Here is a 72,089-nt window from a genome sequence, read left to right as displayed (position 1 = left end):
AGTCTACCGTTGAGATATTGGGAACTACACAAGTCTCAGCTATCTGAAGGAATCGTCAGTCACATAAAATTAGGGAGAAAAGCTCTTGCTTTATAGGGCAAAAGGGTACCTGGGACTGAGCCCTGTGTATGTTAAATATCCCATACTATTTAAGTGGATGAGTAAGGTGAGGAACAAGGTCTAGTTTAAACTAAAAGATTATAAGAAGGGCCTGGAGAAGAAAGGGTTTTCCATCTTAATCTCTCATGTTTAGTTTAGTAGCTCTCTATTGAAGAGGATATGGGAAACAAGTGACCTCATATACTGGGCAGGAGATGACTTTGTGGAAAATAATGTATGCTGGCAATTGCGTAGCATCTATTTAAATGCATATGAACTTGACCTTTGACCCAGAAATTTTGTTTTTAGGAATTTATAGTATGAATTTACTAATATGTGAAAAATGATATTATGTTTAGTGCATTCATTACCATGTCATTAGAAGTGCTCTCACTGTCCCACAGTTGGGGAACTTGTTAGATAAATGGGGGGGCACTGCTTTAATTAATTTTTCACTGTAAAGAAAAAAGGGAATGTTTCTTCGATGCCAATAAAGAACAGTTTTCCAGATATATGATAAGTGGAACAATAAAGTGGGCAATCAAAGTGAGCAACACTGAGTATGTTGTGTTGGTATGAGAGAGAAAGAAAGAGAGAGAACACTGAGTCTGGTGGTACCTGCCTGTAATCTCATCCCCATACTCTAGAAACTGAGGCAAGAGCACAGTCAGTTTAGGGCTAGCCTAAGCAATACAGAGAATTCCAGCTCAGTGTGGGCTACAGTGGCTCAAACAAACAAAACAAAACAAAACAAAACAAAAAAGAAAGAAAGAAAAAGAAAAGAAAAAAAACCTAGGAAGGAAAATAGAAAGCATTTTCTTGGAATGTTTCTGTCTAAAAATATACAATAGAAGCTGATGATATTGTATGCCTCTGGGAGGGAGAACCAGGTAGCTGGAGAGACAAGACTAGGTAGCTCCCTGGAGGAGACATACTATTTCTATTGAATTTTTTTAAAGTCCATGTTTAATTCAATTAAAAGGTATATACACAAACACACTAAGTTTCATTTTAATGGAAACAATTCATTTATTAGGCGGAAACTTGGCATGGGTTTTCACAGCCAAGTCCCAGAACACAATCCAGGAGGTGGGCATTATCAGGAGAGGGAAGGGAGGGCCAGTGAAAGGGCCAGGGGTGTAGCACAGGGGTCAGACTGCAGGTTCTGTCCCACTGGGCAGATGTTGACTGTCTGAGAAAGAATATTACTAGTATTGTACTATTATTAATGCTCGAATAGCCTGCTAAAGCCAGCATTAGTTCCCAGTCCCAGTCAAGGAAAGTTTACAAGGAAATTTGTGAAAAGCAATTTAAGTATTTACTATAGTTTCCTTAGAAGATTCCAGCCAGAGGGTGGTGGAGCGAGCACACCTTAAAGCCGAGCACTCAGGAGGCAGAGGGAAATGGATCTCTGTAAATTCAAGGTCAGTCTGCTCTACAAAGTGAATTCCAGGACAGCTAGGGCTGTTCAGAGAAGCCCTGTCTTACAAAACAAAACAAAACAAACAAACAAACAAAAAGATTCTCTGGGTTCGTATAGGCATAAGAGGTAAATGTCTTGACTTTGGGGCTAGGGTGTAGTTCAGTGGTTGTGTGGTGTTTGAATCCCAGCACAACAGAGGACAACTGTCATTGAAAATCTCTCCTCCATTCATCTTTCCCTCTCAACAAAAACACTTGCGTTCACCTGCTGTGCCTTCTTGGGGCTAATCATTAGTCTCTGCAAGTCTATTTTCCCTCGCGATTATAAATGGCCTTGCTGCCCTGGTTTACAGTAGCCCCGCCTCAAAAGTGGATTAAAGCCCCTGAGCTGTGGGGAAATGCCAAGTGAGCCAAGTCAGAATTTTACAGGTGGCAGTGAGGGTAGACAGACATAGGAAGGGATGGAAAAAGGGTGTAAAATACCCTATAAATAAGTTTCAGCACCTGTTACACATGTAAGGCATGTATAACATTGCCTGGCACATATGAAGCACCCAATAAATCATAGCCATTAGTGCTCATAATTAACCCTTTCTCATAACCCGGGGTAATAACGACGGCTGACATTTACTGAGAGACTACTATATGTCAGTGACAGGTCTAGTTCTTGCAGTTGATTAACCCCGTAACTTCCCTGAGCTGCTATGCAACATTCATCTCCTCCATTTTACAGACAAGGGATGGACAGAGGGAAACGTAGTCACTGATGGAGATAGCAACGTGGGGATAGAGTCAGGCTATGGAGCTAAGCAGCCTGGCTTCATTCGGGCCTCTGTGTTTATATGATTTCTACAGACCTGGTCAATTAACTCCTGTCCTGGAGGCTTTTGAAGGGTTTTCTTTTGCTATTTTCCATAACCCTTAGTGGTCCTAAGGGAGGAATTTGAGAAAACAACAAGCATCAGGCACTATTAAGCCCCTGCTATTATTGTTGGCTGGACTTCTGGAAGGCCAGAGATTCTTGGCCAGGAATGCGAGGAAGGCCTCTTCCAATAAGATCTTTAGTTAATGTCTTGCATGGTTCTCTTCGGTTGCCTATCTGTCAAGGGAAATCATGCTAACCAGATAAATGGAATGCCCGTAGATGCTCTGGAATATGTGTTTTACAGTCAGTAGTGCATCAGGTACCATTTTTTTTTTTTGACATATCAATGCCAAGATATGTCATGTTGTCCTGGATCTGAATCTAGCTTAGGGATTCAGTAGACATGACCACCCACAATACAGGTTTGGACTTGGTATTAGAATAGCTATGTGCAAAGTGAGTCCTCAGATCTGGGCTTTGGTGAGGAGAAGCGCAGTCCCAGTTTCAATAAGAACATGAGGAGTAGACTATAGAAGTCTAAGCACAGAGAATTAACCCAACTTACAGAATTTCTCTAACTGCTAGAAATAGAAAACCTTGGCAGTTCGCGAAAGAAGGGCTGCGAAGTTTGAGTGGTGGGGGAGTAGGTGAGTTCTCGTTCCTTTTTCAAAGTTCACACATCTTGGTAGATGGTGAGGTAAGGTGGTAAGAACCGGGGACCACAATCCCCAGAAGCCCAGAGGAGCTCATCGCAAGGGAGTTGGACTCTCGTTCTACAGAACGGGAGAGAAGAACGCCTCATGATGGCATCTCAAGCTGAAGTGGTGCCACTGCGGAGGAGATACATAGATGAGATGTGGCAGTCTAAGGAGTTTTGTGTTGTAATATTATATTATTGCCCCATGGAGTTTTGTAGCTTGAGCATGTTCCCAAAGTTTAGGTGTTGGAGACTTAATCCCCAAATTCATATACCAATCATACTTAGAGATGGGGCTCTTGACAGAAAATTAGGATCAGATGAGGGCATGAACATGGAACCCCTGTGATGATATTAGTGACCTTTATAAGAAGAGGAAGAGAGCCCTGAGGTAGCACACTTGGTCCATCGCACCAATGTGATGCTCTCTACCATGCTAGGATACGTCAGAAAAGCCTACACCAGATGCTGGTACCAAGCTTTTGGGTTTCTTGGACAGCAGAATTATGATCCAAATAAACCTCTACTTTTTATAAATTACCCATCTCGTTTACTTTGTTATAGCACAGAGAGGTCATTAAAATATCATTTTAATAGAGGATATGGACAAAAGCTTAGGGGTGACCTTGGAGAACTTGTTGGGTTGATCACCAAGCGAAAGGCAGAGTCCTCTTGAAGGGGATAATTAGAAGGCAACTGTTGGACTTGGAGCCAGTAGGAGGTATAGACAGACAGTCCTTGGGGTACCTGAAGGGCCAGGGAAAATTGAGGTAAAACACCATTAGGGGAAGAAGATCAAAGTCCCTAGAGCAATGGTCAGTGGGGTAGGTCCATGCCAGGAAGCAAATGCTGAGCCCCTCTAGTCTTGGTACTTCAATAGTCTCAGTAGTGAGGCCAAAGGCTGATGGCTGGGCTCAGGCAGAAGACACAGGGGCTAGAGAGTATGACCCCGGGCCTCCCTTCTACTGCTCTGAGGAAAATTAGGTCCCCTCCCCTTGGGAAGATGATGGTCAGGTCAGACATTCTAGAAAGCAGCAGAAAGACCCTGGCCTTACTTCAGAGTCACTCCTATGAGTTGTGTGAAACACCCTTCCACCCCCAAACTCTCAACAACTATGGGTGCCCAACTGTGCATGCTCAGATGAGCATGTACACATACATGTTGGAATATACATTTACATTACTACATGTAAATCTTGGCTTTGGTGATGCTGGTGAAGAGTGTTATAGGATGAGTTGCATCCTCTGAACGCGTGTATCGAAGCTCTGGCCCCTAATGCCTCAGGATGCAACTGTATCCAAGGATGGCACCTTTGCAGAGGAAAGGCAGGTACAATGAGGTCACTGGCACCAGCTCTAGTCTGACCTGACCAGTGTCCCTGAAAAAAAAAGGAGATTGGGGCACAGCTACACACAGAGAGAAGCCACGTGAGGACACAGGGAGAGACAGCTATCCACAAACCAAAAAGAAAGGCCCCTGGAGAAATCAACCCTGTCAACATTTTCAGCTCGGACTTGAAGCCTCCAGAACTGTGGTTAGACCACCCGGTCGGTGGCATTTTGTTATAGATGCCCTACACAAATGGATATAGCCAGAAAAAGTTATTTTGATAATTCAACTATAGGATGAAGCCAACATCCTAAATCACAGAGATTTAGAAACGAGTTATTGTTGCCATCTGGATTATTGGTATAGAGTGGTATTGGTATATTAAAAACAAATGAAGCTACATGATATGGCGAAGAGGCCAGGATTATTAAATAATACTGCATTGTGGCAAGGAGCCAGCTGAAACTATGCGCCCCTTGATTGGCTTATTAGTAAACTTGGAATTTATTATCCATGATCTCCACAAACCTAGATGTATAGTGCCAACGTAATATGAACCAGACCTTCTATATTAGCCATTTACTCCCTCCTTGCTGTGGCAACCTATTTGACAAAGGCAATTTAGAGAGAGATGCGTTTATTTTGGTTCACAGCTCGAGGGCACAACCCATTATGTTGGATAATTCACTGAGCAGGAGCTTGAGGCAGCTGGGAATGTTGCATCCATAGTCGGGAAGCAAAGAGACGTGAGTGCTGGGCTGGTGTTCAGTTTGTCTTCCTGAAGAGATCAGCTGAAGGTAATTGTTGAAATTGGAGACCAGGAAGGCTACAGCCAACCCTTGAGCTACCCTCAATGCCAGGGAAAGCTGAGAGGGATGCTATCAGGAGAGGAAAATGAAAGACCTTAGAGCAATGGCCACGGATTCTGTGCTAGGAACAGATTCTGAGCCACATTGGTCTTGTCGCTTGAGCAGTCTCAACAGTGAGGACAGAGGCTGGCAACACAGCAGCCTGAGAAAAACTGAACCAAGACAGTTGATTGTATTACATTGTAACCACAGCCAGGAAGCAAAGAGAGGGGAACGCTTGTGTTCAACTTCCTGTCCTGTTGTCACTCAGTCTGGGACCCAGCCCGTGGGACAGTGTCACTTACATTGAGTGTGGGTCTTCCCATGTCAACAAATGGAAGCCATAAACTTCCTCAGAGACACACAGCACTTTACTTGTTTCCATGGTGATTCTAAATCCTATCAAGCTAACGATCGAGGCCAACCTTTGCCCCATCACCACACACCTCATACGTCTTCAGTGTCGTCATCCTTCATGCCGGGTAAAACAAGAGTGACATGATTTCAACGTGAGTGGTTACTGTCTGTGTTGCTAAAAAGAGTCTGTAGGTAAAGGATGTGCTGCTGTCCATTCAGTGGAGTAGAAGAAATGGTGGCAGAAGCAGACCTCAGCGGCTTTCACCTCCATTCTGGCAAGAAAGCGAATATAGAAAGAGGGTAGGATTATTTCCTCTCGTAAGCTGTACTCCAAAGCACTTTTACGAACCTCCTCCTCTTCCCCTTTCTTCTTTCTTCTTCCTTCCTCCTCCTCCTTCTTCTTTTTACATCTGTTCTTAAGATACCAGTGGCTCTGGTCTCTTCACACTGTGTCAGAGACTAGTTGACTAAAAACACATTGTGATTGATGGTCTTCATAAATCACAAAGCTTAACAGTGTGATTAAAACTTATACACATCTGAGAAGCCAAAGGGGTGGTGATGGTAATCATTTTAAATTTAGGATGATAGTAAGTTTTATGAAAAAAAAAAACCCAACAAAACAAAATGTGATTTTTCTAGAGTTGGGAAGGTGGCTCTGTTGATACAGTGTTGGTAAGCACACAAGCATGAAGACCTGAGTTCAGATCCCAAGCAGTCACAGAGAAAGCTCGGTGCAACAGTGTGGTGTGCATATGTAATCTCTGCACTAGGTGGTGGGTACCAGCAGGCTCTCTGAAACTTGCTAGTTAGCTAGCTAGTCAGGAGCTCCAGGTTCATCAACGGACTCTGTCTCAAAAACTTAAGGGACAGAGTGATTGAGGGCAGTACCTAATATTAACCTCTGACTTCCATTACATACCGGTATACATGCAATCCTCCCAGTAAAACACATCACACACACACACACACACACACACACACACACACACACACAGTCTGAGGCCAGTTGGATACATTACTAAAATTATATATTGTGTCCATATATTACCCCCAAACAGCACCACTGTGCTGGGCTGTGTGTCCTGGGCCTGTGGCGATGATGGTCCCTTGTTGAGCTCAGGGGATGTTCCTATCCCATTAGGAGTTTTTCACTCCATTCTCAAGGTGAGGCCATCTGGATGAAGCCACTACTGTGGCTCTACAGAGTGGCGTTAGAGCAGTTACCAGCCAAGAGGTCATTCTTACTTTGTTCCAGAGAAAACGTCATCTCAAGATTTGATTAATTAAAACTTCACTGCTGGGCAGTGGTGGTGCACACCTTTAATCCCAGCACTCAGGAGGCAGAAGCAGGTGGGTCTCTGTGCGTTCAAGGCCAGCCTGGTCTACAGAGCTAGTTCCAGGAGAGCCAGAGCTACACAGAGAAATCCTGTCTCAAAAAAAAATAAATAAATAAATAAAAAAAATCAAAACCAAACCAACTAACCAACCAAACAACAAAACTCCCAATACTACCCCCAAAACAAAAACAACACCTAGACAAACAACAACAAAACAAAACAGCAAAAAAAAAAAAAAAGGAAAAAACCAAAACTTTATCTGTTTTATGGTAATCCTCTCCCCATTATCTCTTCTTTTCCTTCCCCATTCCTGGCACATCAATTAGTTAAGTGATGCTATGATGGACATGCCCCCACTAATTAATTTCTCGTATGGATGGTGACCTGTGGTTGGTGAGGTATATTTTTAAAATTCTTTAAAAGACTTCGAATACAGTATTCCATCTGTCCCCGGTGTACTGGGGGCACTATCAGTGGTATTTTCTGTTCCCTGTCTACCAAGAAAAAAAAAAAAAACAACAATGGTGGGTAGACTGATAGACTTATAAGACCATGTTTCCTCTTTGAATACATATTTCCTGTGGTTTTCTTTCTTTTCTTTTCCCTTTAATAATGGGATCTCTATTCTGCTCCCAAGGGTCAGGCTCTATTCTGCTGCCATTTCTAATCCTCTGTGTCTCTTTACTAGGGTTTCGTCTGTCAATTGATAGCATTTGAATGGCCTGAGTATAAACCCGTTTGTGTTAGGTGTGTTGGAGGAGCCATGCTTACACAAGAGCTTCTCTTTCCTCCCAGAGGGTTCAGGTTAAGTCAGCAAGTATTTATCCAGCAGGACCGAGCTGGATGACGAAAGGGGCATGAAAAGAGAAGTTGAGAGCACTCTCGCCTTTCCTGGAAATAAATCGTCCTCTGGAAATTGTCGCTTGAAGCAAGGTGTTCAATAATTTCAAGGTTAGTCATGTGATACAGATGATGTGAGCAACAAGGCTTCAGAGAAAGCTAATTCCCAGGAATTGAGTTAGCCAGGGAAGACGTACTGAGATCAAGAACGGACTTGATAACCAAGAACAAAACCCATTCACTGGAAGACAAATATTTTGAGCTAATCTTTTTCTCTCTAACTCTGAACTACTTGGAACAGTCTCTAGTTCTTTAGGGAGGGTTAATCATACGAACAATGCATATCTTTTGAAAGCAGGACATTATCTAATCTATGACACAGACTGACATAGGGGATTATCAGAGCAGAAGAAACCATCCTAATCCTTTGTGCCCAATGAACACAAATGTTTTTAGTTAGACAGTTGTTAATATGGTCTCCTTTAGCTCTCTTATATGTGGAAAATAATTACATGTTGTTCTCATTTTATGGATAGAGGTATGTTCATATGAGTTGTCCCACTGCCTCTAAGCAATAACTCCCTCCTCCTCCTCCTCCTCCTTCATCTTCCGCTTCTTCCTATGCGCTGATGGCCTAGTTTCCTTTGCAGTGCTTGGGGTAAGCCGTGGGATAAGAATCCTCATACACAGGCAGCTTAGGGGAGAAATGGTTTGCTTTAGCTCACAGTTCCATTATCCCATTATTGTGGGGAAATCCAAGGGGACAGGGCTTGAAGCACCAGTCATACCCACAGCCAAGAGCAACAGGAGGATAGATCCATGTCTGCTGCTCAGCTCACCTTCTCCTCCTTTATACAACCCGGGACCAAAGCCCAGGGAATGGTGCCACCCACTTCTAGGCTACGTCTTCTAACATCAATCAACAAAATCAAGGCAATACTCTATGCACATGCCCACAGGCCAACCTGATCTATAATCCCTTATTGAGACTCTCTTCTCAGCTGATTCTATGTGTTAACTTGATAATTACAACATTCTATCACGGTGGGTGTGTGTGTGTGTCCATGCACACAGAAGCCAGATTAGGACATCATGTGTCCTACCCTATCAGTCTTTACCTTGTTCCATTGAGATAGGGTCTTCCACTGGACCTGCAGCTAGGTGAGTCTCCAACAAGTCCCAGCAAACTTCTGCTCTCTTCCTCCTACAGTGCTAGAGTTGCAGGGATGAGCTGCCCATCCAGCTTTATGTGTGTGGTGGGAATTCAAACTCATGTCCTTGTGCTTGCATAGCAAGTGCTCTTACCTACTAAGTCATTGCCCCAGCCCCCAAACTTCTCATTACTGTTGTCAAGTCCAGACAGTCTTAGAAGCAATTTGCTAGACAAGGCGGAAGAAATATTTGTTTCCTATAGTCAAGAGAATACAACATAGCAAGATTAATATCAAAACATAAAACCCTGCTTTCTTTTGTTGTAGAAATCAATGTGCTCCTCGTAGAACATTTAGAATGTCTGAATATGTTTAAAGAAAATAAGAGCCGTCCCTAATCTCATAGGCCAGGTCCCTAAGCTATTTAATGGGTCTTCTGCATTTAGACCTATGAATGAGATGATGTCACTTAGGTTTCTCTGAGAGTTTGGATCCCTGAGTGATTTTTATGAAGGAAGTTTACTTACTTCCAACCTGCCTAATTTTATTTGGCTATGTAGTATGAAACAGGGAAATGTATGTGTGTGCACGCACACTCGCGTGTGCATGTGCGTGCACAATGCTCATGCACATGCTAAGGTGCTGAGATGTTGAAATTAGTCTCACCCCATAAACTAGCCTATCCAATTAGTCCAAGTGTTTTCTGGTCAGAAATGCGCAGTACTCTTTCGAGAACCTGACTTCCTGTTACATAATAATTATTCCTGACACGTGCTTAGCTATGATCTGGGTAAATGTTCCCCAAAGGCCCATGTGACAAAGTTTTGGTCATCAGCCTCTGGTGCTATTGGGAGGTGGGAGGACCTATAGGAGGTGGGGCTTTGTGCAGGAACCCAAGTCATTGTGGGTGTGCCTTTGAGGGGTGATACTGGTGTTCCAGCCCCCTTTTCTACATTCTGTTTGCTTTTCAGCCACCACGAGGTGAGTAGCTTTTTCTGCCATACTCTCACAGCCCGACACTGCTCCAGGCTCAGAAGCCAGGGACCAAGTAACTGTGGAGTGAACTCTCCATAACCACGAGGCTCGAAAAGCCTTTTCTCCTGAAGTTGATTATACTGTGCTTGTTGTGGTCACGGAAAGCTGGCTAAAACACACATTATGCTTTCCTTAGTCATTTCTGCATCACCAGACATTTATTTCTTTCACACATTCTTTTTTTGTTGTTGTTGTTGTTTAAAAATAGCAAAGTAGTGGAAAATCTCGCTTGTCTGACATGTTCTCCTGAGGAACTTTTTAAAGAAACGAAGTTGCTAAGTCAGAGAACCGGGATGCGTTCAAGGCTGTGGTTATGAATCAACAAGAGTCCTGCAGAGACCCCCCTCTTGGAGTGTGCTTCCCGAGGCTGTGTGACTGGAGAATGCACACTTGGATGTGCTGCGGTCACAGTCAGGTCTTCAGTATTTCAATATATATCTGTATTTTCTGATTTATAGGAGGGGCGCCATTTATCTAAACAATAATAAGGATGAATTAGTGTCCTTTTGTCTATTTGTATGTCTTGTGAATATATACAGATCATGACCTGACTGCTCGGGTAGCCGTGAATGAAAGGGTGGCAGACTCTGGGTGGCTCCTAGCTTTGGGCGCCTGCCCCTTAGACAGGACAAGACAGGGGAGCTAGAGGGAGTATCCAGAGGGAAGGAGCCAGGGTAGGACTCTAGCTGCCAGCTCTAAGAAGTGGATGTTTAGAGACAGTGTGTGGATTAATTAGGTCGTGTAGTGTAGGTGATTATTGTAGACTCTCTTTTGGGTGCATAGCTGCTACATTTACCTTCAGAGCCGAACACGACCACCATTTGAACCATGCACTTACATCCAGAAGAGGATGTAAGAATTTGTTTATCACCCAGGAGTCGGTATTTGAATATATTGTGTATAGATGCTTTTTAGAATTCTTTCCACTCTTGTTAACTTTCGGTTTTTCATTACACACTGCATGGCCTATGAGCTTCATGCTTAAAAATCTGGGCCTCAAGCTCCCCAACTTCACCGTCTGCATTCAATTGCTCGGTAATAAAGGGAGGACCAGGTGTGTTCAGCATCCTTATTCAAAGCCTGGCCTCCCCGGAGGGACCCTGCTTTTGTTTGATGGAATTCCACGGCTTCATCTTTCTCAAATGTTTCACGAGTGTTGTAGGATTTGCATTACTCGATGCAGAAGGGCAGGGACTTGGCTCTGTTTCATGTTTTCGTGTATTCGGCTCCAAGGCTAGTGAGTTGCCGCTGTTTGCTATTCCATAAATACTTGATGGACTGAGTTGTTCATCATGGGAGCTGGGCCTTCTTCGGAGCTCTGCTTCTGGTAGCAACACAGGCTCCATGTGTGGGATGTGCACATCGGCTATCTGAGTTTTTTACATGGGTCTCTTCTACTGTGAAGTGCCAATTAACAAGTAGATACTGGGCATGTTGGAGGTGCCAGGCATGAGTCCTGGGATACAGTGATGGGCGGTTTCTGCCTTCACAGAGCTTGTAGGCAAATGTGGGGGGGAGAGCTATATAATTAAGTTACCATAGCATCCAGCCGTAATGGAGGATTGAGTAAATTAGAGGGAGGCAAGAAGCTGCACAGGGCAGAAACACACGATAGCTTTGGCAAAATTAGCACGTAGCATTCTTCAAACTGATAACTTCTGAAATACATGCCTCACATATAGTCCATTTAGATACAGTGAATCGTCTAGTGAGGGAAAAACTACACTCCTTTCCTTCTTGTCTAAACAAAGAACTTAGTGATAGACACCAGAATACAGCAACAGCTTCATCTTATACTGTTGGAATCCTTGAAACCAGCTGATTTGGGGGGAGACATGAAGATGACTGAGATTTAAATGATACCGTCACCCACCTCTCTGTGCATCTTTTTGTGAGTCAGGATGGTGAGAGTCCGAGGAAGTGGGTGTGATCCTTTGGACATCTGGTCACCAGGGCTACCTTCAACTCTGGCAAAGTAGATATTGTTGCCATGAGTGACCACCTAATTGGTCTCAACTGCATGGTCTACATATTCCACCATGAGTCTACGCACCCAGGTCCCATGGCACTAGACTGAGAAACTTGTCGTCAATGGGAAGGCTGTCTCCGTCTTCAGGAATTGAGATTCCCACCAGTACCAAGTGGAGTGATGCTGGTGCGGAGTGTTGCTGTGGATTCATCTGGTGTCTTCACTACCATGGAGCAGGCTAGGGCCCTGCAGTTTAAAGGGTCATCATCTCTGCTCTTCTGCTGACGTCATCGTGTTTGTGATGCCTGTGAACTGTGAGACGCTCAACTCACTGAAGATTGTCGGCAATGTCTCCTGCACCACCTACTGTTTAGCTCCCTGGTCAAGGTCATCCGTAACAACATCAGGTCATCAGGGGACTTACGACTTTAGTACACCCCATCAGTTCTACACAGAAGACTGTGGGTACCTCTTTGGGAAATTGTGGTGTGTTTGGCTGTAGGACTGCCAGAACATCATCCTTGCATCCACCGGTGCTGCCAAGACTGTGAACAAGGCTATTTCAGAGCTGAAACCCATTGTCATGACCTTCTGTGTCCCCACTCTGATATGCCTTTCTTGCTGCCTGTAGAAAGGTGCCAATATTACATCAAGCAGGTGGTGAAGAAGGCATCAGAGGGACCCCTAATGGGCATTCTGGGTTATACGGAGTTCCAAGTTGGCTCTGGTAACCTTAACAGAAACACACACTCTGCTACTTTTGATACTGAGGCTGGCACTGCCCTCAATGACTACTTTGTCAAACTCATTTCCTATAGACATATACAACAAGTATAGGTATGGCAACAGGTTGGTGGGTCTTATGGTTCACACGGTCTTTGATAAGCAAGAAATCTATGGGCATCTATCTATTCTAGGCAATAACATGACAGGAAGAGAGGATCCCAGGCTGCTTGGGAGGCAGAAAGAAGCAGGTCCTTGGAGCCCTCCAGCTAGCCAGCATAACCGAATCAGCAAGCTGTCGGTCCCAGTGTGAGAGACCTTGTCTCAAAAATTAGGGTGGATAGCTCCCGAGGAATGATCCCCAAGGTTGGGTTCTGATCTCTACTCTGGTACCAGAGAAAGAACTTAAGGCAGTGGCACTCACTGTACTATTGGTATTCTTTAGTGCCACTAAGAAATAGCAGTTTCAACCAAGATTGCTCTTCACGAAACATTCCTAATTCTAAATTTATTAAGTCTCAGTTTTGGGAGGGGAGGGTTGTACTGGGGTTAGAGCTCAGGGCCTTATGCATGCTAGGTAAGTACTCTACATTGTTTAGGCTATGTTCACTGTTCAAGCTCAACTCTTGAGTACATATCTTTTTAATATTTTGAATGATGAAATAAGAACTGTGAATAAGCACTGTGGCTCCACCTTAAAATATGATAGCTGTAAGTAATCATGTGGTTGTTTAGTTACTAGCTAAACTAGCAGCCTTGTTGTGGAACAATAAATTTTCACTTGAAAGGAAAAAACATCTTACTTACTAAGGGTGCTGCAGCAAATTATCACAGCCTGTGTCACAAAACAGAAGTATATTTTCTGTTTCTCTGGAAGTTTCTCCGGAAGCCAAAAGCCTAAATTCAAGGGCTGGCAGAACCGTGCTCTCTCTTTTGAGATTCTGGGTAGAAATATGTTCCTTGTTTCTCTTAGCCTCTAGTGGTGAAGAGCAGGCTTTAGTGGTCTTTGACTGGTGATCACATTACTCTGGTCTCTGTTCCTTTCTGTATATGCCCTTCTTGTCTTTGTATCTCAGTGTCTTCTCTTCTTATTTTTGGACCTCCCTTTGTCTCTCTCTTATAAGGGACTTACCACTGGATATAGACCTACCTGGGCTGTCCAGAATAAACCCACCATTCATGGTCCTTTAGGAAGCTCGTTTTTCCCCCTTCTATAAATAGAAACATTCACAGATTCCCTGTGAATATGTCTTTAGGGTGAGGATTTGGTGGTGGTCTGCTGTTTCTACTTATCACATGGCTGACAGATAAACTATGGTTATTCAGACTTGGACATTTGCCTAACCGTTTCTTGGAAATGAACAAAGAGAGCTTATCAGTTCAAGGAAAACAACTGACATTTTGGTTACTCCTTGAACAATTCTAGCTTTCAAAATACAGTGAATTCTGGGAAAAGTTGTATTCACAACCATAAGCTTGACAGTTTCTCAATGCCTAAAGACTCTCCTGATGGGGTTGTGGGTGAGACGGATGTATGGGGTTTTAAAACTATATATATATGTATATATATATATATATTCTGTAATCAATGAGTCAACATTTAGAAATTCTGTATAACTCAGTGGATCAATATTTTCTAAATGGTTTAGTGTTCGATGCTATGAAATCATAAGTAGGTAAAAATCCATTCCAAGTGCCAGATAAATCAATGGATTTTCATGTAATAAAGTATGAAAAGCTTACTGGTAATATTTTAGGATCCATATTTTGGCTCAGATTTTAAGAAACTATCACTTTTGGGGTGTTGGAGGAACGTCTCACTTGCTGAGAACTGGGGTTAAGTTCCTAGCACCCACATGACAGCTTGCAACTGTTCACAACTTCAATTCCAGGGATCCAATACCCTCTTCTGGCCTCTGTGGCCATTGCACAAGTGTGGCACGCAGACTCACGTAGGCAAAACACTCAGACTTAAAATAAAAATAACTTTTAGTGATATGAGAAGTTTATAGTACAAGAAGGGAATGTCTACAATTATTTTTTTTAAATCCCACTAAAACTCTCCTTATTTTACCTATTATAATATCTCTGTGGCTGAACTTCTTTTCTCTGCCTCAACCAAAAAGGACAAACACAGAAACAAACAAAAATGACAGAAATGAGATCACAAAAGACTGACTATAGAAACAGGTCTGAGAATTCAGATTCTTCTGTTAAACCAAATAGTAAACAAATCTGCATACATCTAAAATGTTGCCATGGCTACTATTTTTCATTTGGAGAGATCCATTTATTTTTCATAAAAATGTGTTTTAATGATAATAAGGAACATGCTTTATTTTTACTGAGCAAATAAATATTGAGAAATTTCATTAGTTTAATTTATAATGTAAAGTTTAATTACTGGCAATTCATTGGTAAGTATAATTATACTGGTAAAACGGATCACCCATCAGACAAAAGCTCTTTGGGTTCTTAATAGTTTTGAGTATGCAAAAGAGTTTGAAAATGAGTAAGTTTGAGACTTGTTCTAGGACTAAGATAGAGCAAAGAGAGGTTGAGGCCTTGGGACCTGATGAACTCTGGATGGCCTTCAAATACATAAGTAGCAGGCACAGGAATGGAAGGTTGAGAAGGTTGTGTTTTATTAGAACTTCAACTAAGTCAGTATTATAGTTAGCTTTAGCTGCCAACCTGATACAGTCTAGGTCACTGAGAAGGAATTCTTAACTGAAGTATAGCCGTACTCAGATTAGCTTGTGGGCATGTGTTGGGGGATAGGAACCCCAAATTTGCACTTGTATTAGTTAAATAAAATCAGCCTTGGTACAGGAGGTTGTGTTAGCAGCTAATTGACAGAAGGTAACCACAGAGCCTCAGAGGGCATCCAGGAGAGATAGAGAGACACAGGAAGTAGCAAGGTGGGGTTTGCAGTGGCACAGGCAAAGCGGAAGCACAGGTCTTCACTGGATACTAGCAAGGGGAGAGGGTTAATTAGCTGCTACTCAGCCTCTCTGAGCAAGCAGATTTTCACCCCAACCCTTGAATCTCAAGTTTATTCATAATTAGAATGACAGAGATTTAGTTATAGCTACCTTTAGTGGGAGGAAGAGGGTCAGTACCTACGGGAGCGGAATTCTTTCCAGGGTGCGGCCTGAGTGGCCAGGCCACTGGTAGAAGCAAGCTGGTAACTATAGAGTTACAATTGCTGGCTGAGATAGCAGGAGATTAAGGCACAGCCACTGTGCCAAAGCTACAACAACAGGCAAGTAGGTGGGAATTGTCATAGTAATTACATGACTTAGGAGGACCCAGCCCACTGTGGGCAGCACCATTCCCTGAGCATGTGCTATTTATTTATTTATTTATTTATTTATTTATCCAAGTAAACCCTTTCCTTCTGTAAGTTGCTTTGGTCAAGAGTGTTTAATCATATTAGCGGAAAGGAAACCAGAACAGTCCGTGTGGCAGGAGCAGATGATGACTGGGAACTCAAAGTTCTACAGGAGGTGGAGCCAGCCATGGGCCTGACTCACAGGATTCCTGCTGAGAGGTAGAAAAGCTGTGTGGGGAGGCTGTCTAGGCTGGTAAGGTGCTCCATGCATAGGAGTTAAGGCGGTGGGCGATCTGAGGCTGTGCCATGGTTCAGGTGTGAGGTAGCAAGGTGCAGGCCCAAGTCAATGGAACTTCTGTGATGATACAATGATTTAACACATGAGACACGATAAAGGGAAGAAGGGGAGAAAGGGGACCACCCTAAAGTCCTAACAGTCATAGGATGTCTGGAGTGCTTTTTTCCAACCTTCAGACTAGAGGGGGAAATCCTTTAATGCCCTCTCCTTCCAATCCATTTTGAATTCTATGAACGAATTTTGTTAAATTCACAAGGATGGGCCAACTTCTTGGATATGACAAGACTCTCATTCCTCGGAATAATCCTCAAATTTAATCCTTGATTACAAAGTAGCATTTATGCTAGAATTTAGAGCAAGTGCTCTTATAGCATGGAAGACCCAGGTGTGCTCACTAAAGAAGGAAGGAGATTCGGGTGAAGAATGTAGATATGGGGATGGTGAGATACCTCACTGATTAAAGGCACTTGTCACCAAGCAACGACCTGAGTTTGATCCCTGGGGACCCTACATGGTAGAAGAGGAGAATCAGCTCCCATAAGGAATCCTCTATTCTCCACATGGATTCTGTGGCACACATGTGAAACCTTCCCCTGAAATAAATAAATAAATGTATGTAAAAATAACATACAGACGGAAGGAAAGTGGGGATGCGTGGCCTTGGACTAAGGACATTATTGCTCTGCAGGGGGATGTGACTGGTGTCACCAGGTATTGGTTATTCTGTGTCCTTGAATTCTCCACTGGAGCCTTCCTGCTGACCCAATTCTCTACTCTGTGAGACCCTGGCCCAACCTTGACGTCCTCTCTTCACTCCTGTGTCCTTACTTCCTCCTAGGTCTTCTTAATTTTTTGTTTTCTTGAGATAAAGTCTCAACGTAGCCCAAACTGGCCTCAGATTTCCTATATAGCTGAAGATAAGATGACCTTGAACCCTTGATCCTCCTGTTCTTACTTCCCAAGTGCTGGGACTACAGACGTGTACCACTATGCCCTGTTCCCTTGTTTTCATTTTAATTTTTTATTTTGTGTTGTTTTGTTTTTGATATTTGTTGTGGGATATTAGTTTAAGATGTGTTACATTCATTTATGCTGCGGATTATTTGTTTTAATGATGCAAAGACTTTTATATTCTTTTATATTACATTTGTTGAACTCTGTGAAGCTGTGATACTTTGCCCACCTGAAACACCTAATTGGTCTAATAAAGAGCTGAAAGGCCAATAGCTAGGTAGGAGAGAGAATAAATAAGGGGAGAAATGGAGGAAGAGAAGAAGAGCAAGGAGCAAGAAAAGGAAAAGGAGAAGGAGAGGCAGATGCCAGGGGCCAGTCACCCAGCCTCACAACCAGCCACGAAGTAGGAAGGAAAGAAAGACATACAGAATAAAAAAATGTAAAAAGCTCAGAAACAAAACATAGAAAGAGAAACAGGATAGTTTAACTTGGCAAAGCTGGCTAGAAACAAGTCAAGACCGGGCAAGAATAAGTCTCCAGGTATTTATTTGGGAGTTGGGTAGTGGGCCCCCAAAAAGTTAAAAAACAAACAAACAAAACCCCCAAAACAACAGCAACAACAACAAACAAAACCAACTACAGACATCCCTCAGAACAGTGTTTTTCTTCTTTTTAAATTCTGTTTGTTTTCTTTCCCACTCATTCTTCCTAAGTGACCTCCGCCACCTAACGGTTTTAATTACCTATTAAATAAATTCCCCGGGGGCTGAGATTTTTATCTTCTTCATTGTCTTATTCTTCATAGTTGTTAGGAGTTTTCCAGGCTGACTCCACAGTTAACCTTAGTGACTCGTGGCTGTCTAGGTCCACCAATATTCACAACAAAAGAGACTTTTTTGCAAGCGCAGGTGGACAAAACGCTCTGGTAAGTCCTAAAGTGTACACGGGTACACGCTGTGCAGCCCAGCACTTGCTCCTCTGGTTGTGTATACCAGCCAAAAACATCTTATGCGGACCCATGAAAGAAATGAGGGTGTTTGTTCTAGCATTATGCATGGTAAGAGGTTGGAATCAATTTAGACGTCCTTTGTTGGGAAACATCAAATGAAAGGTGGCAGCTACACAGACCTAATCCTAAGAAGTAGTTGGAGTAAATACCTCAACGCTGAAAAAAAAAAAAAAAAAAAAACCACTGTGCTGTGAAGTGAGGCAAAGTCCAGTCAATGCTCTCTCCTGTGTGTGTGTGGGGGGGGGGGGTCACCGCTGTAAATCAAAGGCATGCTGAGAACTGTACAGAAATTCTCTGGGTCTTGATTTGGTTACACAGGTGAACACATTCACGTACGATCAGAAAGCTTTGTCATCAAAAGGTTATTTTACCTTCCCGGGTGCATGCTTGAACCTCAATTGCAGTTCGTACAGAAATGATACGCCTTATGTAATAACAATCGCCTAAATGAAAGGATAGACGCCCAACATGTTAGAGACAGAATACATCAGAAATGTAGTAGGGTAAGCAGAGAAAGAAGCAAATGAATGAATGGACTAATGAACTGAATGAAACACGGAAAATGGATGATAATGTATTAAGGATGATAACGTACCCAGAACTAAGATGTGTGGGGTCTCTTCTGTATATTTCATCTATAATGACTATGAGTTTGATAAACTATGGAATTATCTGCACTCATGACATCAAATGACACATGCCAGGGCTTCTCAAATACTATTCTTTTCCTAAACTCTAATTCTATATATGTCCCTTTTTGATGCAGAATATTTGAATATACTGTACAGATGTGTCTCTGCCTAAGGTGCCTTCTGATTGGTTTAATAAAGAACAGGATGGCCAATAGAGAGGCAGGAGAGATAGGTGGGATTTCTGGGGAGAGAGAGGAAGAGGAGAAGGACTCTAGGCATGCAATTATGCCGGAGAGATGCCAAAGAGACAGGAGGGAATCAGACACACAGAATTAAAGAAAGGTAAAAGTCAGGAGGCAAAACAGATTAATATAAGTTGGTTAATTTAAATGATAAGAGCTAGTAGGACAAGCCTAAGCTAAGGCCGAGCTTTCATGATTAATAATATGTCTTCAGGTCATTATTTTTGAGCTGGTGGCCCAAAGCAAAGTTCAATTACACTTTTTCTTTCTAGGCACCTGTATGTGAATGTTTTATTTTTGTATTTTGGATGCCAGACAAATGGAAAATGCTGTCTTTCTTTAGAGATTGTCTTTTCCTGCTGTTGAAGTCCTACACAAGTCCATACATCTCAGCACATCCTTTTAGCCAGTACATCTTAGACCAGTAGCATCAGCATCACCCAGAAGTGTACAACATCTCAGAGTTCATCCCAGACTTTCTGAACCCCAACTTTCTTTTTAGTAAGATTCCTGGTGATTCTTTTGCTCCTTAAGACTTACACTGCTCTCTAATATTTTTTTTCCTTTGTTAAATGGAGCTAGTCCATTGTCTGGAGATAAGTAGGGACCTTTTCTCAGGATTCTAAGTGGGGTTAAAGACACACTCTATTCAGGCTTTGTATGCAGGGTCTGTTAGATGAAGAACAAGGCAGCCAGCTGTCTAGTATCTTCCCGGGCAATGACCTTGAAGAGGCTACTCTCCATGATGCATTTCAATAGCACTCTGTATTAACAACATACTTCTCCATCAATATATTAGTGATTCTCTCATCCTCTCTGCATCGTCTTCCCAAGCAATAAATTGTGGGGGATTTCTCTTTGTAAAGTGTAAGTGGTTGATAAATGGTAAACAAATGGGTTGAAAAGGTAACACAGCAGAGAAGTGTTTCAATTTGCCTCCATCCATCCTCCCTACGCTACTTAGGGGAGAAGCAGAGTGCCCACAGACTTGATCTGGTGTGTCAAACATTCTTCTAAACAGAGGCAAGGAGGGAGCAGCTTTGTGTTCCGTTATGTAAACCATTAGTTTAATAACTTCAGGTGGGTTTGACAAGGTGGTCTGTCAATCTAAGGACATTAGCTGAAGCCCAGCATCAACAGAATTCAGTAAAGGCCTTCCAAACGCTGTGCCCACATCACTGTTGAACTACCGAGTGCCACAGGAATTAAGCGTACTTAGTTCTCAGGCATAGTTAAAGGGCTGTCTTGGCATGAATTATTTAGAAAACAAATAAAACAATTAATATAGACTCTGGTTTTACTCCTGTATAAACCAATTCTTCAAACAGTATCCTCTTTGCCCAACGAAGAGAGAAAGGTGGTGATAAACTTTCTTATCCAGGGTCAGAGAGTTGGTCCTGCTGGTCCAGCTGCCTGCCACCAAGCCTGATGACCTGAATTCAATCCTTGGCATCCACACGGTAGAAGGAGAAAATTGGTTCTTGCAAGTTGCCCTCTGACTTTTACAAAAGCCCTCATGTGCACGCACGCACACACTCACACAAACACATTACACACATGCAGACACATGCATATATACATTTTTTTTTTTAAAGCTTAAAGTTCCCTGCTCAGCAGTTTCCATTCTGCAGGGGTCTCTTTTGAGCCTTTTCCTCCAGAGCTCTATGTCAAGTCAGTACCTATGACCTCTTGTTAGATTCCCGTTCTTTCAAACACCTTACTTTTTCAGAGTCAAGTTTCAGTTCCACAGAGATTCCTACCTACAGCCTCAGGCCAACGAAGAACCCAGGGTGATGTCTTCATCCTCCAGACCCAGACTGGTGGAGTGACAGCCGAGCTGGGCAACCTGAACAGCTGGGTTCCACTCTCGACCAGCTTACAGGCCTTGGCCAAGCTGCTTAGCTTTCCCTAAGGAAAGATGCGTGCCATATACAGACCTGTGGTTTCATAGCCCGGCTGTCAACTTCTGCGATGGTGATATTCTTAAAATCAATGTGTGTTTGACTCCCAGGATAAGAAAACACCCATCAAGATGAAAAAAAAAAAAAATGAAACCATGACTCTTGGTCTAGTAGGAAAACCAAGCATTGACAATTAAAATAAAAAAGGATAATGATAAAGGCATGAGCACAAGGATTGATATCTAAAACTAGATATTGTTCCTAGATAAGGAAAAGGAGGGAGAGGATCAGACAGTCTTGTGGTAAGCAGCATCCACGGACCTGCTGACCCTGACAGAATTTCCCCACTGCCTTGCCAGTACCCACAGGGCAAAGCAATCATTTTAAGAAAATCTATTTGAGGCTAAGACTGTCATTATCCTTTTAACGATGCTACTCTAACAATCCAGTTATGGCCGCGCTAAAAAAATAAGAAATGCTTTTTTTTTTGCCAATACAGTTAAGGCATTTTGGAGGCGGATGACATTAGATCAGTGTACAGAGGCTCTTTCTCTCATGACATCTTTTTGCAAGTGCACTGTAGTACAGTACAGTATGGTAACCACACCCAGCAAAGGTGTGCATAGCCAAGCAATCTTAGTGGTTTGCCAGAAAAAAGCAAAGCCACAAAAGACTGAAACACCAGTGCAAAATGGGGCTACTCCAGGTTTCAGACAAGCGTGTTTCAGCAGTGGAGAGTCAATAGGAAGTAAATCACTGGGTTTTCTAAGTAAGAGGAAAAGAACTGACTTTTGGAAACTTAGCAAGAGGGTTCTCTGTACCGCCCACCTCCCCATCCCCATTCCTTCCCTTTTTCTGCATGGGACAGCTACACCTGATGCCATGGGATTCAGAAGGGCTTGAAGCTCAGCTAGCCGAGGTCACCTGGGATGGATGCTGATGAGGAAAGAGTGAGCGATACAGAAGTTAGAGGTCAGCTTCATGTCTTTGAATCACCTGACATCCAGATGAACCCATGGAGTTCATCCCTCCTGTAACTAGGTGGGGTCCTGACGCTAAGCTCTCTTTGGAAACTTGCTATCCCTTGCGACTGATAGGCCTGGATGATGAGAAAGCCTAGCACCATACAAATATCCCATTTTATATTAGCTAGGGCAAAAAAGAGAAGATTTTTAGAAAGGTTTTTTTTTTCCCACACGGACACCTTACCAGTGGCTACACAGCAGAATGTTTCTCCTTCCTCCATCAGCCATTAGCAGTGTGTAAGTCCTAGAGAGTGGTGGGGTCCCCTGAACAACACTATCCTAAAGTCTTATACTTGCGAATCAGTTCTAATTTGAGAGTGAAAGTGAGATCAGTTTTGTTTTGTCCAGATAAAGATGAGCACATTGCAATGAGGCGTGTAGGAAATCCATCGTCAGGGCCGTTCCTTTGATATCGTTTTAGGATGCAGTTTTCATACATCTGTGTTACAAAGCAAAAGCTGTGTCTCCTCTAGATGATTCTTTTCTACTTCTTGATGTGAACGTGAGCTATGCAGTTTGTCATATTTAGGATTTTATGTCCCATAAGACTGGGCTGGGCACATAGTTCACTTATTTATAGAAGTTCATGTATAAGTGGTGAATGTCTTTGTCATTGTTCTTTTGCTGTGAAGAGACTCCATGACCAAGACAACTCTTAAAAAGGTAAGCACTTAAGTGGGGTCTTGCTCACAGTATCAGAGGTAGTCCATTATCATCGTAGCAGGGAGCATGCTGGCGTGTATGACACTGGAGGAGTAGCTGAGAGCTATGTCCTGATCCACAGACTGTAGGAAGAGAGAGAATTGGGTTTGGCATGGGTTTTTCACACTTCAAAGCCCACCCTGAGTGACACACTTCTTCCAGAAAGGCCACACCCACTAATCCTTTTTTAAATAGTGCCGTTCTCTGATGACTCAGTATTCAGATAGCTAAACTCCAAACCTGACTTATACCAATACATCTCATTATCTTTTTAAAGGTTTGGTCCTATTTTGTTTGAGACAAGGTCTCTCTGTGTAGCCCTGGGTATCCTGGAACTCACTGTGTAGCTCAGGCTGGCCTTGAGCCCACAGAGATCCATCTGGCTCTACTTCCTGAGTACTGAGATTAAAGGTGTGCACCACCACACCTGGCTGTATTTTACCATCTTAATGCTAAAATACGTATGTAATCCTACTATGTATCTTTTGCTTGAGATAGAAATTGGGAGGTACTATGGATGCCTCCCATATTTTCTTTTTCTTCCCCATTTTTGATAAATACAGTTTTACTGTCTCCTGCTCTTGTCTGGCTCAACCCCTGCCCTGATTTTGGCCCCCAAAATCTCTTTCTCTGGATCTTCATGGTGGCCACCTGTCTGTCTTCATCCGTACCATCTGCCCTGATATCCATGCATTCTTTCTCACTTCCAAGTGTCATTCCCAGCCCAACATTCTTTGTGATGTAGATTTGATTTGGGATCCCCATGTCTAGGGGTTTGGACATAACAAGCCCCCCTAGACTTATGCATTTGAACACTTGGTCCACAGTTGATGCTGCCGTTTTAGAGGGTTGTGGACCCAACTCATTGGAGGAAGTGGATCAGTTGACCTTCAGGTTTATATTATGGTCTTACTTCCTGTTTTGTTTGCTTCCTGAGACGTGAGTAAGTATCAGCTGCCACACTTTCCCCGGCACTGTGGACTGTTTCTCCTCAAGTTGTGAGCCAAAATAAACCTTTCCTTGAGTTGCTGTGCCAGGTTTTTGGTCACAGTGAGGAGGGATGAGGAGGAGTCTGCAACTTGCTTTGCTACCCCTCAAGAACACAAGGCGGATGGCTGGACTAAAGGAAGAGACATGGAAAGAGTGTGACAAATTGCCCTATTTCTCCTGACATGGGTGTAGAACAAAGGCGTCTTGGCTACGGCCTCCGTGTGCTGCTTTCCTTTTATGCCGTCTGACACAAGCTAGCGTCGTTTGAGCAGACACAACCTTGCCAGCTGTGGTGGGGCATGGTGACAGGACTTGCTGGAAGAGAAGAGGGAACCACCAGATTGGCCTGTGGGCAAGCATGTGCGAGATCTTCTTGACTAATGATTGATGTGAGAGGGCCCAGCTCACTGTGTGTGGTAGCCTCCTTGTGCTACGAGCAACAGGCTGAGCAAGCCATGGCGTGTGAGTTGGCAGGCAGCTCTCCCCTCTGCACTTCTCTCCACATATGACATTAAAGTGGGTAACTTGGAAGCAATTGTCGTTTGAGTAGAGAGAGTAAGATAACAAATTATTTTGTCAATCCTACGATGTTAACACTATGTTCAGTCGATCTTTAAAGGGAATTCACTAGAGCTCACACTGAGACTGCTACCTGGAAACCTTTACAATTAAGTCTTTTTTTTTTTTTTTTTTTTTTTTTGTGATCTATAGACAAATGACTTTGGGTGATGTCCAAGGGAACCTTTCATACTGAGCTTACCCTGTGAGAGCCTAGTGATATGGTGAGTTCCCAGTGGGAAGTTCTCTCTCTCTCTCTCTTTCTCCGCCCCCCCCACCTTCCATTGCCCTCTATTTCCCACCCCTTCCTCCCCCCCCCCCCATATCTTTTGCAAAGAATACAATGCAGGAGATATTTGCAATATCTATAAAGAGGATTTGTTCCATATTGTATACTTTAGATGTAATCTGGAACTATTTTGTCACAAGAAATCAGAACCAAGCATACCCTAGTTCCCAGCATAATTTGAACTTATTTATTGAATATGGTTCCAATTTCTTGGAGTGAAATAAGTCTAATTTGTTTCTTCTGAATCCAATTCAGAGTGATTTTTGCAAAAGAGCTTGGCATCAGAGAGAGTGCTGAGCATGTAAGGTGAGGAATTTTCAAGATGGATTGGTCATCATTATTTCATTAATAATCATAAATGCTGTATTGAGATATAAATTTTAAGAATATATAATCTTATTACTGGTATCTTTTTAGCTTTGTGAAAACACATCCAAGAGTCCAAGTTGCATACAATAAGATGAATAAACAACAAACAATTAAACCAAGACAAAATCTTTTACCCCCATTTTTGATATCAGCATGAAATATGTGCCATTGTAGCATTTGAGAAAAAAAAAAAACCTTGCTACTAAGCAAGTCTTCTCATGAAGATGTAGACAAAGATGTACTTTTTACCAAATGTCAAAATTAGGTTGTCAACTTTGATATGCAGCGCCACAAAAATGAATCTATTGCATGGATTTCCATGGTAGCAGTTCTCTGTGGGAAGGAGTATATTTGGTAAGGGAAATAGTTTGCAATCAAAGTATTATTGCTTTGGGCACAAGGAGAATGCCACTCAAAATGAGTCGGTGGCAGAACACAGCACCTCTGCAATTCTGTGTGGCATTGTTAATGCAGTCGTGTTCATTAGTGCACCGAATATTGCTTTGCATTCCCCTACAAACTTCAGCTCTGGACTTACGGAACTAGATGGAAGTTCAGAGTGTGGCAGGAACAAAACAAAACTGAGGATTCATGATCTTCTGGAAGTTAACTGTATCTATAGCGACTCAGGGTTAGTGTTGCAGCGAATTTGAAGACAATGGAAACTGTTCTGTTCTCCTGAAAGTTCTGATGCTTCTCAGGCTGCTTTACCATTAGGGCACCTCAGATCCCCAGATCTACTCAGCATAGCACATCTATTTGCTTCCATATTCGTCTGCGTAGAGGCTGGGTTTTGATTTAGTAGAGTTAGGTTTGCATTCTAGCTCACCCATTAATTGTGTGAACAGTGCTGGAGCAGCTGCTTGACCTTCTGATGCCTCAGTTTACCCATCTGTAGAAGAGCAGTATGGCAGTTGCCTTCTCAGTGTTGTTAAGGAGGCTTCATGAGATGTCGGTGGGTCCTCAGCACCTGGAAGCTCTTGTTTCTATGCCACGACAGTGGGTTTGCATCTGTCTCAGGGTGACAAGGCAGCTTCTCCCACAAAGACTTAGAAGCTCGCTATCAGATGCTGCAGAGAAGTTTCTCAGGCGCTGCTCCCTGAGCCCCGTGTCTCCTCTTTTTCATTCTTTTTCCCTGTCCAGGAATCCTCACCAGAATTTATTTCAGACCAGAAGAAAAGTGTAGGGGCATCCACAACGGGACTATGGGGTTTTATAGACACTTCATTTAAGGAGGAAACAGGGATTACTATTTGAAACTTTGAAATTCTCCTGGACATCTCCCTTCCTACTCCCTTGGTAGGTTAGTTTCATGTATGTGTCCACTTGATTGAGCACGTATGGTATTTCTGCCTTTCTCCTGGATGTGGCCAAATACTTCAAAGAAACAGCTTATGGGAGGGAGAATGTTGGGGCTTGCGGTTTGTAGGGACTCAACTCGTCACGGAGGAGAGGCATGGTGGAAGAGCGTGAGGCAGCCCGTCCTGTTGTCTCTGTTGTCAATTATTAGAGAGTAGAAGGAAGTGCGCCAAACTACAAAATCTCAAGGGCCCCTCCTAGAGATCCCCTTCCTTCAATGAGATCCATCTCCTGAAGGTTCCAGTCCTTCAAAATGGCACTACCAGGTATGACCCATGCATTCAAACACGTGACTTCATGAAGGCACGTTTTTGTTTGTTGTTTTGTTGTTGTTGTTGCTTTTGTTTTGTTTTCTTGAATTGGGGTTTCTCTGTATATCCCTAGCTGTCCTAGAACTCTCTAAAGACCAAGGCCTTGAAGGTGTGTACCACCACCACAGATTCTTGGAGACATTTTATATTTAAACTCCACAGATACTACTTTATTATGTGGTCAAACACTGACCTGGGGGCCACTGGGAAGGTGTTTTGCAGACGTTAACACCAACCAGCAATGGGCTTCAGATTTGTCCTTGAGTATGTGGGTGGTCTCCACACACTTACCATGGACACTAAAAACAAAAGCACAGTTTCCTGGCAAAGGAGGAATTGCGCTCAAGTCTTTCTGGGATTTCTAGCCTGCTGATCTGACCTCTAGATTTTGGGTTCCCCAGCCCTGTAATCCCATAAACTGAGTCTTTGAAATCTCACCTGCCCTGTCTTTTTTCTAATTGTTTGTGTGCATCCTATTGCTTCAATTTTTCCAGGAAGCCCTGGCTAACCAGCCTCCCAATCCCTTGTTCCGTAAGCTCTCCCTACTCTTTGCCAGATACCCCCGTTTTCAGAAGTGAAGTGGTTACAGGCTGGCCCCGCCCGCAGCAATCCAACCCAGGGCCAGTTGTCCATTCCCAGGAGACAACAGAGGACAGAACTTCTGGAAATGGAGGCCCTCCCCCAAGCTTATCTTAGTGTTTTTTTTTTAGCATCCCAACAACGACATTCTTTTTCCTTCTCTGTCAAGCAAGGCTTTTTTCTCTCGTTCTCTTTTCTTCCCCCAGAAGAAACTGTGCCGCCGATAAACATTAGTTATGGAAAGGTTTTCTTTGAAGCTCAAGGGAAGACGCGAGATAATTTCCCCTGGTTCAGGAAAGCAGGAGAATAAGAACTCTTCTTGAAATATGAGCTTGATAAAAATAATATTGTCAGTATGAAATAAAAATGAGGACTTGGAGACAGTTTCATTCAAACGCACTTGATCATATATAATAAAACTCGGGAGAACTGGGTTGAGGGAGGGATTTTAACATGTTGAATTGAATCCAGCCAGCTCTTAGCTTGTGAGTTTAGCTTTCTCTGGCAGTGCGTTAAGCCAGCTTTCTGCCATAACAAATACCTGAGCTGATCAACTTACAAAGAGTAAGGGTGTAACGGTAAAAATGAAATGCCGTGCTGTCCCCGAGGGATGCAGTGGCAGAAATGCTGCAGGTCCCAGAGTGGCAGCAATGGGCAGTGGACCATGAGACCATGCTGCTGGTCCCCACGGTGGCAGGCAGTGGGCAGTGGGTTCGAAGGCAGCCAGTTCCAGGTAGAAAGGAAGTTCCAGGCAGGGAGCCACATGGTGGCTGAGAAACTGAGACATGGTTAGGCACGCCATGCAGAGTGAAGTTGGATATTTATTTAGTGGGTTATGGAAGAGAAGAAACACACAGAGAGAGAGAGGGGTTGGGGGGAAGGAGAGGAGCCACAGCAGCAGCTACCTCTTGGGTAGCTGCAGGCAAGAAGGAAGATCTGCTTGCCTAGGTGGCGGTGGTGGGGTAGGCAGGGCTTATCTATTAAAGGGACAGGACAGACCATTGCAAAGGGTTTTATTTGCTCCACAGTTTCACAGCTGTCAGGCCATGGCTGCTTGGCCGTGTTGCTTTTGGATCTATGATGAGGCAGGATGGCATGGCCGGAGTTGGGTGAGAGAACAAAACTGGTTATCTGATGACCAGGGAAGAAAAGAGAAGATGACACCAGGGTGGGACAATCACTCTCAAGGACACATCTCCAATGACTTAAAGCCTTCACTTGATCTGGTCACTTCTCAGTAGCTGACCACCTGGGGACCACGCCTTTAACACATGGCCCTATGCATGGTGGCTTGGATCCAAGTTCCAGCAAGCAGCTTGACTACTGGAATTGTCACTGTGGACTGGAAGGTAACCATCCACTGAAAACTCTTTCTCTGAGTTCAGCTTAACTTTGCTCTTCCCACCCTATAAGCAAACAGCAGCACCAACAAAACGTAAGGGCTACTAGTGGAGTGGCTATTGGAACACAGACCAACTGTCCAGCTAGAGAGGTATGCGGTGCTATTTCTTCAGTTTCGTAAGTCACATCTCTTGTAATGTTCAGACCACTGTGGCTGCAAGAGTGCCTGCCATCTAGACTGGAAGAAGTTCAGGGTCCTAGAAGGGTTCCCTCTATATTTAGGATGTCCTTAATGAATGACTTTTTCCACAAGCTTATCCTGGGAGGGCTGGGTCATTGACACTGGATACGTGGAGCAGTTCTACTTACAGCTCTGCCTAGTTCTCTTTCCATTTACCATGGAATTTCCAGGTCATGTCCTTACTTGGAATCCTTTCACCCCAGCAGTGGATTTACTCAAGGTCTTAAATTTGGCTCCAGGTCTTGCTTTACCCCATACTCCCAGGTTTTTTTTTTTTTTTTTTTTTTTTGACTATGTATCCATGGAAGACTCCAGGACCTTTCTTGAGTCCCCTGCAGAGATGGACCTTCCCTCCCTCAGTACATGTCTACCCACTCTTTATGACCCCAAAATGGTTGGCAATAGAAGCATTCCCTTTCTTTCTTTCTTTCTTTCTTTCTTTCTTTCTTTCTTTCTTTCTTTCTTGTTTTTTTGTTTTCTAAGACAGGGTTTCTCTGCATAACAGCCTTAGCTGACTTGGAACTAGCTCTTGTAGACCAGGCTATCCTTGAACTCACAGAGATCCACCTGCCTCTGCCTCCTGAGTGCTGGGATTAAAGGCATGCACCACCACTGCCCAGCAGCATTCAATTTCTTAACAAGAACCATCTCAATGATGGTATTTAGTCTACAAGCAAATCACACTCTAGCCCTCCCTCAGATCCTAAAGAAAGGGGCTGTCTGATGTATTTGCCCCCATTGTCTCAGCACATCTCCAGGTGTACACACATTCATATCTCCCCCATCCCATGGTGTCCTGGAGGGCTGGCTGGCTGAGCCAGGTTGTCAGCCCTTGTCAGCCCTATCACAATGATTTCTGGTCCTGTTCCCTCTCAGATCTACCCTTGGATGATTTCATTCATGCATCTGAAAACACAGCCTCATGACTCCCTGCTGCTCCTACACGGCTCCCCATGTTAAAGGGCTAAGACAAAGCCTCTTTCTTACATGGCCCTCTTGACTCAATTCTTGTTCTTTTCAGATCTATACTTAAAATGACAACCCCGGTATGTATCATGCCTTGAGTCATGTGGCCTCAAAGACCTATTATGAGCTAACCTTTTGATGAGGCAGGAGAAAGAAGAAAGGAGGAATGAGAAAAAGGGAGAGGAAGAGGGAGAGGAGGAGGAGAATGCCCCCTCCCCATCCTGAGGGCTAAAGATGTGGGGTGGGAAGATTATAATGGAGAAAGCTTTTTGGCTACTGGGTCTATTCTGCAGCATGATGGTAGTATCTTCTTTGGGGGAAGGAAGTGTCTCCCATGACCCAGCTTGGAACTATGTTTCATTGTGTCTGTGGTTCATTGCCAAGAGCCTGATGTCTCCTCTGGATCGCTCATCTCTGTAATGGTAAAAATAAACACTGCAGGTCCCCTGAGGCAGGCCACTGTGGGTGGTTTAGGGCAGCGGCAGGTGGGAGACCATGGTGGGCCAGGACAGCCCATCTCACGAGGAGCTGTGGTGGGTGAGAGACAGAGATTTATAGCCACACCATGCAGAGCGAGGTTGGATATTTATTCATTGCGTTATGGAAGGGAAGGGGAAAGAAAAAAGGAAGGGAGAAAGGGGACAAGGAGAGAGAGAGAGAGAGAGAGAGAGAGAGAGAGAGAGAGACAGAGACAGAGAGAGACAGAGAGAGACAGAGAGACAGAGACAGAGAGAAGGGGACAGGGGAGAGGAGAAGAAAAGCTACTTCCAGAAAAGGAAGGGTGAAGACTGGAAGCGAAGGAAGATCCCCTTGCCTCAGAGGATGGGGGAGGGAGTGGGCGGGGCTTGTCTCTTACAGCACAGGACAGACTATTGCAATCTCTGTCTCTCCCCCAAAAGCAGGGTGGGTGTTACCTCCACTCTGCAGGTTCTTCTCTTTGGAGAGGAAAGGGAGGGGGTGGCTGATTAGTGTCAGCCTTCTTCCTCCTCATGGGTGGATTTGCTGGGAGCAGTGAGACACATCACAGGCACGGTAGCCATTGAGGCCAAGGCTGTCTGTCTGATGTCTCAGTGCGGATGGTTCTGAGTTGCTGTCTCCTGGCCCTAGCAAACATTTATATTAAAAGAGAGAGGTGGCTTTTTTTTTTTACTTTAAATTTTGAAACTGGCTCTCGTGTATCTCAGAAAGGCCTGGAACTCTGTGCATAGCCAAGGATGACCTTGAATTTCTCATTTTTCTGCCACCCAACTCCACCCTATTTTATAATTCTCTCTGACAGAGATGATCCACCCCAGTCCTCTTCCAAGTCAGATTCTAGAACCATCTGTGCTTTTCCAGAAGCCATCCATGCCAAGTAATTACTGGCATTCCTGAAGTGAGGCGTTCACGCTGTCTCCAACTCCAAGGGCAGTGATACCAGAATGAAGCCATTAAGGGTTGTTTAAGGATGGGGGCAACATTTTATTACATTTCATTCTTGTGTGCCACCACAGTGTGTACTTACACAAGTTAAGATGGTTGTGATATTGCTTCTGGGCTTTAAAAAATTGTGTGTGTGTGTGTGTGTGTGTGTGTGTGTGTGTGTGTGTTGGAGGACAATTCTTGGGAGTCTGTTCTCTCCTGCCACTGCTACCTTGTGAGATCTGGGAATTGAATTCAGGTTTTCAGACCTGCATACAAGTGCCTCTCACTGGTCTTTCCCCAGACTTTGGACTGGGAGCAAGTGACGATGGCTATTACTGGGCAGTAGACTCTTAGGGTAACAGTGTCATACACACGGCCCCTCACCGACTAAAACAATCATGTTTCTGTAGTTACCAGAGTCTTTACCTCATTGTGATCTGAGATGACCGCACAGAGTTCAATCTCAAGCTGCAGTCTGGGCTATCCCGGGAGCTTCCTAGACCCACCTGTCCCTGGGACCGCTATATGTAGTTGTAAATTGGCCCCAGATGTATGCACGTTAGTGGGACCTTTCTCCTGTTCTGGGCTCAAGGCACCCACGTGCCTTTGTATTAGCGTGATGGAAAGAGCCATTGGGTGCCTGTTTGGCCAGAGGGCTGGCCAGTAAGTGTTAAAACAGCCATTCTGTCTCTACCCCCTTTCACTTATGAACTTGCTGCCTTAGGAAGACTTATAAAACGCAACCAACGCCTCGTTAATTTTAAATGAATCTCCCCATGTAACCACTCATCTCTGACGGCCACAATTAACCTCTACTCCACACTCCCTTCTAGGTTTGGCTGGCTGAACCGGGCCTCTCTTGACTTGTACCCGGAGTTTTGTGAGCATTTTAGTAAAACCCCAGGAGGGATTCTCCAGCTCAAAGCCCCTTCCTTCTCTTTCTACCCCTTTACTTCAGCTCTCTGGACACCCCCTCCCCCACTCTCGCTCCCAGCCAGCCACCTCCAGACTGGCTAATAATGCTTTAAACGTGTTGAGTAGTCAGACTTCCCAGGCAGTCACTCTGACCTGGCAATTTCCTCTTCTACCTTCCTCTTTGACTTCCAGACTTGTCGTTTCCGTAACATGATGTGTGTGGGTCATGGGTGATGGAACAGGGCTTCATCAGCTCTGTGTGTCCCACTGCAGGAAGAAGGAAATTTGAGTTGGTGTTTTCTTCGAGGCTCACAAGTCACCGGTTTTTTTTTTTTTTTTTTTTTTTGTTTGGTACCGGGGCCACTGGATTGCTCTCTCTGGAGCAAGTCCCCAGGTCAGCTTCCTTTCTGTTTTCCATTAGGGAAAGGCTAAAAATGTCACAAATTGCTGATCATTCCCTGTGTCCCAGAAGAACTGAAGGCTGTGTCCCTTCCTGTCTGCCTCCTATTCATGTGTACTTTGTTCATTGAAGGTTTGAATGTCTGCAGTCTGGAAGATCCATCCTGAGCATGACTGTGACCATAGACTCTTGAAGAGCTATGCCACTGCCCGGTCTCCACCTCCCATACCACTCTCAGGGCCGGCTTTGAGAACAGGAAATCACTGCTGACAACTTGGATGTGTGATTTACGTCTTGGTCCAGCCTAGGACCCCTATTTGGTGGACTTGGGAGTGGACCTGTTTCCCCATCAGAACAATCGTGGTGAATAAATAAGGTGGTTAGGAAAGCAATCAGCTAAGTGCAGAAAGCCTGGCCTGAGTGGCTTAGCAACAGCTGCTTCTCTGACCCCTGAATCCTGACAAGGGCTGATGGTAGACAGATGCACCCTCCTCTCAGCATCTGGGACAGAAATTGAGCAGCGCAAGAAAGAGTCCATAGTGCACAATATGTTTGGCTTATTATTATTATTATTATTATTATTATTGCAACTAAAGGAATCTTCATGCTTGTAGCCAGATTTCCTTCCAGCAAGCCCATCTCCCCACCTCTGCTCTCTCTGGGCCTTCCCTTCCCACCTTCCTCCTAAACCTAGCTCAGTTCCTCCTCACGCTTGTGTTTCTTTCAGCACCCTACACCTGTTCTATTTAGTCCAAGAACGGGAACGAGACATTTTGGAGCTTAGGTAGCTATAGTAATTTGATATGACGTGTCCCCATAGGAAATGAGTCACTTGTGACTGACCTTGAGGTTATAGGACCTGGTCCACTTCCCATCTTCTTTCTGCTTTCCGAACTGTGGAAGCAAGGCAAACGGCTGCCTCACGCCTCTGCTCACACGCCTTCATGCCCATGATGGACTGTATTCCCTCAAACTGTGTGCTCCCCTCCCCCGCCACACACACACACACACACACACACACACACACACACACACACACTGCCTTTTGCTAGGTGTTTGGTTCCAGCCAGGAGAAAATCCACTAATGCAATGACCACAGTGGATTATTTACCCCTTGACTTTGTTTTCTGACTTTTGAAACTAAGTGTGAGAAGGCCCCAGGCCTATGGGTGTGGCAAACAGTCGAGGCGTCCCTTCTGCTTTCTCCTGTATGCTTCTTCTCTTTCCCATCCTCCCTATTTTTAAAATATAACCCACACTGGCTAGAGTTCAAAATCCTCCTGCCTCAGCCTTCCAGCTATTGGGATTATTGGCATGTGCCTTAACCAGGCCATCTTTACAGGAATGGGGTATTTTCTTCTCATCCTTAGTCTCTGCATAGCCAACTGCCCCTTTGCTTTCTTGGCTCCCAGAGAGTCCCATGTCTGGGTTTAGAGGGATGAACCCTGAGTTTGCAGCATAGGAGATGACTCCTATGTTAAAGATGTAATTCCCTGTGTTAAGACCAAAATAGTGGCAGCTTAATTTCAGGCACTTGGGCAAATCATTACAGGTCATCTCCACAGCAAATTATTATAACTATCCCAGCTGCTCGAGCACATGAGACCCAGAGCCCAAGTTCCCTACTAAGAGGCAGATTGAACCCTAGTGCACACATTAATGTCTCAAAAACAAGCAAGCAAATAAACAAACAAACAAAAAAACCACCTTCATGCAGGAAACTGAACCAACCCATTTCTCATTTCTCCCTTGATATGAGGCCATCCTCTAGTAATCAATTCCCAGTTCCCTGGAGAGGCTTGAGGTTAGTTCTGTTTGGAGACCACATCTATCCGAGGTGAAATTGAAAACTGTTGTTTCTGCATCAGGGGCACCGGCTTTGTTGGGAAAAACGAAGACAAACATGTCAGTAGTGTTCCAGGCCTGGGGAATTGGGTCAGTGGGTCACATCCCTCTGGCAGGCATACCTGCTGGATCAAGTGGGGATGCAAAAGACATGGCCCAGGGCAGAGCTCCATTCTAGGTGACTCTACAGCTGGGCTTCCTGGGTCCTTTGGATGATGCCTGCGTTCTTCTTATGTTTTCTTGAAGCTCCCTGCCGTGTTTGCCAGGCCTTCCTTCCTGTAATGTCAGGGAGGCCTGCTCTCAGTGCCTGCTTATCTCAAGAGTGTTCTTTTAGCTTTAAGGTTTGACAGTTCCCTGAAAACAAGAACCTAATGCTATTTAAAGGCACTAATCTCCGCTGCCAGGTCAGGTTTGCAACTTAAATCTGTGTTGGCTTTTCTCCTCATCCTTGGAAGAACTTTTCTTCCTGGAAGGTATAAATAGTGACCAGGAGATTTCAGTGGGTAAGGGGGACTGCATTTGAGAGAGAGAAAGACAGAAAGAGAGAAAGACAGACAGACGGGGTGGTGGTGTGGTGGTGGGGGAGGAATGTTGAGTCTTTGTCATTGCTACGGTACAAGTTTGTTTTCCTAGTGGGGAGTTTTCCAGAGGCTCTTAGCGCTCAGACTTTATGGGGTAAATGTGCTGGAAAGAGGCACACTTCCCATGCAGAATGTCCTTTTAACTCTCTTCTGCTCCTCTGAGCTTTGCCCCTGAATACACAAAACCCGGCATTTGTGACTGCCAAGAGCCTTCTGCTGGGAGGCAGAATGTATTGTAAATCAGTCTTTCACAGCCAGTTAGCAGAGAGTGTCTTTCTCACCCGTAATTATGGTTTTGCTTTGAGTTGAGAAGGTTGTTTTGGGGTGGCAATAAATTGTGATGTCAGTTATCCTTCAGTCTCTTCGATGGAGTCCTCAGCCGGAAATTGGTACTCTTAACAGTCAGACCTCTGGGGTCTCTGAGGCTGAACAGCAAAAAAATCTGCCCAGAAGAGAGGGAGGGAGAGAAAGGGAAAGGGGAGGAGAGGGAGAGAAACAGGATGGGGGGGGGAGAAATGATAAAGGAGGAGGGGTGGGGAAGAGAGAAGCAGATTGATATAAGGCCTCTTTGTTTTAATTTTGGCAATAGGAAATTTGAGAATGAGAAAAGAAACCTATTAAAATATCTTTCTAATATCTTATGTTAGAGAATTTTAGTGAAGCATTACCCCAGTATTTTTGAAAAGTTTAAAAACTATATTATGGCCACGGTTGACTATTTGCAGTGTGGTGTGTGTGTGCCTATTTTGAAAAGCTCCCCCACAAATACACTTGCGTTACTATATTATATTGAGAAAGTTTCCCAGCCAGAAGATTCCAAGTAGAAAATCACGTTTGAACTCATGGATGCTACTAACTGAAAATCTTCCCAACATCAAATTCTGTATTTCTGGGTCAGGTTATGATAAAAATAATTTTCCCACTTGCAAACATATTATTATTTTGAGTCTTCTCTGTAGTGGGCTTATGACTTCAGGATTGACCCTTTGGGTAATCTGTGATGACGAATTGCCTGGCAGCCTCTGCCAAAGAGAAGTCATTTAGTCAGATTTTAGCAATCTTAGGTTGTTACCAAAGCCCAATTGATAAAGCCAGATGCCAGGGTCAAGTGCTTGCTGGTGTCCCAGGGTCGGGCTCTAGTCCCATGCTTCACGTGGTTTCGTGGACATGTGGAGGAAGGGTTATTTAAGCTACAGTGTATGGGACTAATTCAACAATCTCCTTTCTGTTTTTCTGGTTTGAATGAGGGCCAGGCATGTGGGATCTGGCTGTCTTGACCTATGGGATTTCCATGTGATACAGCTTGGAGGTGGTCCAAGTGAACAGGAGGCTGGGCTTGGGGAGAGGGTGTGCTCTCAAATCAAACACATCGTGATTTGATTTCTGACTCTGACTTCCTTTGCTGTGTCATCTTGGGCAAAGGACAAGGATGCTAGCAAGAAGGTGGTGCTTTCTGTCCTGGGCCACATGCCCAGCTTGGACAAACCTGGGAAGCTCTCTGCCTTGCAGATGATGGGGGCTGGGGAGAGTTTGGGTCTCTTCCCTGCTTTCTGTACTGCCACCCTGGTTCAGGTCACCAGTGGATTTCCCTGCATTATTATATCAGTTTCTGAACCTGGTTCCTATTCCACAGAAGGCAGAGTGGGTGGATCATGGCCAGATGGGAAAGGATCCTGATACATGGGAAGAGACTGGATTCTGAAGGCCAGCAGCATAGGTGGTTTTCAGAGTGATACTTAATTATGTATGAAACAAGAATAAGTGTCCGCAAACCTGTAATTCCAGCTAAGTAGGAGGCCGCGAGGCTGGTGGACTGAGCTTCCAAGTTCAAGGTCTTCCTGAGCTATAGGTTAAGTTCAAGGCCACCATGGTAAACTTGGTAAGACATTGCTTCAAATAAACAGAAGGAGGAAAAGAAGTAAGGGGAGGGGCTGGCTCGATGGTAGAGTTCTTGCCTAGCATATATGAGGCCCTAGGTTCCATCTTCATTATTCCAGAGGGGGTGGAAAAAATGCAGGTTTGCATACTTTATTAATTTAAGATCAGTAACAGCACATACTCTTATCACCTGGAAGGCTGAGGCAGGGGAATCCTAAGTTTGAAGCCAGTCTGGGCTACATAGTGAGTTTGAAGCTAGCTTGGGCTACAAGTTAGACCCTGTCTCAAAGAAATAAAAATAATTAAGTAGAAATATAAGCAAGTAAGTAAATAAATAAAAACAATAGCATAGGCAGGCCTGTAATCATGGAACCTTGGAGGTAGACGTAGGAGAGTCAAGGGTTCAAAGGCAAGTCTAGCATGGCCTTATAGGAGATATTGGAGAGAGAGAGAGAGAGAGAATGATTTGCTCTTGATATTTATTTTACCTCAGTAAATTACAGCTGCATTTTATTTTAACCATAGTGTCTGCTGTGATGTTGTTGGGTATTTAAATTTAGATTTTTTTTTAACAAAGTGTTCTATTATGTGAAAAGGGGAAAAGCTACTTATAATGATATCAAGGATAAAAAAAAAGTCATCAGCATTAACTATTCTGCCCCACCCAGTTTATCTCAAACCAGGAGGGAAGCAAGACGCCAGGCCTGCCCTGAATCCTCCCACGTCAACCTGTGGGAAGAAAGCCATGGCCCGTGACAAGTGTGATAGCCACGAAGGTCTGTGAGACAAGCAATAAGAAGAAAAGTCGAGCTATGATACAACACCTCTTGCTGGGATGGTCCAGAAGGAAGGACGTGCGGAGGAAGTACACACTCATGATGTGGGCTCATAGGATTCCTTCTGTGTAGTGGCTCCGCTTCCCTTTTCTGTGTGTCTGGTAGGAGCTCTCTGAGGAGTTATCCCAGAGTCTAAGATGACATCAGTGTTTTCTGTGCGCTTATCACACAGGTGGGGACGAGATGAGAACTGAGCACGACTTTAAAATGGGTTGGGTTTAGATAAAGAGGAAGGAGGGGGGGATGTAGCATAGGGAGTTTCCAGGGTTGAGGAAAGCATTCACAGTTGTGGCTCAGTGTAGAGGCAAGACCTGGATAGAAAAGAGAGAGCCGACATTGGCTGCTCCTGTCAGTCATGTGGTCAAAGGCGAGGATAAAGAATTGGTGTTCTTTGTCCAATCAGAAAGGAGAACCAAAGATGACGAGAGTATGAAGAAGATGAAGAAGAACATGGCCTTTGGGGTGGGTTGTTTTCTTGCTCTGACTTTCAGAAACGAACTGGTAAAGGCAGAAGAGAGAATGCCCAGGTAGGAACAAACTAAAGTTAGGCACGCAGGGGGAATGGCTTGGCAACCTGGGATTCCGTCTGGGTTATAAACAACCTCCGCCCACATTCTAATAATTCACTTGGAAGTTCTTTACCTGCATATAACACAAATACACACACTCACTCACACAGACACATTCCTTTATAAACAATGCACCTAGCAATCTCAGACACATCCCTCACTGGCACTGGGCTTTGTCTATACCTATATAGTTACTTAATTATTGTCATTGGACAGTAAGTTTCTCCTCCCTTAATGGCCACCAAACTTGGGCAGTTTCTATTCTGTATTCTCAATATATCTGATTACAAATAATAGAAAGGCTGATGTGGGCTCAACCGGTTTTAGGTGCATGCACAATAGAACAAAACTGTCCAGAAGTGAGCTTTTAGGGGAGAATCTCCTATTTACAATTGTATGCCTTTGCATAATTGAATACACATATGATTAAAAATCAGATGCCTTGTGGGGAGAGATGTGTACAGTAGAGAAATGATCACATGACTCTATCAATCAAAATGGAGAGTCGCCCAAATGATTCCCCTTAGCAACCAAATTCCATGTTCTCCAAAAGGAAGCCACAAACTCGGGGTGCTTGTGGACTTTCGCTCTTGCGGCCTGCTGTCGATGGCAGAATATCATCCCTCTGTAATCCGTAACGTCCCTTTCCTTGCTATTCTGCAACTCTGCGGGAGCCCTCACTTTCAATCCTTCAGATAAGAGGCCATGAACCTAGAAATACCCACCTCAGACCACCAGCAAACCCAGGAGGGGCAAGTCCTATAGAAATCAAAATAGGGACCTCAGATGGCTATGGGGGGGGTGCTATCAGACTAAAATATTTCGCATTATAAAAGATGAATGAGAAGCGAGGAAAGGTTTAGCATTGGATGTGGCTGAAGACTCCTCATGACTAGTAACAGTGAATGGTCCAGGGATGTGGAGGGGTGCGGTCCACCTGGGATGTGGAGGGATACGGTCCACACAGTAGAGGTAAAGAAGGAACGGTGTTTGGGGATTGTAATGGCCGGTGGCCATGGCTCGACCAGAGGTTGGCTGAGAAGGAAAGAGCAGCTCAGAGGGGTCATCTCAGCACTCAGGGCCTGCACTGAGATGAGGACAATGGCACGTTTTAAGGGAAGAAAGGCGGAAGTTATAGAAAAGGCTAGAACCAAGGTGCAGAGAAGGAATCACTGTGGAAGCAGGGTCCCTCAGGCGTCCTGGATCTAAAGCCCCGGAGGCTAGAAAATCACCTGCACTTCTGGGACTTCTGTGCATCTGCTGACTTCCTGTCAGCAGCGGGACTGCTGTGTGACTTCTCCAGGGAAGAGGTCAACAAACACGCATCCGGTCCAGGTGGGGCACTGGCAACAGACCAAAGGAAAGATTTCTACTCAAGTCCGGCTTGAAGTTCACTGGAGCTTCTTATGGGAGCAAGGGTGACGCGGCTAGCTGTGTTGTCAAGAAGCCCACTCTAGCATGGGAAAAGTGCAACCTTGGAATTCTCTGTACAACTTGCAGGCTGCTCCCCGAAGATCCCCTCTCCTGACCAATAGTTTGCTGCCTATGACCTGAGGAAAGGGCCTCATTATTTTCTGGTTTTTGAGCTTTCTGAGTCTCTGTGGACTCCCATCTCTCTCCAAGAGCGTATGTTTGGATCTGGAGAAAATAACTGTGCAAGATGACAAAGGGGATTTGGGCAGAGGGAGAAGCTGGGCTGAAGAATTGAGGAGGTCTGTGGGGTGAGGGTAGGTGGAGTGGGTAGAATCCAGGGACTGTACCCATGAATGCCTTCACGATGTCTGCCTCCTGGGAATAAGAAGATAAATGAGGTGCTCATGGGAGTGACTGGCAGGCCAGATGTGGCTATGACCTTAAGGGGTCAACGCAGCCTCTTGGCAACACGTCTCTGGAAGGACAACGGCCGGCCGGCAGAGTGGGGCCGAGTGGGAGGCTCCAACCTTCCTCCTTTCTTAGAACCCCATATGCGTGTTCAGCAACCATTTCGTAAGAGTCTTCTAGCAACCACGTATTTCATAAGGGCCGATGTTGAAATGGGGCTGGTTCCCTCTGGCCACTGGGCTCTTTAATGCCTCCGTTGTCCGTTTCGAGGATTGCTGGGTTACTAAGTGGCTCTAGGTGAGGTGTCACTGGGCAGCTTCAGATTCTGATTGCACAGCAGCTGGCACCTGCCTTTGTTCTGCCTTTTAGTTCCACTTGAGACCTTTACCCGCACGGTCTCATGGGTATTTAAGGAAACTGTTTCTCATACAATAGCATGCCTTTCCTCCTCCCCTAACTGGCTCCCAGATCCTCCCCACCTCCCTACCTACTCAACTTCGTTCTTTCTATCAAACAAACAAACGAAATCAAAACAAAGAAAAACAAAGAAAAAAAAAAAACCCAACAAGACAAACCCCCCCCATCCCCCCAAAAACCCCACCAATAACATGGGTTCTGTTATAGATTTTGTTTCGGTTTTCTTCTGTGTTGGCCTGGGCGTAGAGCCTGCCTGAGTGTGGTTGATAAACCCGGGGACACTGCACTGTAGCCAGTAGCTATCAGTTCCCAATAGCATCTTGGTTAGGGGGTGGGGCTTTGTGTCCACTTCCCCTTCTCAGGGCTGGGATTTTGTCTGGTTCAAACACATGCGTGTTTTGTGTGTCCTGCCTGTCACAGTTTCTGTGAGGTCCTGTGTTGATTCCCACCTATGGCAAGAAGCCGCTTCTCTGAGGATGGCTGAGTGATGCTCAGATCGACCTCATGGGTGCTCTTATACATTCAAGGTGACATTGACTGCAGGCCCAAACCAGCCCATAGATACAGTAAATGGTTTTAAGAAGCAAGAGGATGGCAAATGTCAGTGCCTACAGGCAGTACACAGCATGAGTCGGGGGGTGACCTCCTCTGGGGACCCTGGCTCCAGAGAAAACGAGCAACACACAGTGTATGTGTATGGAGGGGGAGGCTGGGATGGAGGGGGGGCAGGAGAAGAAGACAATAGAAGGTGGGACCTCCAGGTGTGCAGGGACACCTGTCTCCCTCCAACTCCTCACCCTTCTTCCCTAGCCCAGCTGTCCTCCTGCCCCAGAGGCTCAGACAGAACATGCCCACTCCTCAGGCTCTGGTTAAATATTCTGTCACATGGGAAAAGAAATTCTGCTGCAGGCAGGTGAGTCAGAGTTCACAGCTGTTAGACAGAGCCCTCTGTTCTGGTCTGCGTAGGAAACGCGTGCCAAACCAGAGCAAAGTCCTCTTGAAATCCCCTCTGGGGAGCAGCCTGGCAGTGGCTCTCAACCCGGAACTGGCCTCAGAGGAGCAGAGGTCTGTCTTGTTTGCAGGTCGGCAGCACAAACCACAGGGAACCACAGGGAGCTGGGAACCACAGGGAGGCTTGGAGGAACGCTTTTTGGGGCAAAGTACACCTGTGCTTTCCATGGGGGACTTGATCCCTGAGGTCTGGGGTTATCCAAAAGCTGAGGGCTGATGGGATTTCGCATTTCTGAGAACAGTAACTCCAAAGTTTATGTGTAGTGTTCCAACCACATTGTTCCAGGAATCTAGTGTGTACGCTGTTAGAAACCTGAGCTGTGAAGCCTGGCAATTTTTCCCCCTACTGTGCTACATTTTTGGATGATTTCAGATGAGTGAGTTCCCCCAAAGACAACCTTGAATGCTCTTGGAAATGATTGTGTGTGTGTGTGGGTGTGGGTGAGCACGTGTGCGCTCGCGCGGGTGTGCAATTTCCAAGGAATCCGCAGGTTGAGATAAATAGGGGTACCTATTTATCTCATAAATAAGACTCAAGGTTAGTCATTAGTGTTACCCAAGCCTCAGAAGGGCGGGGTGACCTTGCCTTAATCCCTTTACTCGCAGGGAATTCGGGTTGATAACAACACTAGAGCTGTTCTGAGCCTGGCAGCGGTCACTTCCGGACAGACAGCTCTGAACTCTTCCGTGGAAAAGCCAGATAAACAGAGCAGCGTGAACATTCGGCGGTGGCGTGACTTGAGCGGTGGCGAAATTGTTCCTTGAGGCTCTGCTGGAGTCCAGAGAACTCCTATGAGCTCCAGTGTCCGAGCACAAAGTGTTGCACGAGAATTCTAAACTTCTGAACCCACAGTCTCTCTTACCTGTGCGCCGCTGTCAGTGGACTTTCAACTTGATTTATATTGGTCTGCGTTCTGGGGGATAAAATTAACTATATAGATCTAGTCCATTTCTAAAGAGGAGAGGGGGCTTGGATGTAGTCCTCTAGTCGCGTAATTACCCCCACCTTCAGGGAAAACTGATGCCGGGATTCGAATGGAACATTTGCCTGTCTACACAGTTTCCCTCTGGTCCCCTTTGCTCCGGGCTCTCAGGAGGTGCTGACCTCATCAGTCCGCTAGAGCCATTCTTTGTCCTTGGCTAGCAAGGGGCAGGTTTTAAGAACCCAGGCGGCCTCCCTTTTTGTTTTGATGTGTTCTGTTTAATAACTGTTGTGTCTGACCTACTTGTTCTTCAGTTTTGCAATCTGTTGTCTCTTTTTCATATTTGTGCTTGTCACTTATTTTTGAGGCTACCTGGGGTATCAACTGCTGTTGACAGTGCTCAATACTGACTTAGAAAAATAGCAAGGTGCGTAACTCTCGTGGTTCTGAAGTCAGTGCTCATCTGAACGAGAAAGGCTTGCTCTAAGCAAGTTTCTGGATGATTCTGTCTTCCCTACTCTCTAGAAAAAGTTTCTCGTTTGGTCTTTTCTCCAGACAGCATGGCAAGCAAAAGCAGAGTCAGACAGACTTCGATCTACGTATGATTCCAAGCACTGATGGTTATTTTTCAGAGAAAAAGAATTCTGAGTGTGGTGGCTTTTTTTTTTTTTCTTCTTCTTCTGAATTTCTGGCCCCAGAGGCTGTGGCATCTCCCTGCCTCACTCAAACAGTGCTATTTCCCAACCTCAGCTACTGCTCTTTACCTGCCATTCAGGAACCACTTTAACTCAGATTCAGCTGCCTTCCTGATGTCACTTTTGAGGTCATGAGAAGATGGCACCTCCCACAACTGTGCCCCGTCACCGTTTCTTCAACGAAACAAGCCCTTTCCGTGGGTTGACTGCCCCAACCCCACTGATTGTGCCTCTGTCACTGGCTTGACAACTGCTCTGGAAAAAAATTACCGAGGACCTCACTGCCAATTTGGTGATCTGGGTTAGTGTTCCTTAACCTGGGAGCCCTGGATTTGAAAGGGAAAAAAAATATGATTGCTAATCTCTAACTGAAATTTAGCATTTCCTTTAGCCAAGGGCATGGTCCCAAGCCACAGCAGTGCTAACAGGACAGTGATTGCAAGTATCTTGACACATCGTTTTCTTTCAACACTCCTGAGAAGTCGTAGTGGCTCGGGAAGTGGCTGCTCAATCTTGTTTCTCAGTGCAATAAAGATGCACATATGTGCCTATAGGAAAATGTTTTAATCTTGCACCACAGTCATATTTTTTGCTGTAAGTAGCTTTAGTGATTATATTTTAGTTTATGTATTTGATATTCTTGTTTTGAGAAGGGTTCATGGCCTCCAGTAGACAGCCAAAGAGATCTGTGGGCTTTGTGGGGCTGGTGGTGGAGAAACTCACTGTAACTATCAGAGGCTTTGTGTTCTAGTTTTATGCTGTTGCTGGAATAAACTCCTTTGGCCAAAACCAGCTCAGGGAGTAAAGGGGTTATTTGGCTTACACTGCCAGACTGCAGTCCGTCACCGAGGGAAGTCAAGGCAGGAACTTGAAGCTGAAACTATGGAGGAATACTGCTTGCTGGCTCACTCTGTGCCGTGAGCTTTCTGGCTTGCTCCCTCGCTCATGTTTAGCCAGCTTTCTTATACAGCCCACGTCTTGCTCAAGGACTGACTCTACCCACAACGGGCTGGGCCTTCCTGTATCAATTAATCATCAAGATTTTATAGCCATGTCCAAGATTATAACCCTTAAAACCAGGGCCGTAGACCAACCTGATCTAAGCTTCTTTCAGATGACTCTAGCTGGTGTCAAATTGACAATTAAGGCTGACTGGTGTACCTGATTTCTCTAGACTACTTTTCTTAAGCGTGTTCTACCCAAAAAGTTGTTTTTACTTTGTTCCCACCATGTGACTTTTCCCCTAGTGTTTCCCATCATTCCTTGTTGACTCTTTTATCGATTCTTCCTTAGTTCATGCCTTGCATTTAAAGGTTTTTTTTTTCTTGATCCTATTCTTCCTCCCTCCTTCCCACACATATTTATTAGTCACTACTATGAAGTAACTGGAGTGCTTCAGAGGGGGAGAGACAAGTGCTAGGTTATTATAGTTCTGTTGCAATGCACATTTATGCACATTTATGGAGCATGGAAGGGAAATAGCTACCCTAGCTTCGAGAGCCTGTCATGGAGGCACCTCCAGTTAAGTCCTAGAAGGCCAAGTAGAGTTAGTTAGTTAGGCTTGGTGATGGGAACGAAGTTGTGATTAACCAAAACAAACAAACAAACAAACAGCAACATCAATAAGTAAAGCTGGTAGTAGTGGTGTGCACGCCTTTAATCCCAGCACTGGGGAGACAGAGGCAGGCGGTTCTCTGTGAGTTCAAGACCAACCTGGTCTACAGTGCGAGTTCCAGGACAGCCAGAGCAGTTACACTGAAAAGCCCTGTCTTGAAAAACATACAAACAACAACAAAAAAAGGTGTGGCTAACAAGAACTGTTAATGGTCAAGCTGAGATTGGACAGGCAAGGGTGGCTGGATGGTTGAGAGTTTTTTAAACCCTGCTGAGTAAGCACCCAAGGTTTTAAGAGAACTGCGTTTTAGAGAGGCAGCTCTGGTTCAGTGCAAAGATGGGTTGGGGGGAGGAGACCCCCCAGGTGAGACATGAGCTAGAGACAGACGCATGTTACCTTTTGGTTACTCCTGAGGGTACCACTGTGTCCACCCTGTGCTTTGCTTTCCACCTGGGACGTCCATCCACAGCATCCCAGCACCACCTTATTCTACTTTAATGATTTTTTAAAATGTTATTTGAGGTCCATTTGAGCTACTTTTTAGTGTATCCATTTCTTACCTCTTCTTTGACCTTGAGGACCAAGACTAGGTCATGCTTCTGTACCTAAAAGATTCTCTGAATCTTACACTTAGGTTGAGAGAAGTGTAAGAAACTCATGGAATTTGTCTATAGTCACAAAGGAAGGCATGCCCCCTCCCCTTAGCCTTAGAGTTGTAAAATATCTGGGAAGACCGCCTAATCACTATTTTAAAAATGAGGTGCTTTTGTTCTGCATGGGAGAAGCTGTCGCCATTATTCTGTGCCCCACCTTTCTGGGCCACTATCGGCCAGGATTGGGGTGCTGCCAGACTTCACAGACAATTCTAACAGGAACCTAGGGCTCCTTAACGGAGAATGTCTCCCATAATGGTACTAAAGAGAATAATCAAGAAAGGGGGGGGAGGGGCAAATCAACCAAGAAAAATCATAGATTGAAGTCTAGAATCTCAGGAGGCTCTATACTATATTTGTTTGTGGCCCACTGGATTGGCTGGTTCTGTAGTTTTGTATGTCAATGTGACACAAGCTAGAGCCATCAGAGAGGAAGGAGCCTCAGTTGAGGAAACGCCTCCATGAGATCCAGCTGTAAAGCATTTTCCCAATGAGTGATCAATGCGGAAGGCCCCAGCCCATGGTGGGTGGTGTTGTTCCTGGGCTGATGGTTCTGGGTTCTATGAAAATGCAGGCTGAGCAAGCTAGGGGCTAGCACTGTCCTCCATGGCTTCTGCCTCCAGGACCCTGTCCTGACTTCCTTTGGTGATGAACAGCAATGTGGACGGGCGTGTAAGGCAAATAAACCCTTTCCTCCCCAATTTGCTTTTGGTTATGGTGTTTCATCGCAGCAGTGGAAACCCTAACTAAGAAACTGATACCAGGAGTGGAGCATTGTTGCAACAGATCTGATAAAGGCTTGGGGAGGATTACGGAAGGACTTTGGAACTTTGGGCTAGAAGAGTCATTGAGTGTTGAGACCTCAGTGGAATGTTCCGTGAACGATAAGAATACGGAGAGACGTGCAGAGGATGGAGGCCTGCTTTGCAAAGTTTCAGAGGGAAGCTTAAAGACTGTCAGGTCCATTGTTATTTTGAAGTAAGAGTTAGTGGTTCTAGTTAGCTGGGGCTGAGGAATTAGCTGTGATTAACAAGATACCGGAACTACTAAAGAAAACTTTGCTCTGCTGGGATGCTTGATGCTGGCTGCTGAAGTTAAGAAATTAGCAGTGATTAGGAAGAGACCAGCAGCACTGAGGTGAAATCTGGGATTTGTTTCCTGAGAGCACAGAGAAGCTGTGTTCCAGAGGTGGCCAAGGTTGTACCTTGGGATGGCAAGTCAGACTTGGTAATATGTAAGCATCACCCAGGTGAGACTAGTGTTGAAGGCATGAAGGGGTCATGGAGAGCAGCTGAGCGCTGTGAGAGGCCAGGAGAGGCCACTGGTGAAGGTGCAGCCTCCATGACAGTTGAAGGCCCAGGACTGAAGAGGTCATGCAATGAAAATGGTGCTTGGCACCACAAAGAAAGCCTATGAGAGGCTGTTGGTGAAAGTGCAGCCCAGTTTACCGCAGAGAACCTCAGCATTCCGGAGATGTCAGTAACATGGGATGACCCCCAAGAACAGCAGCAGCGGTGGAGTGGGGCCAGTCGGAGTCTAGAAGACAGGCCATGTATGCTGCAGAGGGCGGAGCTGGAGGAGTGACCCAAGTTCTTCGCAGGAATTGAGAAGATCGTGAGAAAATTTCAGATAATTAAACGTTGAGTTATTTATACTGTTGGAGTCTGGCTTTGCTTGGATGAGACTGTGATGGTGCTCTGGCTCTTCCTTCTTAAAGAAGGTATTTAATTTTGATTTTTATAGGAGCCCACGGGTGAAAGACTTGAACTTTTAAAATAGATTGGATATTTTAAAGGAACTGAAATTTTAAAGGCTGAGTTTGTAAAGACTGCGGGACTTGTAAAATTATTTATGATTTTAATGTAAGATCTTGGGGATGAATAAGGAAGGAAGGGTTGTGGCTTAATAGTGATGCATTTGTGTGTGAAATTGATAAGGGGTCAGTTGTACTGCCTGGTTTTGTGTGTCAACTTGACACAAACTAGAGTTGTCTGAGAGCAAGGAAACTTAGTTCAGGAAATGCCTCCATGAGACCCAACCCAGTTGAGGCTTTTTCTCAATTAGATCAATAGGAGAGGGCCCAGCCCATGGTGGGTAGTGCCATTCCTGAGATGCTGGTCCTGAGTTCTGTAAGAAGGTGGACTGTGCAAGCCATGGAAAGCAAACCAGTAAGCAGCATCCTCCATGGCTTCTACATCAGCTCCTGCCTCCAAGATCCTGCCCTGTTTGAGTTCCTGTCCTGATTTCCTTTGGTGATGAACAGCATTGCTGAAGTGTAAGCCTAATAAGCCCTTTCCTCACAACTTTTTTTTGTCACGGTGTTTCATCACAGCAATAGAAACCCTAACTGAGACACCCACTCTCCTTGAGTTACCTGTTAGCCAGGGGTTGATAGAGGAACAGAATCAGCAGGATATATACTTCTAATCATAGGTGGGGCTCTGGTGGCTCATATGATCAGAGGTTCAGCCATGCTTTCCTGCAGTTTGGAGTCCTGGAGAAACTGGTGACTGATCAGTCTAAGGAGTCCCGGAGTACGGAGGGACCAGTGCTGTGTTCCAGTCAAGGCTGAGGCTGTAAAGTCACTGGTGCAAGGCTGAAGAATCCCGAGTCTGTTGTCAGGTCAGAAGCAGGAAATCCACACACTCCGGAAGAGCAGAATTTGCCCATGTATGTGCATTCGTTTCTGCCTTCCTCCGCCTTTGTTCTGCCCAAGTCCTACCTTTGAATTGTGCTGATTCTTGTTTGTTGATATACATCCATTTGTCTCCGGAGACATCCGCAGACACATCAGTTTTCTCTATTACTGTCAATCTAGCCAAGCTGCTAATCAAGATTAATCATAGGAGAAACAATAGCGGTCTCATAGCAGATATTTCACCATTAGCCCGCACAAAGCCCTTGAACACTTCCTCAGCCTTCCAAAGGTCTTGGGTTCTGGATGACACTGGCTAAACCAAATCAAACCAAAGAAGTCACAAGGGTGTGTGTGTGTGTGTGTGTGCATGTATATATGTATGTACAGGTGCATGCATCTCTGTGTATATAAATGTATGTGTGTGCGTGCATGTGTGCATGTGTGTATGTACATGTGTACATATATACATGAATGTATGTGTGCATGTGCATGCATGTGTATATGTGGTGAGTGTGTGCATGCAGGTGTGCATGAATATATGTATGTATGTATGTGTGTTTGTATGGGTGTAGTCCTTTCTCTGGGTGCTTTGTATGTTCCCTAGTTATTCACCATGACCAAGATAGAAAATGTGTTAAATGCTTCAACTTCATTGCCCCTTATGCAGGCACTAATCAGACACCAGAGAACACCAGGAATTGAAAAGAACATAAAGACTGCAAGTTAATCCTTGAAGTTGTATGGCTGCAGGTTAAGGGAGACAGCACACCAGCTGGCTAGTGGAGGTGCCTGTGTACAGAATGCACGATGGACTCCTACTCCTTCGCAGGGAAACCTCTGATCTCCTGTCACAACCGGCCTTCCCAACTCCAAATGCTGATGGTATACAAGGAGTTTGCCATTTGAACATGCACACAAGCACGTACACACACGCACAAGCATGCACACACATGCACAAGAATGTACACACACATGCACAAGCAGGTAAACTCCAAACTTCTGAAGTACTTAAAAATAAAACGAAGAACCCCCGCCGGCCTAATAACAAGTTAGGGAAACCCTGTTTACATTGGACCAGTGATTCAATAAGGATTCCTTGTGTTCCTGGCTCAGCCGAGCATGGCCAGGCGAAATTCATCTAGTTCTTGTCAGTTTCACAAATACTGGAAATTTCATAAAGCAAGCAACTGGTCTCTGGGGTTAGAAAGATTGGGAGACACATTTCTGAGGTCACGAAACAGAAAGGTGCGGAGCTGTTCTTGGAGCAAACTGGAATCGGGTTGGCCACCCCTCCCCTGTCAGCTGCTCCGGTTGTTTCCAAGGTGCTTTTTATCTCCTATCAGCACAGCTGTTGAAAGCAGGCTTTGCAGAGAGATGACGCCGCAGAAAGGAATGCAGTACTACCTGAGGACAGCCTCGTGAGCTGGCGATACAGCACGCACGCACTGTGCTGAGCTGGTTGCCAATCAAGGCAGACGTTTGTGCACCGTTTGATAATGCTGTGATTCAGGTGTTTTTATCAATTTTGAAACGTCCCGTAGTCCTGCACTTCGAGTTTGTTGTTGGTCTCCTGAGTGCCTCCCCGAAGAGTTTCCGAGTTCTGCATTTAAATGAGGAAGGCGGGTTTGGCATATGGGAGAAAGTTAAAGAAAGTCAGGGCTTGCCAAAGAGAATCAGCAGAAGCAAATGCCAAGTCTGTCCACAATTGTCAGTTTCCTAAGACAGACACTCTTTCAGGCCCTACCCTGTAGAACCACAGGGTAGGTCCTGAGGAAGCGGGTGGGTTTAGAGCTTGGCTTGTTACCCCCATACCTGCATTTCAATGTAAATGGAGAGAAAAGAAACAAAACTTAGAGTATTCTCTCTATCACTTCTGCCCGTGTCTGTGAAAAGCTTAGGAAATGATTGTCATTCTAGAACTTAGAACTTGGTGCCTTGGGAGCATTGCTTGTCACTGCCTTGTGGCCGACACCTACGGTGTTACATTTGCTCATGGTGTAAGGTAAGAGCCTTAAGGTGTTGAATATAAACAGAATATTCTGCAGTCTTAACCACCTTGCTGGGCAATTTCCTATTTAATGTTAACCTTTAACTGTGCTAACATCTCAAACTGGTGAGGTGGCTCAGTGGGTTAAAGCACCCACTGCACGACCTGAGTGTGATTCCCAGAACATGTAAAGGTGGAAGGGGAGGACTGACCCCATTAAGTTGGCACACACACACACACACACACACACACACACACACGCACATACACACGACTAACATCTCAAAAAATGAAAATAGTGACATTGAGACACTCTTTTTTCTCCCTCCCTTCCTCCCTCCCTCTTCCCTCCCTCCCTCCTTCCCTCCCTCTTTCCTCCCTCCCTCTCTCTCTCTTTCTTTCTTTCCTTGCTCCCTCCCTCTCTTCTTCCCTCCCTCCCTCCCTCCCTCCCTCCCTCCCTCCCTCCCTCCCTCCCTCCCTTCCTTCCTTCCTTTTCTCCCTTCCTTTCTTGAGCTGGGCTCTTGTGTAGCCCAGGCTGGCCCCAGACTCATTATGTAGCTTAGGATGGCATTGAAATGCCGACCCTCTTGCCTCCTCCTCCAGGGGTTGGGGTGACAGGTTTGCCCCACCACACTTGGTTTGGTCTGGATTCTTTACAGGATTGCTGTGTTACAGGAGAGAATTACAGCTCGGCCTACATCTGCACCTATGATTTGCAGACTGTGTATTTATGAATTCTCTGCTTCCTAATTTTTGTTTACAAGCTGTGGATCCATACTGTCAGTGCCTCCCCACTCGTGTGTGGACATGCACAGAGCTCAGTATAATTTGAGCCACTGGGCAAGCATGGTCTCAGCTAAAGTGGGACAAAGTGACGCTTTCAGCTCTCCCCCTGCAAATGGGAGTTCTTTTTGTAATTTATTTAGCGCCATATCCTTTCATTTTACTGTCTGTGTGTGCGGTTATTGGGCAGTTTTGCTTTGGAAAATGCTGCAGTCACAGGGCTGATTTGCTGTCACGGGTTCCTGTGCACAAGAAAGCTGCAGTGTGTCTAGAGGAGGGAGCTGTCGTGGCGATGCCTTCTTCAGGCAAAAGCTTCCGAGCCCTTTGCTGGGAGTTCAGGGCTGATGAACAGATACTATTTCTTAAAGCTACCTTTAAAACATAAAGCAAGATTTTTTATTCATTGATAAAAATGTTACAATCAATGCTCCCAGAAACTCAACCCTGCATTTTCTCTAGGATTAATGATTTGGTACCTGCTAATTTCATGACATTGGTAGCTTTACAGAACAGAACTACCTCAGATAACAAGAATCAACCATGTAGTGATGTATTAAAAGGCGATGGGGGTATTCTGAGACACGCATTTTTGGGCTATGTTGTGTTAATGTCACAGAGTACATTTACACAAACTAAGATGCCACTGGGTGACGAATCTAAGGGACTATCGACACACATGCCTTTTCCCATTGACCAAAACCTCACTCTGCAGCTCACGACTGTGCTAGAAGTACTCACAGGCTCTTACTGGAAGGAGGAGCTTGTGAATCTGTTACTTCTCTTGGCCTGGAAGCCATACTGTTTTTGAACTAGAAGAAGTTTGTTAGTTGGCAAGGTAACGCATATGTCTGGTACCCTCTTTGTAGGGATGACTGAAACGTCATTCTTTCAATGGCAGGAACTCCTCACCCCCCTGACTGGAAACCCTTGCCTTAAGGTTGAGGTCTCACAGACAACTTGCTCTATTATTTCATGGAAATTGGGTATTCAACCCATGCTCTGGCCAAGTGGTAAAATGGGACTACACGATGGACTTCATTCACAGGCAGGCTAGAAAGGGATCAAGCTGATCACGAAGGTTCCTTTGTTTAAGCTACAAGCACAGAATCTTGGCCTAGGGAGAGATTTATTCTTAACCTGGAAATGTCGGTGTATACGAGCTAGAAATAGATCCATTGGATCCAGGAAGACTAACAGCAATGACAGCCTAGTAAGGATGGCTTGGCTTCTTGGGGAGCCAGGGCCATAAAAAAAACTATGTGACAGGAAGGAGAGAGCAAGACAACCACTCTATGGATGTTCCAGAATGTCTCATTCATAGTGCAGAGACACATATCTAGTGGGACCAACATTGAGTGTTAGAAGGTGGCCGATGGTTTAGATCAGGAAACCGGGCATGTGCTAAGGCTCTTATGGTATGTTCTAGGTTTCCTTTCAAATGTCTTTTCTTCTTTGGGGCAGAGGGTGGTGGTGGTGGAATCCCTTGAGGTTCCTGAGAGAACTGAAGTTTCTTCCTAAGCTCCATGGGCTATAGATGAGAAAGAGGCTTGAGTGTTTCTCCCTGTCTGGATGTCTTCCCAGAGTCTGCTATATCATGGCCTTACCTCATCTGCGTTACCACCACCTGCTAACCATGCGATGCTTTCTGTGGCATCTTCTGATTTAGCATCAGGTTTTTGTTCAACATGGAAATGCTCTGATAAGAGGGAATCTGGGTCCTAATATTGCAGGGTTGGGGGTGGAGGGTACAAGTGTGTGCATGCAACATGGATGTGCATGCATGTGTCCATGAGTACACACATGAGACTGTGGCAGGACACCCTTGCAAACCCCAGAGCCTTTAGAAGCTACTTTTTCAGGCCTCTCTGCCTGAAGTCTAGAACAGGCAGACACACACTGGGTGGCTCCCTCTGGCCATGCAAAACCATATGTCATTCCTTCTTCAAAAATCAGCATCCCATAGGCCTTCTTGGCTCACTGTCCACATCTGGTAAGTTCCTGAATCTCCAGGAAGGACAGCCTTCCTTCTGCATGCTCTGGAGTCATGCACTGTTTAAGCCACTACCATGCTACTCTCTGTCTTCCACTCTGTCTCTAAAGCTTCCAGAAATGCCTTCTTTCCCCAAATCTGGATCTCTCTCTCTCTCTCTCTCTCTCTCTCTCTCTCTCTCTCTCTCTCTCTCTCTCTCTCTCTCTCTCTCTCTCTCTCTCTCTCTCTCTCTCTCTCTGTCTCTTTTTGATGAAACCCTGTGGTAGCTTGAATGTAATTTCCCTCGCCCCCACCATGAGTTCATAAGGAGTGGTACTATTGGGAGGTGTGACTTTGTTGGCATAGACATCACCTTGTTGGAGAAACTGTGTTGTCCCTGTGGGGTAGGCTTTGAGATCTCCTCTGCTGAAGCTACTCCCAGAGTCACAGTCAACTTCCTGCTGTTTTTTCTTAAGATGTAGCCAGCAGCATGTCTGCCTGCACACCACCTTGCTCCCTGCCGTAACAATAATGGACTGAACCTTTGAAACTGTAAGCCACCCCAATTAAAGGTTTTTCTTTATGAGAGTTGCTTTGGACATAGCATCTCTTCACAGCAACAGAAACCTTAACTATGACACCCTTTGAAGCCTTCTCATCATTTTCAGAGCCAGGGATAAGTAATCATGTGTACCACACAATGTCCTTCAGGATTTTTGTCTCTTACTGAGTGTCCAATAGCCCTCTGATAAGTGTGCTTGAGGGCAGAACCCAGGGCTTTGCAAAAGCTAAACACATGCTCTATGCCTCCACCCCCAACACTTTCTTTTTCTCGATCCCCCAGTATTTGTGGATGATCTGACTGGGATCCACACTATCTGATCCATGGTTCAGGGGGCTGAGGTGTTAAATTGACTCAGGGTGTTGATTGGTCATAGGCTGACGAGCTTCAGGAAGAGGTGTGGGTGACAACGTTTATGTACACAGATACAGGAGAGAAATGCTTCATTGGCCTTTTCTGTTCCTAACTCAGCATTCCTCTTTCCTTCGTGTTCTTTTTTGAATGGCATGACGTCACCCACTCGCTGGTTTTATATAGCTCTCACTGAAGTAGAACTCTACGGAAATCGTGCCTATTAATTAGAAACCAGAATGTGGGCAGTTTGGAACTGCTAATTAAAACTTACCAATTGAATTGTAGTCGCCGTTTTTAAGCCTTTTTCTTTTCTTGAAACTAGAATGTTGCTCTTCAGAGAGGATGGCTTTTAAAAAAGCATCTCCTGTGAAAACAGTTCCTTTTATCTCCTATAAAATCTCAAGGCTGGATTTTTCCCCCCTCCTTTTGGGAGGTTGTTAGTGAGAGACAAAATGGCTCAGGTGCCTTCTGTTCTGCCCTCTAATGACTGCTGCCTGCCATCCTCCCCAGCCTCATCAGAGTGGATGGATGATTAGTCAGGGCCCGGAGATGCCTTCCTTCCCAGGTTGGCCACAAAGAGACTGTCTGAATATCTAGGTTCTGTGGGGACATCAGTGACTTCCGAGGGGGTGGGGCATGCTCTGTCCATTACCACAGCCACCCGTAGGGGACCAAACGGCCCTATGAAGGTAGAGGACAGAAATCCGAAGGCACGGAATCTATCCGCTAGTCTTCTCTCTGTCTGGAATCCTCTGCAGAAGCCATCAGTGCTGCAGCTTGCTCAGGAGTGTGACTTTCTGGGCCCAGTGCCAACGACTCACACAGGCCTCTCTGTTCAGCACAGACTGCATCTCAACCTGACTTTTTCTTTTCTTTTTTTTAGGTGGCCCAGCAGGGATGCCCTTGTGACTGGAATCAGAGTTTGCACAGACTCCTAAGAGGTAGGCCTGTATGAGGGCTGGGTGACGTCTCCAACAACTGGCCTCATTGTATCCTGGCCCGCGGGAGGAGAAAGAAAGGTTCTGTGGCTGTGGCTGTTTGACTCTACTGAGTCAGGCAAGGCCATGTGTTGCGCATGTGCTTGGGGCTGTGGCTGAGGCCACGGCCGGCCATGTGCTTTGCGTTTCCTTTCCTTTTCAGAAGGTGGTTGATTCATGCAAAATGCTTAACAATGCCTGCCATGCGCAGCGCGGGGGATCGGATCCCCTTTGATGTGCAGGGTCTTTCTGGAGGTTCCAAAAAAACCAGTTCAAAAGGTTTACTTTGGACACCACACCTCCAGCATATGTGAACGGCAAGGCCAGGCTCCCCAGGCGACTTGCGAGGAAAAACATCTTGTGCTGGCTTCTTCCTTCTGTTTTGTCTTGTGCTGACCACAGGATTTCAGATTTCACACTGCCCTGGTGGTGAAAGGAAGGGATTAAGCGAAGGAAAATGGCCAGCCCAGAGCTGAGCTTTTTTTAGGTGTCCAGGGAAACAAGGACACACACCCTGCAAGTCTTGTTAGACAGTCAGATGGCCAGAGTGAGGCCGAGGTGGGGGACTTGCCAGCTATGAGGTGTTTTCCCTGCTGGTGCTTCTGAGCTGATAGAGCCACCTGGGAAAGACTGAAGAGGAGCCATCTGGTCACCAGGGTGGGTCCCGCTGCAGCTGTCCCTGGGTTTGTTTTCAGGTTGTTGGGACACTGCTATGTCTTTCTTGCTTTTCTCACACAGGATAGGATTTAAGGATGGCTGAGCAATGGTGGGGGATTTTGGAGAAATGTCATGAGGAAGGTAGGCACGCGGAGAACTGTTTACCATACTTCTGTGCTGAGTTTCCTGTCCTTCCCTGTCCTGTGGGGATGGGCTCTGGAAAGTCTGCACCCCCCACCCCGGTTTCCTCACAGACAAGATTTTTGAGAGAAAGCGTTGTAGAACTTGTCTTATTATGTATGCCCCCAGCCATGGCCATGGTCAGGGGCTCAGGGAAGGCGTGTCTTCTTTTTTTTCCTTTTTCTCAGGAGCTCTCTGAATTCCTTGTTCTTCCATGGCCTAAGGTGAACGCTCCTCTGTGGCTAAACTCCTTTGTAACAGTGAGTGGGGAGCCGGTGAGACCCAGATACCCCAATCCCGCTCTGTGTTAGCAAAAAGTCAAGGTATAACTCGGACTGACCGCCTGGGCACAGGGAACAGTCTGGAGCATTTGCTAGCGCAGGTATACCAGAGCGTCATCTCTGGAGAAGGGAGGAGACGTGGAGGCCCCACGGTCTTGCCATCTGCTCCCTTGGAGCTAGATTCCATTTCTCTCTTCACACAAGGCAGGTTACTGCCCCTAGCAGCCGCCAACCTCCTAGCCGAAGCTGGCATCTCTGAAATGCCACAAATGTTCAGTTGGCCTCCCAAGTGATTTACCACAACATATGGAAATATCCTGGCCAAGCCTATAGCTATTTGGCAGATTACAGGTATATATAAATCATGCACTAATTTTCATGCAATTTACTCCTGCTCTGCAGTACTCTCTAGTTATCTATCCTTCACAGGTTTTCCTTGCAGATCTCCTTGACCCTGTCCACAGAGGCTCACCCTCCAGCTTAGACAGAGGCTAATCCTTACATACCCACTGAGGCTCTGTGATGCTGCGCCTTCTCCACCGTTCTGCTCACAGGAGAGCATAGTGAATTATTATTTTCCTTCCTGACTTGATGTCGTTGTGGACCCCTGGTTTCAGAACAGTCCCACGTGCGCCCTTCACTTCATGCTGTATCTTTGCTGATTTCTGAATTCTGCCCCGAAGAGGAGGCAGGGTTCTGAGCTGGAAGCATTGTCTTTGCATATCATAGATCACAGTCCTTCCTCCATGTCCCTCTCTGACCTATTTCTCTTTCTCCATCTTCCCCCCCTCTCTCCTTTCTTCTCCCCATTTCTTTCTCTGTACAATGTCTCATGTAGGCAGTGGATATAGCCAAGGCTGACCTTGAACTTGCAATTCCCCTGCGTCTACTACCCTAGGTTTAGGCTGGACTTAAAGGTGCACTACTACCCTAGGTTTATGCGTTGCTGGGGATGGAAGCTAGGGCTTCATGCATGCTAAGGAAGCATTCTGTTCACTGAGCTGCTTTCCCAGCCTTAGGTTTTTGTTTTTATTCTAGAACACACGGCATCATTTTGTTTCTGTGTGAGTTAACAGTTAGGGATTTGCCTAACTCCGGGGTAAGCAGTGTGCTCTGTGTTGATTGTCCTTTACCAAGGACTTGGGGGCATCCTCCATCCTGCTCCAATTTTTACGCACAAAAATACCGCAAATCGTTGCCAGGCTTAGGGCACACACCTGTAATCCCAACACTTATGAGGAGGCAGGAGGATCAGCAGTTCAAGACCAGCTCCAACTACCTAAAGAGTGTGAAGCCACCTTGGGCTATCCGAATCTCCATCTCATCAAACACACAAACAACAGCGAGTCTCTAAGTTAGATTGGCAGTGAGTACTCCAGCTGTAATTTAAACATAAAGACATGGTCTCTACTCTCTATTATATGTGGTCCCCTCATAGCTAAATGGAGACCACTCTCAAGTCCACATACTCTTGGGGATTTCCACCCGTCTTGAAACTTAACCAGCTTGGAGATGTAATTAATCTGAGGTGATAGGTGAGTCTCCATGTCATGGGTGTGTTTTCTTTAATGTTGGCCACTGTTGTAGACAGAGCTTATTCTCCACTTTAGCAAACAGTAAACCAATTGACTAATTTGAAGAACCAGTTCTAGGCTCTTTTACCAATGCTATATAACTAGAATCAATCTATATTTATCAATGCACTTTCTTAGTTTGTTTGGGCTTTTTAGTTTTGGTTCTTGGACATCCTTGGCCAAGGTTTTTCAGCTTCGTCTCTCCAGTTCCTAGTAGCCAGTTAGCATGACAAAAACGCCAAGACAAAAACACATAATTTGTTTCATGGAGGTGGTTCAGCCCCTCTTCCATAAATTCTAGGACTAGAGACAGGAATGTCTGTTGGAATTGTTAGGGAGCCTAAGTCTTACAGGGTCAAAGAGGTTAAATGGTATATCAGGCCCCCAAAAATCAGGAAATTTAAAATGAAAGGGAAGTGACTTGACCAAGGGAGAACATATTTGAATGCCATCAAATCTTGTCTCCAATTGGAAGGTTCTGGAGCTGGGGCAGTTACTGATGAAGATTAAGAAGGAAGTGTGTCTGAGTGATCACCATGGAGAGCACTGGTGTGGGGTTGGCAGTGTGCACGCTGGCTTGTGGCATTTCTCTGTATGTCTGTTCTTCATGGTTTGAGGGTGAGATAGTATACCTCAGTACCAGACACACCTTGAGGAAAGCAGATATTCAGAAATATTAACTGTTTATGAAGTCAACTGATGTGTAGCTAACACTGAAATGAACAAAAGCCTTAAATAATCCATGGTTTAGGTGTATCCCCCTATTATCATTCCTCTTAACTGGAAAGCCCTGAACCCCTGTATTTGGTAGGGCACAGACTGAGATATTAAAACAGAAAAATCCCCAAAGACACCAATGGAGAGAGGATAGAAGTTTCACATTCTTTTAGGCAGCAGTTCAGAGATCAGGAAGGCTGGACAGGGTCCAGGGCAGTCACTGCAGGCACAGTTAGCATGACTTTTCCATGGGACAGTGACTTCAAAGTCGACTTGAACCTTGGGCTTACATTGCGTTGGCTACAACTGGGTCACAGCCAGACTGAAAGGGAAGCCGGAAAATGCAGTATCACATGCCAGGAGTTCCATCCTTAAAAATGTGGAGAACACAAGCTTATAAGTAAGTGACCTCCAATAGAGTCCGTAGACTAGAGTTTCGCTGTGAGCCTCCCCTTAATCTGAAGCATTTGTAAAACAAATCTTGAGAGGAGCCAGACTTCTCTTAGACATGGGTGGACTTTTGCTTGCTGTGGCAAAATGGCTTCATTTGTAATTTCCATGGTTCTGTAAATATCAGGGATCTTTTGTTTTCACAAGCTAGCCATTTTTGCTTTTTTTAAAAAAATGTAAGATATTTGTTCGTCATAAATCTAATAACAATAGAAAAAGTACACTGTCAAGTGAACCCTTACATGTCCCAGAAAGACTGATACAATAGTACAAAGATGAAGAAATTGGGTGGGGGTGCAGGGGCGAGCGGAAGGAAGTCTACGAGGACAGAACTAGCAACCAGGCTCCATGTTTACAGGGTCCACTCCTCTGTGGGTCAGCAATGTGGTCACCACTAAAGTATTGACCTCTTTTGTGTTTCAGCTCTCTCTCCTGGGAAAGGTGATAAATTTGCTCCAAGGTGCTGCCTGTCTTTGCTAGTAGTGAATCCCCTTGTTCGTGATGCAGAAGGAGATGTTTGCTTCTAAACTGATGTGTTGACTGGCAGAGGAGAAGGCTGGAGGGGCTGGCTTTGAACACTAGTCACTGGGAGCCTGTTCTTCCCTGGATGCAGCCTTAGAAGCACAAGTCCTGTCTGTTCCTTTCTTCAGTTCCTTCTCTTCAGCCTCCCTCTTCTCCCTCCTCTCTCCTCTCCTTCCTCCCCTCTCCCTCGTGCCCTCCTTCTCCCCTACTTTCCCTCCTTTTCCTTCTCTCCCTCCTCCCCCTCCTTCCCTTCTTCTCCCTCCTCCCCCTCCTTCCCCTCCTCTCCTTCTAACAGACATTCATTTAACTGATTGATTACTTGCCAGGTAGGGAACCTAGGAGCTGGAAAGAACAAGGGGTGACCAAAGATTACAATCCTAACTGGGGAGACAATTAACTGCCAGTTGCTGGCTAAAATCTGTCTTTGTTCTCTCAAGGTCAAGGCCATGCCTAGCTTCCCCTTGCTGGGTCTGCACCAGGGAAGCCCTAAGTGGCATCCTTTGGTGGTCTACGAGGTGATAGGCTCCAAAATGTGCCAAGGGAACAGGGCAGTGACTCTTGCACACTCTTATTAGAAAACCACTTGTGACCTTACAGCCACCACAGCACACAGCTATATCCCCAGAACTTGACGTCACTTCCCTTGGAGGCATATTGGAGACAGATGCAGTCAGATGATGACATCTCCTGAAGTATGAAGGCAAACTGTAGGAGAGCAAAAGAATTTTCACCCCAGAGACCTGGAGTGGATATGACTGGCTGTTGAGTACCTTAGTCCTTTTTAAAAGATTTGCTTTTACTATTTTTCATTAAAGATGAGTGTGTTTGTCTGTGTGTGGATATGTGCACATGATATAGGTGCCCAAGGAGGCCAGTGGAATAGGATCACCTGAAGGTACAGATGGCTGTGGCTGCCCGACTTGGGCGCTGGGAACCTGTGGTCCACTGTAAGAAGAGCATGTGCTCATAACCGTGGAGCCATCGCTCCAGTCTCTCTTGAGCACACTGTGGGATGGGCACAGCATCATGCGGTTCCAAAGACCTATCAAGCTTTTGAGCTTAACAACATTGCTTTACCCATTAAAAATTACTTCATGAACAGTTCCAGATATATGCTATTTTTAAAAGTGTGTGACTTTTTAAATAGTTAAAAATTTATTATTTGGGCCAGGTGATGGTGGCGCATGTCTTTAATCCCAGCACTTGGGCGGCAGAGGCAGACAAATCTCTGTGAGTTCAAGGCCAGCCTGGCCTACCAAAGAAAATTCCAGGGCAGTCAGGGCTGTTACACAGAGAAACTCTGTCTCGGAAAAAAACAAAAAACAAAAAAACAACAAACAAAAACCAAATGAACAAACAAAACAACAACAGCCAAAAAATTATTATTTGGGGAGGGACATATGCCATGGTACATGTGGAGGTCAGAGGACAACTTTTTTGAGTCATCTCTCTTTCCACCTTTACATGTGGTCCAGGGATAGAATTCAGGTAAGCACTTTAACCCACTGAGCTAACTAGCTGGCCCTAAATTTACAATTCTTAATACATATTATAAAAAGACCAGGCACTGTTGAGGTTTGTTTGGGGTAGAATGGCGGCGGTTTAGATTTTTTGTTCAGAGGAATAGGATACAAATCTCCTATGACCATTTTGGTTGTGGTGACGAATCTATGAAACGAGGCTGGGAAGGTCACGGCAGTGCAAATGTGATAGGCATGAACTTGCTGGGGGAGGCACAAATGTGATAGGCGTGAAAATGCTTGGCTGACTCTCAAGTCCTGCACAGATGCCTGATTGTATCGAGACTTGTTATTACTCAAGTGTCGGTTTGCTTTTAAGTGACTTTCAATGGCCTGGCATAAACTTGGGTGCTTTGAAGACCACATAAAGCACATAAAACTGTAAAAGTTAGTGTCTGTTTGTATGTTTTTTTTTTTTTCTTCCTGGCATACCCCTGAGCATCATGGAGTAGAGATAACTTTAGCCGGTAGGCATGGCCATAAAGGAAGGAGACCAACTGAGTGACAGCTAAATCTGTCTTAACGATTATGGAGCTGTTGATACTCCACAGCAAATAGAAGGGCCGGCCCCAAGGCCTGGGACTGCAGCCAGACCTCCAGCCTGCTCCTATCAGCTCTCAGGGATCGTGGGAAATGCTGAGGAGCCTAGAAAGGGGAAACGTCACTGAAAAGGACTTTATAATGTAGCTTCTATGAGGTCCCTTGCGCACAGTGGAGGGGACTCTGTGGCAATGCAGCTGTTTTGGGGTCACCCAGCTCTGCCAGTTCCTCCTCACCCATGCTCCTGCAAAGAAGCCCCATAAATGCATCAGCTCACCAGGGTGGACATGGATGGCATCCTTCCTTTGGCTTGTCTGGACAGACGCTGTTCGTATCTCCCCAGGAGAAGTAACGTCCCCTGCTGTTTTCATGTAATCATTTTCTAAAGTGTGGCATTTTCTTCAGCCATGTTTTCAGGGTTTATTTTCTTTTCCATGTCATGAGATTTATGCAGTAATCTGGGATGAAAAAGTACACATTTAAAAAATGTTTTACATTTACTTTCGTGTGTGTGTGTGTTTGTGTGTGGTGTGTCCGTGTCATGGCGTGTGTGTGTGGAGGTCAGATAACAGCTCCTGGGAGTCAGCTGTCAATTCTTTCTACCACAGAGGTTCTAAGAAACAAACTCCGGCTGTTCGCTATGCCAGCAAGCATCTTTGTCCTCTAAACCATCTGGCCCATCCAGAAGACGACTTCTTTGTATTGTTATGTAGGTGTATGTGTCTGCGTGTGAGTATGTGCATGCGGGTACAGGTACCTGAGGAGGAGCCCTGCAGCTGGAGTTACGGATTGATGGCAACCTCCCAACGTGAGTGCTGGGAGCTGAACTCTTTGAGGTCTACCCCTTCTAGGAAGTATTATGGGTTAGAGACCAATGATTTATACCTTGCCAGGTAGAAAGCTGTGCCTGAGGAACCAGAGGGGCACTCTCCCTGCCACAAAAGGCCCATTTTCACATCTTAAGTAATACCTGGTTTGTCTCCAAAGACTTGACCCACCGAAGTAAACAAAAACGAAGGAGCTCTAAACACTTGTAAATTAGCCTGTTCTGGTGATGAAAGGTGATAGCAGAGGGATTGCTAGAGGCTCTAGATCTTCCAGCTTGGGCCTGGGGTTTTTCGGGGTGTGTGTGGGGGGAGTTGGGAGGCAAAGGAATCATTCTGTTGTAGAGTCTGGATAGCAGCCCCACTACAATTTCAATGCCAAAAGCCATAGTTTAAACAGTTGGGTTCTTTAAGGCTCTGACAGAGCGCTGATGCCGACCTGCTGAGCCCCGGCTATCAAAATGAGGCGAGAAGGGAGGGCGGGCGGGCACTAAGAGTGTCCAGAAGGAAGGGCTGCTCTTGCCCTTGGCACTATGCCTGCTGGTGCAGAGTAGATAACCCGATAGGCTTAGGGCCTCTGGCAAGCTTAAGCCTAGCCACAGCGCAGGTGTTTGGTTTATAACTCTGTCGGTAAAGCCAAACCACATGCACTTGGTTCTGAGAAAACCACCTAATAATGTAAGAGGTAATTCCAGGAGAAAGACTAACTGGCAGTTTTCTAGCGGCTGGAAAGTCTGAGCAAGCATCTTACAGCTCTGCTCCCTGCCCTCTGACTTGCTCGCACTGGGCTGCCTGTCTTTTACCCTGTTACAAAGACAAACGCCCTCTGAAATGCCCTCTGGCTCTAAGCTTACCCCATCCAAAACCTGATAAACGTGTATTCAATTTGCTCCTTCCCTCTCTCCTTCCATCTCTCTCTCCCTCCCACCTCTCCTCCCTCCTTTCCATTCTCCCTTCCTTCTTTCCTTTCTTCCCTGACCTCTCTGGCCCTTCAGCAAAATCTCCAGAAGCCGCACGCTGGTCTCCAGACCCTTAGACAGGGAAGGATGAGTTTGAGTTTCTCACCCTTCTGCCTTCACCTTCCAAGTGACAGGGTTACAGGAATGTACCTGTGCCTGGCTTCATGCCATGCTGGGAGTTATACCCTGTAGTGGCATTTCATTTGTATTTTAATAAGTAAAGCTTGCCTGAAGATCAGAAAAGTAAAACAGTCACACTGGCCAGTCTTATAGGCCAGGTAGCAATGACACAACCTTTAATCCCAGGAGCCACACTAGTTTGCTAGAGAAACCGGGAGGAGGTAGTAGTGCATGCCCTTAATTCCAGAACTAGAGAGGAATATAAAACGGGAGGAGATAGCTCTCAGTCTCAGTTCCATTCTGAGGTTTCCTGGAGGCAGGACCACCATGTTTGGACTGAGGTTGAGGTAAGAGCCAGAGGCTGGCTGCTTAGCTTCTCTGGTCTTCAGGTTGAACCCCAATATCTGTCACTGAGTTTTTATTAACCATGCTTCGGTACCCAGAGCTTCCTGAATGTTGGACAGGCACTCTAACAACTGACCTACACCCCCAGTCTATGTATACCTATTTCTGGAAAATGCAATCAATGTATTTATGATAAAGTTTGGCAAAGGCTGGCAAAATCCACCTCTGACATCTTTTGCCGACAAATACGATTTTCCCCTATCACTTGCACCCAGAGGTCTCCTGTAGCAGGTAGAATTAGGAATGGACCTAAGGGAACTCCCCCTTCATTTTATTTTATTTTATTATTTTATTTTATTTTGTGTTGACAGAGTTCTAATAAGTAGCCCAGACTAACCTTGAACTTGCAAACTTCTTACCTCAGCCTCCCGCATACTGGGACTCTAGGCATGTGCTGCTCTGCCTGGCTTGCTTCTTTTCTCTCTTAAAAATGGGAAGTGTTGGGGTTAGGGGAGGTGTCACTGCAGAGTGACTTGCCAAAACCATAGCTGGTCATTGACTAAGAGGGCAGAACTCCTCCTTGTTTCCTGTGTGAATAGCTCCCCGGTGTAGTCCCAGGATGTGATGTGGGTAACGACCTTGGAGCCCAGCCACTTCCTGGCCCTGCCACCCCAAGGTCATGTCTCTGGGATCTTGGCTGTTGTCTCCTCTGCCCTTTTAGGGACTATCGCTCTGCTGCGGTTTTAATGCTTAGACCTCTTGGAATTTAAACCCTAAGGTGACGGTGTGACTAGATGAGGTCATGGGGGTGGGGTGGGGAGACGATTAGGCTGTAACGCCCCCTTCTCAACAGTGTTCTCAGAACCTTATAAAAAGCAAGGAGGAAAACATTTATCCCTTCTTGTCCTTGCACTCGGTATGAGGACACAGTAAGCAGAGTGGTGAAGCCCTTCCTCCATACTGAGTCATTGGGCACCTTCACTTTCAACTTCCTATAGCCTACAGAACTGTGGGGGCATAAATTTATATTATTTCTTGATTACTTCATCGAATGTATTTCGTTGTTGCAGCAGGAATGGACTAAGGTTTGTGTTGTCAGCTTTCTGCTGCCGTGACAGGATACCCGAGCTGCACAAGCGAAAGGAAGAAAGGTTTCAGTCCCTCGTCACGTGCCTAGCTTGCTTCAGACCTGTGTTATCACAGCATATGATAAGAGTGGTCGTGGGAGCCCAGAAATGAATGCTTGAGCAAAGTGAGGTGATGGTCTCAATATCCCCTGTAAGGGTCCCTTCCCAATCACCTGACTTCCTTCTACTAGAGTTGAACTCTAAACGGTTTCTGACAAACCCCAGTAGCATTACCGCTTGAGGACCAAGTTGTTACCCTGTGAGCTTCTGAGAGACATTTAAGATACAGATTATAGCATGTGTTTCCTCAGAAAAAGAATCAGATATAGATGTGCAAGGTTGCCCCGATATTCATTTAAAATAACAGAAGGGACATCCTTTGTCATTGTGAAAGTACAATTTGTTGTCACTAGCGACCACATAATAGCATCACACCACTTTTTGTGTTTGGCCTGGCACTCCTGCATCCCTAGGTTGGCCTTAATTAATTTCAGGTGTATGATTAGTATGCTAATGACACTCTCAATCAGCCCTGGGCATCTCACTGTCCTACCATGTCTTGACTGCTGACTGTGCTTTGAACTGGAGCTCAGCGGGGCTCTTGTGAAGATGGCCTGTCTATCACATTTCCGAAAGCCCTTCTGCAACAAGAGAGAAGCCAGAGAGACGGATGGTAATTGCTGCAAATCGGTTCCAGGGATTCCCTCAATGGGAAGCTCGGCCAAGGCCCAGAGGACGGCTCTAATCACAAAGCTCCAGAAAGTGTGTGACCTCCCAGGAACCTTCCCAGGCATTGTGTAAAATGAGGAGAAACATGCTCTCAGTCAGAATCATGGATGATCTTAGGAAGGAGTATGGGCAAACTCATTGTGGCCTTTGTGACCAAGGACAATACATATTTGCTAAAACAGGCAAATGTTCGGTCAACGTGTCTTGTTCAGTCCATCTGGCTAGGGGCTCAGCATTTTCTTTCATCTTAAAATTTTTCCTCTTCTGATCCATGGGTGAGTGAAGAGGCCTGGTGTCTCTGCGGCTACCTGCTAACCACCCAGCTATAGCCAAAACCAAATGAGCAAATGCAGAAACGCTTTCTTTCAAGAATGCCTTGGGCTGGGGATCTGCTTAGGGTAGAGTGCTCGTTTGACAAGAATATTGTCTTGGGTTCAGTCCTTTAGATTGCATAAAACTCCATTGCTCCTGTAATCCTCTCACTGCTGTGGAGGGAGAAGGAGACTCAGAAGTTCAAGGTCATCCTTACCTACATAGGGAGTTCCAGTACAGCCTGGGTTGCATCAGATCCTGTCTTTACAAACATAACTTATTTAATAAAGCAGCCTCCGGAATATGCTGTTATTTTGCCCTGTGAAGATTTTCTGAGTCTTTGCATTTCTGGCTCAGTGGAAAATGGATCATGTTTCTAGTGTGGGGAAGTAGCACTGATGGGAAGCAACCATAGCTGGGGCACTAGAGAAGCCCGAAGAATTCGCATTTCATACCAGCCGCAATGTGTTCATGACCAAAGGTTACTCGCATCTCTTGATATTGGAAAATCAGCAAAAACACTTCATGCCATTTTCCATTGCTTTTCCAAGATTACATCTGTTTGGAGCTGAACCATAGCATGTGTTCTGGGGAACCTGTTTGAAATTAACTTTTATAGCTGACTTTTACAAGCAGGATCTTTTATTGTCTACAACTTGGCTGGGGTTCAGGAAGTTCCCAAGATGACTTACTGTCATTTGTGCCTATTGTAAGGGAGTTGATGAAACCGATATAGTATTGAACATATGCAGTCATTCTGGCTATAGCCAACAGGTCGTCTAAGCTTTTTATCTGAAGGTCTGAAGAGCTCACATTGTAGAAGGGGGATGGGACGTTGAGTGTTTTAAGTGAAATAATTACTTGCAGGACTAAAGCATTTGTGACCAAGCCTATAGTTCTTTTCTGTTTGCCAATACAGCAAAAGCTTGTTAGAATCTAGAATATGTTATTTCAATAAAGATTAAGGTAATATCTCTCAAATAAACGCATTATTGCATTCTTGTAATATCTGAGATGGTTAGTTCCATTTATTTGACTAAAGCTTTAAGAATAAGGATTATGAATTTAAATTTTTTTTTCATGTCCCTTAATGCAACTCTACCCCAACACTTTTCCAAGTTAACAAGAGGGACTCCTTTAAGGTAGCATTGTCTTCATATACTCAGAGGAAAATTTTGGTAAAATGGTAGTAGAAAGCCTCAGAAACCTTGATTTTATGTCGGTGGATCAGAATTTCCATAGCGCTTGATTGAACTGAAATACAGGAAAGAAAAAAAGTTAAGTACAATTCTAGGATCTGCACTTACAGCATAAAAATATTTAATCACATGGCAAACTATGAGCTTTGGAGTGCCGTGTGTCCTGTCTCAGCCAGAGAGCTGAGGCACTCGCATTCCCATGAGAAAACTGATGCTCAAAGATTTGGGACTTTCAGATGAATTTGAACACAAAGGCAAAGGTCTACAGACATACTAGACTGTGAGCTGCCTTGGATCCAGACTTTCAGTTATATTGTCAGCAGGAGACAAGAAAGGTTCCTAACTGTTATATATATATTCTCTGCTGAGTCATTTATAAAGTAATCTGAATTCAATGTAGGTGATAGGTTTTTTGTTTTGTTTTGTTTTACAGAATCTTGCTATGTTGGCTGGCTTTGAACTTACCATCTTGCTGCCTCGGCCTCCTGAGTGCTGAGATTAGAGGCATGCATCACCACAATCAGGTTTTTCCTTCCCTTAATATATAAACTAACTTTTCAGAAACAGAATTTGCATCTAAGTTGGGGGATCCTATTGAGTCCTCACTAACCCCCAAGGCACCTTTCCTCTTTACAATGGAAGTAATTTATACGTGTACCACCCTGTTCTTTATCGTAAGAGTTTGGGAGTCGATGGGCAATCTTTCTCTTTTCTTTTCCAGTTATGATCTTGCTGTGCAGTTCTAGCTGGCTTCTAATTCGCCACCGAGTTCAGGTTGGTTTTGAACTGTAATCCTCCCACTCTAGCTGCTTGAGTGCTGGTCTGACAGGCATTGCTACCGCATGGCTTTGCTCAGATGGGAAGCTATAAACTGAACCAATGAGGCCGGGTGGTGGTGGCCCTCGCCTTTAACCCCAGCCCTTGAGAAGCAGAAGCAGGAGGATGGTCTGAATCTGAGGCCAGCCTGATCTGTGGGGTGAGTTCCAGAACAGCCAAGACTACACAGAGAAACACTGTCTCAAACCCACCTCTGCCGCCCTCCCCCCACAAAACACGTTCAAGGTTATCCTCAGCTTTATAGCAACTTCAAGACAAGTTTGAAATCCTGTATTAAAAAAAAAATAACAAAACAAAACAACAACAACAACAACAAACTAACTTACATTAGTCGCACACATTCTGGTGTGTGTTTTTGTTCTCAAGCCGGCCATAGAACAGGGCTGAGTCTCAGTTGTACAAATATCCTTGCAATATTCCAAATTCACCTTTTTTTAATTTGCTGGGTTGATGCTTTGACAGAGTGATATGTCTATAACCTTTAAAAATACTGTTTATGTATTTGTGTGTGTGTGTGTGTGTGTGTGTGAGCCTGCAGGAACACACCGACACCACACAACACACATGAAAGTACATGAAAGTCAGAGGGCAACTTGCAGGAGTCAGTTCTTTTACCATGTGACTCTTGAGAGCGAACTCCGGCTTCAGGCTTGTGGGAAAGCCTCGCCTGCTGAGTCATCTCTACTGCCCATTAGTAAACGTTTCCCCGGCTAGGTGACAGAGCTTTGAAGATAAACTATGTGCTGTCAGTGTAGAAAAACCCTTTCGCTGAAGGCCATCAGGCCAGGCCAGTCTGATTCTGGACCTATAGATCTTTCTGTTCTCGCAGCTGCGAACCGGCAATGCAAGAGCACGTCTTCAAGCCAGATGCATGTCTTTCTGTAGAAAGGAAGTAAGCATGTTTTCAAAGGCTTCTGAAACAGCCAAATGAGAGTCGTGTTAATTCGGTGTAAAACTTCATGTGGCATATTACTAATGCCAAAGAACAAAGCACGGAGGGTCTGGTGACTAATTACTCACAGCACTGTCGCGATTTTATGTAAGTGTGAACAAGAATCATATGTTTCTTCTGGTTGGTCCTTGTTGACGCTCTTAGTCTCACTGGGGAAAGCGTGATAATGAGCAGCAGTGAGCGAGCGGAACACCGAGAGCCGTTGTGCGCTTCCCTCCGGACAGTGTTCCGTACCCACGCCCAGAGACTCTGGGGCGATGGACATTCTCGAAATGAATGCAACGGTTGAACAGTTGTGTTTAAAGTAACCTCTCAGGTTTGAAGCCAGAGATCCCACAATAACAGCGAAAGGGGATGCCGCTGTGAATTGTTACCGCTGGAAGTGTCGGAGACAACCAAATGGAGTTATGTCGATGCCGCAGGAGAGTTCCAGTTATGTAGAACTGAGAGTTCCAGGTCTTGCTCCAGAAACAGAACAAATAATAGACCTTAGCTAACTCCTCGCGGGAGAACAGGATTCCAGGAGGGGACAGGTTTTGATATTGTTTGAGGCCAGAGCAGAGGCCTTGATTATTTTTATCTTGTGTGTGTGTGTCTGTGTGTGTGTGTGTGTGTGTGTGATGGGGTGTTGAAGATTGAACCCAGAGTCTTATTTATACTAGGCAAGTGTTCTGTCACTGACCTACATCCCTAACCCCCTCCTTTTAAACTTAGGTTTTTTGTTGTTGTTTGTACTCTTTTTTATTTTGAACGTATCACTAATTTACCCGAGCTGTCATTGAACTGGCTCTGTAGCCCAAGCAGGCCTTGAACTTTCAATCCTCTTGCCTCAACCTCTCAAGTATCTTGAGGAGGCAACACTCAAGACAAAAAAGACATGCACGTGCGTGCGCGCGCGCACACACACACACACGACACACATACTCATACACACACTCACACACACATGTACACGCATGGACACATGCATGTGCACACGTGCATGTTCACACACACTCATGCACAAGACCTGGATGCTCATAGAATAAAAGGCTCCAGAACAAGAGCTGGTGCATTGTATGTTTGAAATAAAACGGGAGGGAGGTAGGGCAGATGGTGTATACCTTACATTCCAGAATACTCAGAAAGCTGAAGCAGGAGGATCTTGAATTTGAGGCTACATGGATTGTCTTAAACAAGAAACTCCAAAGACAAGAGATGCTAAAGATGAAAATAGAATGACTTAAAAGAAAAGACTCGAATCCCAGAATCTTAAAGTGTGTTTTAAGGGGATCTAATGGCATTTGTCCTGTCATTTACCCAATGGGGTGCAGGAACAGTAAGACCTTGAAGCTGTTTAATGGGAGAACGGGAATTAGGTTGGCCTCCTAAACCCTCCTGATGTCACTTCCTTAAAATCTACTTTCTCATCTCGGAGCCCATCCCCACCAAGACAGCATCTGTGGGAGTCTGACCTCATTTCTCACAAAGTCACTGTATGTAGGGCCTAGCGAGGTTCCGTCTCATATACTTTCGCCTGGAGGACGCTCCAACCACCTCCTACAGCCTGCGGACTGGAATCAGAAAATCTGGTTTTATTCTTATTCCTGTCAAGTCACTTAATCCCTTAGGTCTGTTCTCTTATTTATAAAGTTTGAAGAATGGCTGGGTGATCTCTCAGGGCGCTTTCAGCCCCGAATGGCTAAGATTCTCTTTAGACTCATTTGAAGAGCAGACAATGGAGGCTATTCCCTGGACAGGCTGGTGCTGGACAGGCTGGTGCTGGACAGGCTGGTGACGGCCTTTTTAGATGCAAATATGAACTGTGAATCCCAAAAGGGACTGTGGCAATGAACTGCCCCTAGTGGAGGGTCATGGACCCTGATGGGTGGACAATACCAGCAGGCAACGTAGGAGAAGAACTCAGGGGTCACCGAACCAAGCGGAATTTCAATGACGGGGATGACAAACCAATGAGGTAAACAGAGAACCTGAGTCAAGTTTATTGAGTCCTCTGGCTGAGGTCATGATGGAAACCAGATTGTTGAGTTTCTCGAAGTGTCTGCCAATGATGTGATAGGAAAAAATGATTGGACAGGAATATAAATTTTTATAACACCAGGGAAAACGAGGTTGAATCGATGCCTTACGGCAAGTCTTCTGACTGCATGCATTTGCAGAGTGAACAAGAACTGTTGGACTGTTTCATGCTTCCACTGGCAGCAAACAATTTGGGTTAAGGTGGTCATTTGAATCAGATGTGTCCCCCCCTCCCCCATAGGCTCGGGTTTTTAAACACTTGATCCCTAGTTGGTGGCATTGTTTGGGGAGGCAGCCTTGCTGATGGAAGTAAGTCAAGGGCAATAGACTTTGAAAGTTCATAGCCTCACCCCACTTCCAGTTTGCTCTCTCTGCTTCCTGTGTGTGGTTGGAGATGCTATCTCTCAGTTTCCTGCTCTGGCTGCTTGGCTGCCATGCCTCATCTACCATGATGGCCTCTGATCAGTCCAGAACCATATACCAAAATAAATGCTTTTTCTGTAAGTTGTTTTGGTTTTGGTATTTTACTGCAGCAGCAAAAAGTAACTAATACAGGTTATTTAAATCATTTTTAGTTACTTCCTGAGCTGTAAATGATACACAAAGCAAAATATTATTGGGCTGAAATAAGACTAAAACACATACACAATGCACACACACACATACTTTACAAAAATAATTTCTTTCTATGTGCAGTCTCGAACAGGGTCTTGATGAAGACATATAGGCTGTTCATATTGGTAGGGTCTTGAAATCCTTTTGAGCTGCATGGACATACCTCAGAGATGGAATGGGTGCATATACACTACTTTGTGGGATGCAACCATTTGCTATTTCTCTAAAAGTGATAGCTTAAATCCAGTATGTCAATGGATCTGTTACCTGAATTGGCAATGATTCCTTAGCCAGACATAGAGGCACATTCCTATAATCCAGACACTCTCAAGGCTACTACAAAAGGATTAAGGTTAAAAGCTACTTTGGTTGTGAAATAAAATGTAGCACAAATTCTAATTATTCTTAATAAAAACCCAGAGTCAGATATTAGGGAGTGAAAGCTGAGAGATCAGAGAAGCAGTGCAGCCACCGCTAGAGACCTTTAACCTCTACCGAATCTTCAGACCAAAAGGGCGGTCCTGTCCTCAGACTGACTGCCTCGACTGCAACCTCAGACTGCAAGGAGCTCCTGTCTCCTCCCGCCTTATATTCCTCTCTCCGAGCAGCCATATTCCTTCCTGTTTCCACCTCCCAAGTTCTGGGATTACAGATGTGAGCCACCACTGCCTGGCCTCTAGTTGTTTAGCTCTGCACTCTGATCTTCAGACAGGCTTTATTTGTTAAAACACAAACAAAATATCACTACAGTGAAACCCTGACATCAAACAAACAGCCCCAACCTCTCCCCAAAACCTAGTAAGGCTCAATGCAGAGTAATGATTGTCACTATTAATTGTTAGGAATGTTTCCTAACGGAGTCTCTCCACTGCACAAAGAGCTCCAATCAAACCAGATTAGACCACATCAAAAATGCCCACATTTAATGCATGCAGTGCTCTCGGGTAGCAGGGAGCATGGCAAAGACAGAGGCAAAACCCGGAAACCACACCTGTTCCTCT

The 72,089-nt window shown here is 45.1% G+C and overlaps 2 long non-coding RNA genes across 2 annotated transcripts; both read right to left on the bottom strand.

The window, feature by feature from the left end:
• Positions 1-17,791: 17,791 nt before the first annotated feature.
• Positions 17,792-47,836, bottom strand: LOC126502718 (uncharacterized). Its single transcript, XR_007592030.1, has 2 exons — positions 47,714-47,836; positions 17,792-22,856 (listed from the first exon to the last, which is right to left on the bottom strand). It is a non-coding gene; the product is annotated as an uncharacterized lncRNA (long non-coding RNA).
• LOC126502715 (uncharacterized) lies at positions 32,507-37,805 on the bottom strand. The gene is made up of 3 exons (XR_007592027.1): positions 37,624-37,805; positions 34,463-36,811; positions 32,507-34,372 (listed from the first exon to the last, which is right to left on the bottom strand). It is a non-coding gene; the product is annotated as an uncharacterized lncRNA (long non-coding RNA).
• Positions 47,837-72,089: the final 24,253 nt, after the last annotated feature.

Source organism: Alexandromys fortis, unplaced genomic scaffold (genome assembly GCF_014885135.2).
Source record: "Alexandromys fortis isolate MF-2015 unplaced genomic scaffold, M_Fortis_MF-2015_v1.1 scaffold_1, whole genome shotgun sequence".
NCBI lineage: Eukaryota > Metazoa > Chordata > Mammalia > Rodentia > Cricetidae > Alexandromys > Alexandromys fortis.
This window is presented reverse-complemented; position numbering and strand designations above follow the sequence as displayed.